The sequence below is a fragment of the Euphorbia lathyris genome, chromosome 7 (genome assembly GCF_963576675.1).
Source record: "Euphorbia lathyris chromosome 7, ddEupLath1.1, whole genome shotgun sequence".
NCBI lineage: Eukaryota > Viridiplantae > Streptophyta > Magnoliopsida > Malpighiales > Euphorbiaceae > Euphorbia > Euphorbia lathyris.
Genome location: NC_088916.1, coordinates 59,368,441 through 59,440,529, shown reverse-complemented (window position 1 = coordinate 59,440,529; position 72,089 = coordinate 59,368,441). Strand labels below are relative to the sequence as shown.

Below are 72,089 nucleotides of genomic sequence, written 5' to 3'. Positions count from 1 at the left end.
AAACGTTTTTCGATGAAGAAGTATTTTGACATCATAAGTGTAGTTTAACTTGTTTAAAGATGATTTTTTAAAAATGAGCTTTTGTCTTAAAGTTTCGTGGTACTATTTTAATTACTATTTGGAATTCTTTGAAAACTTTTGGGATATTTTTGAGATATTTTTTAGTTTTATTAATTATTTTTGGAGTTGGTTTTTATTAACTGTTTGTGAATATTTAATGCTTGGTTTATTATTTATGATAATTAATTGTTTAAGAATAATAAATTATACAACCATTAATATAAATTATAGATGAAATTAATATGAAACGAATAATAAACTCAAAGTCAACTGAATTTTTCAATCAAACTATTGTAATTAGTTTTTTCAAAAAAAAAAAAACTATTGTAATTAGTTATTTCAAAAAAAGTTATGCAGCGAATTATATTCCATAACTTAGCTCTTTATGTATAAGTATAATATATAATTAATGAAGTTGTACATTAAGAACAAAAGGGGGATTAAAACCAATTAAGGTATATTTTGCGAATTGAAATTTAATGTAAGATTTTGTTAATTAAATATAAATTTTATAGAGAACTGGTGTGTATTGAACCTAACTTCTTACTACGGACCTATAATAAACGCATATCAAAATGAGTCAGATTCCACGTCATTTACTATAATGAAATCAGGTCTGGATATAATAGAGTTCTATATATAGAAAGATCAATGACACGTCCACCATGAATCTTTTTAGAGCGGATCGGTCCAGTCACATATTGAGCTACATCAACACGTACCTATATCCATATCTTACTATACAAGTATTGCAGTCATATGTTCAACACTATTGCATAGATATTGAATATATAGATCTTTGGTTTTATTCATTCCCACGAATTGAATAGGCCTCATACAAGTTTATAATTAACAATCAACGGATACTTTCTTCATGTTTATAGCACAATATATAAATAGAACGAATTAATACCTTTATTCATATAACACTTATACAATGTATTCTAACAATATACATAATATTCAATACATAGCATAGAACCAATGCCTAAGAACTAGGCGCACCAACACAAGACCCCCGAGGTACGTTTACATCTTAGATTTATGCAAGAATACTCTTATTTTAGCTATTTTGAATACTAAACTGACTTGAGCATCAAAGAGTCTTCTACCGAATTTTGACTCATCTCTATTATGCAAGAACACATCAGATCTTCCCAGGAGACATTTGAATCCAACAAGGTGAATTATCTAAGTATATTTCCATCTGTGCGGTGAGTGTAGACCTATGAAATCATGATGAGTTCATCGTGTGCTCTTTCTATGACAGTCAGAAACGACAATCCATATCTAAAACTCCAAAATTTTAGAAAAATACAATCAAGACGAGAAAAGTATAATATTTTCAAAAGTCCTATCTCCAAACCGAACTTCATCGCAAGGACTCCTCAAGAGTCAAGTAATATTAATAGAGAAATAAAGGGTGTAAATGGTGAGGGAGGGTATTTATTCTCCTATGTATTATTCTGGTGGGAATCCTTTCCCCTCTCATCTTCTTTTTGTTGATGACATGCTCATTTTTGGAGTGGCTTCCTTGAGCAACTTGCATGCACTCAATGATTTCTTCCGGTTCTATAGACTGATCTCCGGTCAGCAGGTTAGTTGGGACAAATCTGCTGTCTTTTTTGGTTCACATGTGAGTCAGCCGAGGAGGGTTCGTCTTGCTCACTGTTTTGGCATCCGCTTGGAGTCTCTCCATTTCAGTTACTTAGGAGTCCCTCTATTTATTGGAGCTCCAAGGGCTCGTCATCTCAGCAGCCTTGCAGACAAATTCCTCTCTCAATTTAGCAAGTGGAAAGGTAGCTCTCTATTCTTTGCAGGGCATTTAACTCTAATTAAGTCTGATATTACTGGATCTCTGGTTCATTCATTCTTGATCTATAAGTGGCCAGTGGGATTGTTGAATAAACTTAATAGAAGTGTTAGGAACTTCCTTTGGACGAGTTGTATTGATCAGAGGAAGCTAATCACGTTTAGCTGGCAAATTTGTTGCAAAAGCTTGGAGGGTGGAGGATTGGGCATTAAGGACTTTAGGATCTTTAACCAGGCTCTTTTGGATAAGATGTGTTGGGATCTAATTCAAGACACCAGATGAAATCTAGATTTATGGTTGGCTCTGGTTTGCCTAACGCTACCATTGCTCCTTCCTCGATTTGGTCTTCTTGTAAGTTTGTTTATTCTTCCATTTGGGACCAGACCTTTTAGTGGATTGGCCAGTCTTCTAAGCTCAATTTCTGGACTGATCGGTGGATAATTCCATCAGTGGCGGACAGATTGGGTCTTGATCATCAGGAAAAGTGTTCGCGCTATCTGTTGATGACTTTTTGATAAATTCGGAGTGGCTTGATTTAGGTACTCTACCTTCAGTTGTTCAAGATTGTATTCGATCTATTCACCGGGGTGGGGATGTTATTGATTTCTGTGCTTGGCAACCCTCTGCAAAGGGTACTTTCTCTGCCAAAGAATACTATTCGGTTATCAGTCCTAGTTCCTCCTCAGTGGACTGGTATAAATTTGTTTGGAATGCTCACACTCCCTCTTCTCGTTCATTTACTTTCTTGAGGGTTTTGCATGGCCGGGTTCCGACTCACGACCTCCTGCAGCACCTTGGACTCTCAATTGCCTCTTGTTGTGCTCTTTGTGGCAGGGATGCTGAGTCCATTAACCATTTATTCATTAGTTGTTCTTTTGCAGATTCTCTTTGGAGGGCCCTTGAGATTCATTTTGACTGCTCTATACCTCGACATGCCCAATTCATCCATTTCTTCAGCAATCTTCGTAGCATTCATTTTGGCTCCCAAGTGTCGACAATCTGGCGTGTTGCCGCGGTCACTTGCATCTGGAAAATCTGGCATTGTCGGAATGAAGCAATCTTTAAGGATGTTTCTCCTTCTATTCAGCACTCGAAGATCAACCTATTTCGAATGATTCGTGAATTCTTTGCCTCTTCTAAAGGTTTTTGCTCTTCGCGGAGAGATGCTGTTATCTTATCCCGTCTTCTGGCTTCTCCTAGGCCGCCTCCTGCTCTCAACATTATTCCGGTCCATTGGCTTAAACCTCCTCCGGGCTGGGTTAAAGTCAATGTAGACAGCTCTACTTTTGGCACTCCTGGCGAGGCTGGAGTGGGAGGTATTTTTCGCAACTATCGCGGTTTTCCCAAAGGTTGTTTTGCTTTTTCTACCCCTCCTTCTTTTGCTTATATGGCTGAATTGAGAACCGCTATTTTTGCAATTGAACTTGCTTGGGAGAAAAATTGGCATCAGCTTTGGGTTGAGTGAGACTCAATATACGTAGTTAATCTGCTTAGACATAGTTCCATGGATGTTCCTTGGAGTATGCGACAAGAATGGTTGCACTGTCTCAGTATTTGCTCTAGAATGAACATTCTTTTTTCTCACATCTTTAGGGAAGGAAATAGAGTTGCTGATGCTTTGGCAAAGTTTGGAGTTTCTTCATCAGTGATCAATTGGTGGCCTTCCGCTCCTGCTTTTTGCCACAGGTTTATCAATGATGACATTTGTAATATTTCACAATTGCGTTTCTCTTGATTTCTCTGAACTTTTCTCCTCCCCCCTTCTTTTTGTTTGTTTTCCTTCCTCTTTTCTTGTTCAAACACTCATTTTTCTTTTTATTAATATATTGCGGGTTTGACAGTTCATGGGCCATGGGTGCTCACCCCGCCCTTGTTCTGTCTCGTCCCAATTTCTATCAAAAAATAAAGGGTGTAAATAATTATTATCACGTACCTGTATTTAATAGTAATCATATATAGAAAATAAAAATATAGTATGCTAAAATGAAATAAAAAAATTGACAACAACAGTACAATGTATACACTACCTTTTTTCTAATCATCATCTCTCAACAATAATAGCACAATAGTTATCGCAAGGACTCCTTAAGAGTCAAGTAATATTAATAGAGAAATAAATGGTGTAAATAATTATTATCACGTATCTGTATTTAATAGTAATCATATATAGAAAATAAAAATATAGTATGCTAAAATGAAATAAAAAATTGACAACAACAGTACATTGTATACACTACGTTTTTTTTCCAATCATCATCTCTTAACAATAATAGCACAATAGTTAATAGAGGGCTTTCAAACTTTATTTCACAACTTCTCTCTTAATAATAAGAGTAAAGTACAAAAAAAACTTCAAGGTTGTCTGATTTGTAAACTCAATCCCGAGGCTTAAAAACTTGCAAACACGAGTGTATGGTTTGTGCATAGATCTAAAGGATTTTGAGTCAAATTTACGCTAAAAGTACTTGTGCTTTAGTTAATTTGCAAAGTCAAAGTTTTTAATTATATAAATTCGCTCTCATGTGGGCTAAATTACGACAATATGTTTTGACAGAATGTTTGAATTTACAAACTGCACAAACCAAACCACGAGACTGTGTTTGTAAAAAGATCAAAACTTAGTCATAACTACATGTATCCTTGCGGAGATAACCATAATCAGAAGTTAAAATTGATTACCTTTTCATATAAATGTATTTAGTGAAAATCAAACCTGAAATCTCTTTCTACAAACTTAGCATGTGTTGCCAACTGTAAATACTTTATCCTGATCTTCCCATTTAGGTGGAACTAACTTATCCTTATTTTTCTAGCTATAAAAATGATGGGAATATGTGGAACAAGTTTACTTAGAAACAATCAAATATCCATCTTTTAAGATTACCAACAACTACTACATTAATCAAAACAATCAATCAATAGAAAAAATATAAAAATTGGATGATTTAGAAAGGCCTAGTTGCTATCACTTCCAATATTATTTTATACTATCTTTTTGAACAAATGTTGCTTTGTGACTTTTTGTGTTGAGTTGAGTGTTTCCTCAAAACTTTTTCAATTTTTGAATCAAATTTACACAATTTTTAAACTAACGGTGGAAGCAGCCAGCCCCCAACGACCCTCACTTGCTGAATTGCCACGTGGTGCTAGTGTTGGTCAACTGCCATTCTAGATTCCGATATAGAATTATTAATTTTTGATAGGATAACACAAATTATAAAAATAAATACATTTATACAATTCTTTATTTTATAATTAGATAACACAAGTATGATATGGCTATTGAGAAAACTACAACCTTTAATGAAACCTTTAATGAGGAGTGAGCATCGGTTCGGTTAGTAACCGAACCGAATTTTGTGTTATTTTTATAACCGAACCGATAACCGATTACCGATTACCAAACTAAGCTAAAATTAAAACCAAACCGAACCAGAAGGTTAAAATAACCGAACCAAACTAAAACCTTGGTTCGGCTATCAGTTTGATAATCGGTTATCGGTTATTTTGCTCACCCCTACCTTTAACTATGACAAAGTAAGGTTGTCGTCGATGTATGTCTGTTGGTTGGAGTTTTGTCCTTGAATTATTGAAACAACGTTTTTGTTCTTTCACAATAAACCTCTATCCCTTCACAGTTTACAATCACATCTTTATTACGCTCTCGAAAATTAATAAAACTCATGTTTCTTGCCTTTCTTATAGGAATTAGGAACGTGCTAAAAAGTTATACGAAAACTTATAAAAGTAAATGAATGGACATCTAACATCCGATTGTAAACAAGTAAATGTCGAAAATAGTTAAGTTTGTAATTAAACGAACAATGCTAAATATTAAAATTGAAATTGAAAGCTTAGAAACTTAGAAATTGAAATTGCAAGAATGAAATTGAAAAAGAAATTGTAAAACTAAAGATTGAAAATTAGGAATTGAAATTAATAGGGATTTGACATTGGGTTGTAGACCATTTTTGTTTGAATTTGGTTGGGCTTTGTTTTAAACCCTTCTCTTTAGCACTTTTTCTCATTTACATTGATAATTTCAATGTGTTGGTTATGCTCCATAACGTCACGTTAAGCTCTCATTTCAGCCACTTTCTTCAACTGCTCTCGATAACTTTCCGCATCCATATTTCTCTCTCAACTTCGTTGTTGCTCTCAATTTTCACATGAGATATTTAACCAATTTAATTAGTCAATTTATGATTAATTCACCTAATTAATCAAAAATCAATTAATTAATTATACATTAATTAATTTAGCTCTAGTTGGAGGAATAAATTTTAGTAGATAGGCTTATGATTTTAACTTGTATCCCTTTGAGTTTGGATGGTTGAAAATAAAAGGAAGCATCAATTTGAGAAGAAATAAATAGTGGTAGAGGGTAATGGATGATTTCAAATCCTAAAACAGAATAGAAATGCAATTGTTTGGCAAAGAAATAACGTTATAATGGGAAAGTGCCACCAACACTTTTTTTTCTTCTTGCGGTTGACTAAGGTGTCGTTTGCTGAAAATTAAGTGCTGGAAAAATAAGTACTGAATTTTAAGTGTTGAATATCATAAGTGCTGAAATTATTAAATGATATAAGTGTGATAAATATTAAAAATAAGTGTTGAATATTAAAATATTAGTTGATAATGTTTAACTTAAAATTTTAAGTTAAATATTTTGACTTATCAAAATAAGTGATATGTGGCTTAATTGAATAATTTAAGTGTTAATTAAAAACCATTATCAAACACACTTAAACTAAATAAGTGTTTAATCTAATAATTAAGTGATTTTTATTGTTATCAAATAGGGCTTAACTTTTGGTAGGATTTCTTCTTTTATAATATGAGCCATTCATCCATAATTTGTTGAAGGGACTTCATCGTCTTTCTCAAATCATATATGATTTCATGTAAGATATGTTAGAAAAGGAACATGGTTACAGAAAAACCTTGAAAGCGAGTTCGGCAGACCGAGGTGCAATCTGAAATCCGATCGCTCCTCAAGGTTAACACAAAGACCTTCGGATTTGTGCACTCAAAGTCGAAAGTAATGGAACAGCAAGAGTGATATTAATTGCCTAGAAAATTGCGAAGAGAAGAGATGAAAAAACTGTGTTTTGCAAAGTTGAAACTAAATATATATATATAAGGTTGGAAAATTATGAACGTTAGAACAGGAGAAAAATCAGGTTCCGTTTTTTACTAATAATTTGTTGAAGAAAACTTCAAAGGAGTAAAACGGATATTGTGAAGAAAATTCGGGTTCAGCTGGGGCGAGCGTCACGCGAACGAACGAGCGTGCGCGTGTGGTATATTTGCCAAAACTCACTAAACAATTTAAAAGCTTGTGAGGCCCAACTCTTTATATACTTTTTCAAACATTGGTAAGTTTCCCATGTGGGATAGAAAAAGAGCCCTTAAAAGCAAAGTCTCTAATGACAAATATACCCCCACCAATAAAAGCTATTTTCTTCAAAACAAAGCCATTTTCTCACGAGATAATCATTCGTCTTAAGGGGCAATATTCATGGTGTTGTGCAATTTCTATGACTGAAGCAACTTGCTTGTGTTAACAAACGCATTCTTTGCATCTTGCGACCCGGAAATTTTTTCGTTCTTCATTTAATCCCTTTATCATTGATGGCATCGTTTCAGAATCCCACCGAACATGTCAAAATTGTTTCTTGCCTTTTTTAAGGAAACACGAGTGTGTCAAGTTTTACGGAAACTTACAAAAGTAAATGAATTGATTTTATAACAGATGATAGTGAAAGCTTAAAATGAAGAAAATAACTAAGTTCGTAATTGATACCATAAAGGGAGTGACTTAATTAAACGAAACAATAATGAATCAAATAGACTTCGAATTGAAACTAAAATTAAAAGCTTACAAACTTAGGAATTGAAATTGCAAGACTGAAATTGAAAAAGAAATTGTAAATCAAATGATTGAAAACGAAAAAGTGAAATTAGCAGGGATTTGAGATTGAATTATCCATGATTTTTGGTTGAATTTGGTTGGGTTTTGTTGCAGGCCCTTCTCTATAACACTTCTCATTTATAATTGACATGGATATTTTTCGGTCTCAATTCCCGTATTTCAATCAGAATTGCTTTGTCATCATTTAAATGTGTCAACTACTCTAAGTAACTTTGTTCACTTTCTCCAACATAATATCACGTTAAGCTCTTATTTTAGACATTCTTCAACTGCTCTCTCTGTAACTTCTCACATCCAGATTTCTCTCCAAATTTCTTTGTTGCTCTCAATTTTCACATAAGATATTTAACCAATTTAGTTAATCAATTAACTAATTACAATTAATTAACCAAATTAGAATTAATTTGCCTAAAAATTAATTAATTACACATTAATTAAATTTAGCTAACTTAATTAATTAAATCAGATTATATAATTAATTGCGAAATAGATCTTAATTAATTATAGAAGAAACAACTCCATTCTATTCTTAAAAAAATCTCTCATTTCCTTTTTTCTCATCACATCAAGAGTGACACCACCTTTTTTCGGGAATTTTTGGTGTCGTCACTTGATATGACAATCCTTTTAATACCTTATAATCGCACATTAACTAGAATTTTACCGTTTAGGAAAATTTGTATGTACTAGTTTGAGTTTGAATTTGTTTTTAGTTTGAACTCTCTTTTTCTTAAGAAAGAAAGAAAAAACTCTTTTGAGCATTTACATTTTAAGCTTATTGTATTAAGAATAAACAAGACATTGTAGGAATATGTTTCATCAAGTAAAGAATTATCAACAATAAACATTAAATTTAGCCTTACTATATACCAAATTCATCATTTAAACTCACTTTTTTTTTCATTCTAAGTGGATTTAAAACCTGTGGAATAAAGGAAAAAAACTAACTCCTAATCATATAAGGCAGGCTCGCATCACTAATATCAGCAGAAAGTAAATTTTGAATGCCTACCGGAAGTATATCACACTCTCGATTTCCCTTCCGGTAAGTATGCATAATCTGAACCATCCAATCCTAAGCATAGAAGTCGTGACATCTATTTGATCCAATGATAACAATTTATATATGAACTTTCTTCGTTAACCCAACACATTGAAACTCAATCAATGACCTTGCTGATCCCTAATCAAATCACTAGCCGCTGCTTTACTAGTACCGTAAGAACTCACTTTCACTCACCCTTGATCCACGATATTCCAAAAAATGGACATTTCCCATCTCCAACTTTATAGAAATTCTCAAAAGGATTAATAATTATATATAAATTCTTTACATATTATAGTATTCATTTTTATATTTTAACAAATCTAATTACAAAAAGATAACCAAAATAAAATTATAACAAAATTTAGAAAATGTGTATTTTATTTTATGTAAATTTTACTTTTAATTAATATTTAAAATAAAAAAATAAAATCCTTACAGGAATCTCCACGGAACAGAAATAATAAAAAAAATCCCGATTTATATACGGGAACGGAGACAAAAAAAAAATCCAAAATATCCGGGCACAAAGACAGGGGAATCATTCCCCCTAAAAGTACTAAAAACAAGGGAACTGATTGTCCATCATTTAAACTAGTCATATCAGTCATTGCTTTCATTAAAAGCTGGAAAGTGGGGACGATTGAAGCTAGACATCACAACCAGGTTAGCATCCCGAGACAAACAACTGAACCCCGAACCCAATTCATCAAAAGAGAATAAAAAGATAACAAAACAAAAGAAAGAACAAGTCATATGAGATTTTTTGTTTCCATTATTGATCTTTTCATGAAACTAGCAACTCAAGTTACAACATTTTGATAGTTCATAAGATTGATTCCCTTGTACCAATAGATATTTAAAAGACAAAAATAAAACTACAAATTGAAGGAACTGAATCAACTGCTATCATCCACAGCTTGATTGTTTGCAAACATTGTATCCCTTCTTTTAGGAAAACCTGTAGATTCCATAGCAGATCCTCTATATTTTAGCTCAGAACTTGTTCTGTAATTAGGATCTGCGGCAGGCGGCCTGGAGTTTGTTTCGTTAGAGCTCGGCCTAAACGATCCGGTTGCTCCGCCTGGATATCTAGTAGGAGAGGCATATCTCCTAGATGTACCTCTCAACCCACCAGCCCTTAAATCCATCATATCATCTCTTCTCGCAGAAGGATCCGGAAATGCTCGGTCTCGATCTCTATCGACAGAGTTTGATCCTAAGGGAGGTCCGGTTGAACCGGATGTCGTCGAGCTAAACGGATCATCTGGCCCCCAAGATGTAAGTGCTTCCTTCTTCTTAGCAAAGAATTGCCAAGCTCCAAATAAAAAGAGTATAAAGAACATCACAGGGCTTGTCCATAGCATTGTATTGAATTCTCCTTTATAAACAGGGAGATTAGACCGGTACATTCCCACGTACCCGTTTCCTAGACCGAGAACCACGAGTTTTTCGCGGTCACTAGCTATTAAGGGTATCACCCTGTTCTTCTCGGTCGATGAATCCACCGATTGGTAATTCAGAAACGCTGATCTGATCTCATCCAAACCGGTTGAGAACATAAGCCGCAGTCCACCAACTCTAACATAATGTTGACTCGAGACATTCAAGGCGAACACCTTCTCTTCGTTGATTACAAGCAAGTAACCCTTGATGGCTTGCAGCGCAACAGGTTCTTCGAGGTCGAACTTTCTCTTCGACCTCACCCTGCATTTGAAGTTCATTATGTCTCCCAACAAAAGCACATGAATCAAATCACTGTCGGATGTAAATCCGAATGCTTTAGACCGTTCTGTAGCATCGAAAGCATAACTCCGAACAAGAGAATGATTCAACCCTTCGCACTCCGATTCCCTGATTTTCATGTTCTTTAAATCAATTGACCCTGCACCAGTCTCAGTCAAAAACAAAAGCCTTTGCTTCAAAAACGCAACAGGTCTACTCTTCGGTACAGCAGAGCCATGAAGCGTACCGTTCTCTCTGAAAACCCGAATCTTCCCAATCAAATCAGATGACAAAATATACCTAGACCTCCCAACATGATGAACTTCCAAAGTAGTTATAGCTACACCATCATCATCCTTCTGCATAAACTTACCTACATTTTCCATCGACAATGAACCCCATTCCTCCCCGTTCGGCCTATCATAAACCTTGTGCATCAACACCACACCATTCTGATGCCCTGTTACCACAATGCTCTCATTCTTATACACTGAAAAATAAGATATCATTGAAGTAACAGGCGAATCACAGACGGTATAATACTGAGTTAAAACATCCCCATTTCGCGAAATCACATGAATTCGGCCCCGATCATCCCCAACAGCAATATACTTACTAAGACCTTCATAATCTCGAAAGGGTAAAACATTGATACAAGTAGCATCAGAATCTAATTTAACAGCAGACACAAATTGAAACCTCTCTGACCAAAATGGACTATATTTCGTAACGGAAACAGTTCTTCCTCTATCCCCATCTTGATTCTCACTTTCAATCGTCTCTTCCTGGACTTTAACAACCGATCTTTTACTCTCGAATTTCACCTGATTAACCCTATCTTCTTCCCGAGTTACTAGAGGTTTCACTAGAGTCGCTGAATCAGACAATTTCGCTTCTAATTTCGCAACTACTTCACTCAAGTTTCTCACTAATTCCTCAAGTTTATGTAACAAAACTTCTTGGGGGTTTGAATCAGATTTAATTTCAATCTCAGTTCCATGGCAAGGCAAGTCCGGATTAACTGAGGATGAACTAGAGTAGTTTAAAGAGATTGAAGATAAAATGAAAAGGGAATAGAGAAAAGAGATCAAGGACTTGCCTTTGGTGGAATTCGCCATTGATGAAGCTTGAGTTAGAGTGTTATTTTAAAATTCCATATACAATTTGGAGTGGGAATCATGAAATTGCAGATCTTTGGGTCCTGCGATTTGGATCTTTGGTGAAAGGAAGAGGGATTTTGGATCAGACAAATAAAGATGAGTTCTTTATGAGTTTTTTGACTTGGGGTCTTACTTTGGTAATGTTAGGGTAAGAAACTTATTTAGGACAAATCTTTGAAAATTCTCGCTCAGGGAACCATATCTAATGACTAATGTATCCGATAAGGTAACGATCGTCTCAGGTCGCTTTCATCGTATCTATATCCACTCTGGTGATAAAATTTTGGGATATGTATAGTCTGGAGTAATTTTACTTCAACGTCTCCAATCTCTAACATTCGTAAGTTTGGTCTATTTAAAAAATAATTCATCAAATTATTTCTCGATCGTGAATCTTGTTTTCTACACTTTTTGTGTGCGTTATTTTATCACTAATTAGTAACAGATCACAAACATACGATTAGACGTGAAATTAAAAAATATATATTTTTAAATATACTATATTTTATACAAGTTGGACAAAAAAAATTAAATATTTCACTGAATTTAAAAATATTAATCTTCAATTCTATTATTGAAATTTTTTTAAACCAACTGCTATGTAATTGGTGCATAATAAGGAACAAAATATGTGTGTTTTATAATAATGATGTTTGAAATTGACCAAACTTATCAACGTTAGGAGTAAAATTATTCTTGGCTATCAACGTTAAGGGTAAATTGCACCATTTTAGTTTTAGACGTTATGAGTAAAATTGCTCCTAGATATAAAGGTTATGAGTATTTGTCTACCTTATCACCAAATTTTGGTAAAAAGTCTACTGGACGCTGATCTTTTATTTGGACACATTAAGTCCACAATTTTTTTTTTTAATCTCATTAAGCTTTTACTTACCAAATTAGTTAGTTGTGAACATATAATTCAGTTAAAAAATCGTTATTCATTTTATATGTGTTTCAAATTATATTTTTACAGTTTAAATTAATATTTTTACAGTTTTCCTATAGCTACATTACACGTATCAAAAACCGTTTTCAAACTGTGAAAATTACAAATTTCAAATGCACGTGAAATGAATAACACTCTGCTAACCGAGTCTTATGTTCAAAGCTGTTTTTTTAGTCATTAATGGCTTAATGTGACTAAAAATAAAAGATCAATTTAGGCTATGTTTGATAACAACAAAAATTACTTAAATTAATAGATTAAGCACCTATTTAGTTTAAGTGTGTTTGATAATGTTTTTTATTAACTACTTAAATTATTCAATTAAGCTACATATCACTTATTTTGTTAAGTCAAAATATTTAACTTAAAATTTTAAGTTAAACATTATGAACTAATATTTTAATATTCAGCACTTATTTTTAATATTTATCACACTTATATCATTTAATAATTTCAGCACCTATAATATTCAACACTTAAAATTCAGTGCTTATTTTTTCAGCACTTAATTTTCAGTTTTATCAAACGACATCTTAATGTATCTAAATAAAAGATCAATAATGTAATGAACCCAAAATGAAAAATCAAGGGCATTATGATGTTTTTTACCCTCATCTATTATTTGGATTGAATCGGACTCCTTATACACGGTAAACATGCTCAAATCAAAGTCAACTTTGGTGCCTTGGTCGGTTCGGCAATCTTGGCTCCGTTGTCTGGATCAATGCTCTAGGATGCAAATATGCGTTACTCATATTTATAGAGAGGGAAACAGAGTTGCTGATGCCCTGGCTTGTCACCGTGTCTCTTCTGCAGATATCACTTGGTGGCCTTCTGCTCCCGCGTTCTGCCACTCGTTGATCTCTGATGATTTGTGTAAGTAACATTAGCCATGCTCGTTTTGTTTGATGCTTTGTTTTTATTCTCCTTCCCCCCTCTTTTGTTTCTCTCTGACACTATTTTTTCCTTTTTTTTTAATAATATATTCGGGTTTTTCAGTCCTTATATCGGGGTGCCAGCATAGTTGGGATGTCGATTTCAAGTGGCTGAATCGTCCCAATCTTTAAAAAAAAAATTGAAAATTTCACCAATTTTGATAGATCAATGGGCAAATATTAGCAAATAATATGTAAGGGGTAAAGATTAACATTTTAAATAAATCAGAGGGTAAATATTACCGAATAACATGTGATGAAAAATACCAACATTTTGAATAGATCAAGATATTAACAATGTTTTAAGCCCAACTAATTATATTGATTACAATCATATAGACAGTCATACAACATGATATGAACCCATCATGAATTTAATGGGTTGAAGTTTTACTAAACATGTATTGAATCAGTTTAGGTTGAATAAGCAATTTTTTAGATTGGGTTACTGTTGATCCGTGAACTAAAAATGACATGAATATATAACATTATTACTCATTCTATTTTTTATAAGTCAGTATATGATACTCCTGCAGATTTACAGATGATAATAACATTGCATGTTCTTAAATACCTAAAGAGCATAACTTATTTGGATTTTTCCTATCCTTATGAAAATAGCTTCAATTTAACAAGTTAATGTGATTCTGATTGGGGGTAGATGCAAGGTAACAAGAAAATCTATTACATGATACTGTATGTGCTTGGAAAGGTACTCATCTCTTGGAAATCCAGAAAGTAGTCAACTATCAGTCATTCTTCAACAAAAGTTGAATATAGGATCATGGTTACAACGGTGTGTGTGCTCAAATGGTTGAGCTATCTCCTTAAGGAATTCCAAATGGCAGTTGTTCTTCATATCCCAATGCATTGTGACAATCAATCGGTCGTATTTTTCATGAACAAAAAAGCATATTGACATTGATCGTCATGAAGAACAATATGTAGTTGGTTTCATTCATACCCTTTATATGAGTACGAAGTCTCAATTAGGTGATTCTTCTAATTAAGTCTATCGCATATGCTCCATAAATCCATCTCGTGTCGCGCAAGTTTGGAATGCTTAACTTCTTCTCAATCTTGAGGGAGAAGTGTTAAAGATTGTTTTCATTTTCATCCATTTTCAGTTAGTTTCATGTGACTTTTCTTGTTAATTATTTTAAGCGAGAAAGTTGCTAGTCTTATTGCTAACGTAGCAACTCACACTTTCAGTGTGAAGTTGCATCGGATTTGAACATAAATACCATGTACCGCTCCTTTTTTTTAATTCAATAAGATTTTACATCTTTTTCATCTATCTTAACTTCTAACATTTCTATAAAATTTATCAATCCGTAAACATGATAAAAAACTGACACTCATCCAATTAAATTAACACAAATATAACATAATTTTTAAAATTAAATTAAGTTTGACTCATTTAATAATAAGTTAAATAATTAATCCGGGTAATTAGTGGGCATCTTAGTATCTTAATATCTAGTGCTAGATACTACTAATATTCTATGCTAAACCAAACAAAAATGTTCTTCTTTTTCCCACCAGACCTCTTTATGGAATCAACTTTCTTACAATTGGATCTCATTTCTTCTCTTTTTAATTTATTATGCATCAGCTTCAACCAACTCTAATTGTTGTAATTATATTCATTTTTATATTATTAATCAGGAAGAAAAAGTTCTACATTGACTTTGGCTTTACTTTCTGAAATCAAATACTTGCCGATCTAAATATCCAAGGATAGATACTAAAATAGTTTTAATTTTTGTTAGAAGAGCTAATTTAACTTTAGCATATTTTTTTAATTTTAGTTTCAACATTTAATAAATAATACGATGGAAAACATCACTAACAGAAATTGACACATCATTCATAGTTAGTACTCTTTTCATACTTAGATACACCATAATCCACTTGGTAAGAAAAACTCAAAAAAAAATGTGATTTCTTTGATTCCAACGACATTTCTTCAGAAATGTGATCTCCATTTGTCAATTTAAAATTCCCAAATCATAATCAACCCCTCTATTCTCATCTTTTTCCATTTTTGAAGTAGAGATGAAAATCGTGTTTTTCACAGAGTTTTGGAATTAAAGAAATCATACGTTTTGTATGTGTGTTATTTTATTGTGCCATGTCACATGGATAGGTATTGTGTTATGCCACGATGTAATTATATATATATAACCAATAAAAACGGTCTTAGATGTTACCTGCAAACATCCTAAGCTCTATAGTCTTTCTAATTTCTACTGTTGGTTAAACTCTTAGAAATTTCCATTTAACATCACAATTTCATCTTATATATTGCAATTTTGATTGTTTATCATCATTATTTAGATAAACAAAAACCCTCATTATTCTTTCCCTATAACCGAATTAAACAAATATAAATCACATTTCCAATTATAAACAAAACAAATGTTATGTCACATACAAAGATAAAATCGGCCACTCTCAATATCCGTTCTGCTAATTCTGAACTCACTGTGTAATTATAGTTGATCAAAAACTCTATTATCAAATTGAAAGCTCAGAACATTAAAAACAAAAATAGAATAATTTACAAAAGTTGATTAGAAAATTAGAGATAATTTCAGGGCAGTGGAGGGGCGGAGTCCGCTGAACCACCCCTCCTAGAGGTTTTCTGACAGGTCGGAGGGTCAGTGGACCCTCTCCAGTTCTGCCTCTGAGGACGTATGGCATTTTGGTGTGTTAAAATCCTAGGCTGTTCTTATAAATAATCCAGGTTCTTTCTTGATAGGAGGATACTGCCCCAATTTAAAAGCAGAATATATGGCTTCAACTTGGCCAGCCATGTTACCACCGGTACGCTGACTAGATTTTATCGACGGGCACCTTAATATCTCGTGCAGCGAAGGGCCGGAGACCCTTTCTGCCTTGTTTTGTGTGCTTTGAGAACTAGACTTAACTTGAGAGTTACTGAACTTGGCTGATGCAGCTTTCTTAGGTCTGTTTTCCCTCTGTACCTGCAACTTAAAGAGTAAGCATAATCAACATCACTCTAGCCAAATAAGCAATCTTTAAGATAATATGATACCGGCAAACACGACACGAAATCAACACTAATTTGATTGTATGGACACAAATTAATATCTTGAAACTGGTATTCAGTTGGAACATTTTTTAGTTTAGAGAAAGCTTACCGTATCTGAAGAATCCTCAGCCGTTAACATTGCACTCCTGCTGTTGCTGTCATCTCTTTCAAAGACAAAAGAACGAACTTTGCTTGAACCATGCTTCTGAAGTGATGGCAATGAGTTTCTAGACCCTCGGCTTAAGAAAGATAACTGCAAGAAATCACAATCAAGGTTGCAGTTAAATTGACTAGGTAGAACTTAGCCTCAATTGTGTGTGGTTATGTTATTGTATCTTTCATGTGATTGACAGCATTAACACATTAAGTTCCATGATAAACAATGATTTTATGATATATATATATGTATGAATCTATTTGTGTTTTAAGTTGCTGAAGCTGCAATTAAAAGATTATAAAGAGGCTTAAGTGAACAGAGATTCACGCATCTACCCGTTGTGAATAAGGTATAATTTAGATCCAACTAATGGCACAGCGAACTAAACTACATTTCTCATTAACTACTTTGCCACTCATGCATAGAGTTGTAATCGAGCCGAGCTTTGACGTGTTCATGCTCAAAAATGGACAAGCTCATGCTCGACATTCTATTCGAGTTGGGGTCACTAACAAAATTATATGGTTATGAATTGCTCGTTTATTTATTCACGAGCTTTGCTCATAAACTAGTTATTATTGTTCATAAAATTTGCTCACGAACAGCTTATTAATTATGTTCATAATCTTAGTAGTTTTAAAAACTACAAAACTACGTAGTTTTAAATTTCCTTTTTATAGAAATACTATTATTAATGAGCATATTCATGAACATTATAATCAAGTTTGTCCATAAGTTTGTTTACGAACGTATAATTGTTGCGAGCTTTCGAGCCGAGTTTCGGTATGCTAAGACTCTGTTTGTTTACAATTGAGTCTCCATGTCGTACTCAAACTTGATTAGTTTATAAATCGACCAAAACAAAGTCCTACTTATGCACCAAGTTGGCTCTTTTCATTAGACATGACCATTAATTGATATCCATGTATTGTTGACATAACAGAGATAACACTAAGCTAGAGATAAAAAGAATTATGTGACATGCACGTGTTGGAAATCAACACAAGTGATCTACTTTTCATGATCATTAACACATGAAAGTCACTTGATTGTCAAATCTGACAAAAGGAGCTAGGAAACATGATTTACTTTGTTGTTAGTTGGACCTGAAATTGCACAATCCATGTGATATTAGGCTAAACATCGAATGGTTTTACAAGTTTGGTTTTAATCTGTTATTCCCCAATAATCATGTAGCTAGAACTGTCCCTTGTCCCTAAAATAAAATTATACAAAATTATATATAATTGTAAAAGTAAGCAGACTCTCATTTTTGAGTCTTTAAGTAGCAGATTAATTGACACGCTTCTACATGTTTACATCAAAAAGTGGAATGAACTCAAGAATAGTACTATACCTTTGATGATGCGCTCCTATTTCCTCCTAATGACAGTGTATTAGAGTAGGCTGCAAAAGAAAATTAACCAGAATAACCCATAAAAGTCATAAAATACTAAAAAACTGTTGCATTTAGAGGGCAATAAATGCAACATGTTTACTGTTTAGAGTCGGAACGGAGATGAAATATGAAAAAGATCATTGATCATACATGCTATTTTGGCCTTCCTCCTAGCATCTGGTGCACCATTTAACTTCTTTATCAAGCCAAAGATATCTTTGGAGCTTTGATCCTCTGCCGGTGACAAGAATGTAGACTTCTCTTCCTGTTCGCAATTATAAATTTTAGCCAAGTTCTAATCTAAACCGTGTACAAATTTTGAAATGAAACTACAATACCGTTAGATATAATAGCATTAAGATGAGATTCCAAGGACATATCTACTGATCTGATAAAAACTCACAGGTTTATGAGAGAGATGCCGCTTAAACAAAGTATTATCAGTTTCCTCATCATCAGAGGAAACATACACATCATCTTTATCTGTGAACATCAAAGGAATCATTTCTTTTGCTTTCTTTAAGTTCATTCGAACAATATTTCTTGGAGCAAGGCCTTCTGCCAGATCATTATCAAACTCTTCTCCGCTCTCTTCATCTTCTCTCTCTTCACTCTCTTCATCTTCTTGCTCTTCCATGAAGGCCGTTTCTTTCTGTTTAGAACCGCATTTTAGTCTCTGCAGAAGGTTTTCTGTTCCAGCAGCATCCTGCTGCTCAAGCCACTTCTGGTGAAGCTGATTGCGCTTCTCATTATCAACAGGCTTTTCTTCACATGCAGTTGCTATCATATCATTAAGCTCCTCAGAGTCCATAATATCATCCTCGTCTTCTTCATTATCTTGGAAACGAGCACGATCATCATCACTATCATCTTCTTCCTCGGCTTCATCATCAACAAAAGCTTTGACAGGATCGCCTTTTCGAGATGAAGTTAACCCAGCTGAACCATGTCGGAGGGGATCAATGTTCTCGTCATTATACTTTTCATCATCAGAGCTACATAAAAACAACAATGAATTTCACACTTGCAAAGGCTAAAAAATAATCATCCGCATACCTAAGACAACAATAGATATTTGCTCCTTTCGTACATAATATTCATTATGAGTCAAAAACAGTGAGGATTGCACAAGCATGGAGAAAATTTGAATTTAGAACTAGAAGAGTTTGAACAGCTAAGAAATGAGTGAAAAGACCCGAACCATTATCTGCACGAAAGTATTGCAATTGAAATCCTAAAGGTAGAGTTTACATAATGGAACATGAAGGTATGATGAACTGGAAAAATTATGCATAAAGAACTTACAGGTCATCAGGAAGAGCAGAATCAAACTTTAAATTCATTGCTGTTAATGAAGGAGCCAGAAAATCTTCCAAGGGACTGCTAGGAATCTCATCTTTAGAATCACTTGCTGGGGAATCAAAAATAAGATCCTACAACATGAATCATGAATTGTATTTGTTAACTGATTATAACCTATTGATGAGTGACAAGCACTTAAGGTGTGAAAAAATACCTGAGTATCCTCAACAGGAGCTCGAAATGTTTGTTTTAAATCATCAGCCGTAACCTGAAATTTAAAAGATATAATTGTTACATCTCTTTAATGTTTACCCACCGCCTAGCTATCATATTTGAAGGATCGAATCATCATAAAATCTGAAATGAAGTGATTGACTAAAAAAGTTCCTCTACTCAAAACCTGCAAATTCGGCATAAAAGGAAATGTAGATAGTGATATGATATCACAGATGCAAGCACTCGATATCTCTCGAGAAAATTGATTAAATGATTTAGGAAGCTACATCAAAGGATTCATGATCGTATACATAAATTATGACACTAATGGATGCATAATTTCATATATCCATGTACAATAAGGTTACCAATAAAATTGGTAATATGTGATGTACACATTCATAGTAGAAAAGTGACACCTTTGAACTCACCATCCTAAGAATCTCAATTTCATGACTTCCATTTAAAGTCTCTTTAGATCCTTGCATATCCTGAGCTTCCTCTACATCAACAGGGATTGAAGTTAATTCTTCAATATCTTTATTTGCATCCTTATGAGCTTCTCTTGGAATAATATCATTGTCATCGTTATATGAATTTTCAGTCATATTGACCAATCTACAACACATAAAAAAGTGTAAATTTCCTTAATATGAATACCACAATTAACACAATAAAAAGAAATAGAGCAACTCTTACTTTTTTGAAAGCTCCTGTTTCCTTTGCCGGATCTTCTCCAGAACAGAAGATACAGACTTTTGAACAAAAGGGACAGGTTTAAATGATGCCTCTCTAGTTTCTACCGAGAGAAAGAGCAACAATGTCAAAAATGTAAATGTGGATCCAATAAGTAATTAAAATCCATCATAATCAAGCTCCAGAGAATAAAAAACATTCTGTACCTCTCAACAATCTCTGAGATTCAGCACGGAGTTCCTTAAGTCGTTCTCGTCTTTCCTGTTTGATAATAAAAAAAATTATAAATCAACAGAATATATTCATAAACACATTGAATTAACAAAGACGCGAGAATAAGGTTACCTTTTCTCTCATCCTTTTCGTGGGAACATCTGAGTTTAGATTCTCATTCTCATCATAATCATCATTGGCATTCTTAACCTTCCTCTTCTTCCGTTTCTTTTCTCCATTTTCTTCAAATCCGTCTAAACTTCTCGGTTTCTTCTTTGACCCCCCATTCTTCCTCAAATCTTCACTTTCCTCCTCCACTTCTGTATCCAATTTATCTTCGCCTTTCCCATCAAATTCCTCATTGGAAGAATCAAATCTCAAATGCCTCTTAGGAGCAGGCTCAACTTCTTCAAATCCGTCTAAATTTCTCAGCTTCTTATCTGACCCCTCATTCGTCCTCAAATCTTCACTCTCCTCCTCCACTTCTGTATCCAGTTTATCTTCTCCTTTCCCATCAAATTCCTCATTGAAAGAATCAAATCCCAAATGTCTCTTAGCACCAGGCCCAATTTCTTCAAGTCCGTCTAAACTTCTCCACTTCTGCTCCGACCCTTCATTCGTCCTCAAATCTTCAGTTTCCTCCTCCACTTCTGTATCCAATTTATCTTCGCCTTTCCCATCAAATTCCTCACTGAAAGAATCAAAATCCAAATGTCTCTTGGTACCAGGCCGAACCTTCTCAGTTTCAAAATCAGCATCCAACTTAAACCCTTGCTCAAAAACCTCCAACTGAGACCCGGATCTCAGACCTAATAGCTCGAAATCTTCCGTATTCGTTTCCCCTCTATCTAGGGCTTCACTTCCAGATGAATTGACCTCATGAGCGGAAGGGACAACATCATATGATGGGCTGGGAAGATCTTTAGAGGCCTTTTTTGCTGCTTTTCTTAGACGTTTGAACTTCCTTTCAGGGAGTGGAGATGGCTGATTTTCGGATTCGGAAAATGGCAGTTCTCCGTCGCTATCCATTTCTCGAGAGATAAACTAGGGTTCTGGGATCAGTTTTTTTGGTTTTGGATTGTGATATTTTATTTTACAGATAGAGAACAAGTATGAGATCGGATTTGCGCGCCAAATGTTTAAAATTATTGGGGAAATGGCGCAATACATCTGAAATTTTCGTTCCCCTGTTTATTTATTGGGAAAATTACACAGAAATTCATATTTTAAAAACTATTTACAATTATGAAAATCGCTTTTATTTTATCATTATATATGATTTTAAATTTTAAAATATCAGAATATCATAATTTTATTTTTAAATTTTCAGTTATTCAGTTGCAGAAAATAAAAATAGTTTTAAAAAAACCACCAAATATAACATTTAAATAAATTTGTTTGACATTTAAATAAATTTGTTTAAGGGTCTGACACAGTTATAAATAATTTGTTAATTATGATCATTGTGTAATTTACCCTTATTTATTTTGGTGGAGACTAGACATGTCCATGGGCCGGGTTCGGGCCGGGCCTGACGGGCTTTTGTATAAAAGTGCTCGTCCCAAACCCAGCTCAGCCCAGCCCAGTATTAATTTAGGCGGGCTCGGGTCGGACTGGACTCGGACCTAAAAATCAAATCCCAAACCCAACCCATATAAGCCCACCTAATGATGATTCCCATAGGGGTCATGGGTTGTTAATAATGGACTTGTTCACTACATAGTATAGAGAGAGAATATAAAAATAATCTATGTGATTCTGAACATTTTCAAATATTGTTCAAAACTTGATTGACATGTTGAAGTTACTTCTATGAACAAATACAATAATAAAAAATAATAATAATAATAATATGTAAAAATACTCGTAACGTTTATTGTCAGAAATAATTTTATTATTAACGTCTAAAATTACACTTTTTTTTGAAAGGAAGTACTCATTTATTCAAACAGAATTATCAGATAACACATTACAGAGAAAATGAGGAGGGATAATTTCTCAATCCTCACGATTAGACAAAGAACACGCCGCCCGTGCAAGGACGTGGGCAACTGTATTCGCTGAACGCTTAATAAAACGAATAGAGACACAATCTATTTCTAGAAGTAAGCACCGGCAATCCTCGATAACCAAGTCAAGTACTGACGAAACAGGGCATGGTGAATGTATAGCATTAACCAATAGCTGCGAATCCGACTTAATGTATAGCATTAACCAATAGTTGTGAATGTATAGCATTAACCAAAGCAATTTTATAATTAATGTTGGCAAGTTTGATCAATTTCAGATATCATTATAAAATGCATAAATTTTGTTCCATATTCTACACCAATTGCACGTCTATTGATTCTAAAAAAATATTATATTTTTTGTGATTTAATAATAAAACTGAAGATTAATATTTTAAATTCGGCGAAATATTAGAATTTTTTTGTCCAACTCGTACAAAATACAGTATGTATTTTTCATGTTTAATTATATGTTTGTGATATGTTACTATTGAGTGGTAAAATGACATACATGTGAAGTGTATATGACAAAATTAATGACTGAGAAGACAATTTGATGAATCTTTTTTTCAAATTGACCCAACTTGTCAATGTTGTTGAAACACCTTTCCACATGATTTTGATTTGACAAAATTATTTAAGTTAATCCCATGATTAAGACAATTAAATTTAAGTGCTTTGATTTAATTGTACTAATGTGGTTGTTCAATGTTGGGTATATTAATTAACGAGAACATAAACCAAAAGTAAGACAGAACGAAGTCAGCATAAGTCACAGAAGCTGAGTGAAATACAAACTCAGCATTATAAAAGGAAAGTCCTTTTCAAATTAACGCTTGAAGGCAAAGCCGACCGAAGAAGCTGAGTAGAACGTAACTCAGCCTCGTCAGAAGATATCTTAAAGGCAAAGCCAAATGATCAAGCTGAGTATTTGTCAGGACAGCGCCAATGATCCGTTGACTAAAAGACAAACGCCTGACACAGATCTGCAACAACTCAGAAGCCTCAGAAATCCACCTAGAGACCTTTTTGAGACGCATGGATCAACTGGCGTTTGGCAAGAGGACAAAACTGGCGCTAGAAGACGAACCTGGCGCAAGAAGATAAAACTGGCAAGCCTGACGCCTGCTGAATTCAAACGACAGGATTGGCCTGCAAATTCTGAATGCTGACCAATGAATGATGAAAGAGGACCGTTTGAATTCAACGGATATGTCCGAATTCAAATCATTGAAGCTTTAGACTTTGCTATAAAAGGACAAGTTCATCACTTGGATCCTTTGCTGAATTACAAAAGAGAAAAGACAAGCAAGATCTTCACTAAGTTAAAAGATCCAAAAGAGAAGTTGTCTGATTAAGAAAAAGCAAGTTCTTACACCAAATTTCAATCTTTGTGTAAAAGTCTAGAGTGAATTTGTATTCATCTAAAGTGTTCTTCGGTTAGAGAGAACAATCTTGTATCAATTATAAAGGTTAGAAGAGTGGTGTTGAGTACTCGGTTTCAGTACTCAGTGGTAGAGAAAATCTGAGTGTTCGGTTATAGCGCTCAGTAGGATTGAGTAGACGAATAGAGGACGGTACTCTTGCATACTCAATTGCTTTGTAAACGGTTTGTGCTCTACCTTTAAAGAGCTCAGTAGTGGATTGAAAAAGCCCGGAAGGACTTTGGGGACTGGACGTAGGCGGTGAGGCCGAACTAGGATAAGACTGCTGAGTAATCTCTAACCCTTTATCTTTATATATATATGTATGTGTTGCTTGCTTAAATTACTCAATATATAATTTGTATAAGCCGACGCTGAGTAATCAGAGTGCTAAGTTGGAAGCTGACCTAAAGCGTTATTTCCCAACTCGCAAATTGAAACAGCTCTAGTCAGTGTCTGATTAAAGCTGTCTCACACATCACTCAGCCTTGCTGACCTAACGCTGATTTAAATTATCAAACATTTAATTAAGTCAATATTATTAAGCGAAAAAGGTTATATTAGTTCCTAACCCCCCCCCCCCCCTCTTGGAATTAATCATATTAAGTTACACGGGACCAACAAGTGGTATCAGAGCCCAGTAGCTCACTATTCAAGATAAAACTATCTTGAGCTGATCCCTGTAAATGGCTGAGAACAGCACTCGTTTCCTTCCAGGAAATCAAACAACACAGATACTCCTTGGGGGATTATCGATTAGTCGGCCTCCTCTGTTTTTCGGATCAAACTATACATTTTGGAAAAACAGAATGAAAAACTTCATTCAGGAAACAAACATGAGTGCATGGCTGGCTATAGTCCAGGCTCGTTTGTTCCTTATGAAATTATTGACGAAGTAAAGTCTGTCAAGAGTGAGTCTAAGTGGTCAAAGGATGACCTTAAAAAATTGCAAAATAATGCTTCGGCTATCAACATGCTTCACTGTGCGTTAGATGCTGCAGAGTACAACAAAATTTCAGGTTGTGAGTCAGCACAAGAAATCTGGAAGAAGCTGGAGGTGACCTATGAAGGTACAAGCAAGGTCAAGGATTCCAAGGTGAATCAACACATGAGATTATACGAGTTGTTTGAGATGAACGAAAATGAAGACATCTCTGAGATGAACTCAAGGTTCACCAACATCATAAATGAGCTTAAGAGACTCGGCAAGAACTTCACAGAAGAAGAACAGGTGAAGAAAATCTTGAGAAGTCTCCCCAAGAGCTGGCAAGCTAAGAAGACGGTTGTGGAAGAAGCTCAGGACCTGACCACGTACAAATATGATGAGCTGATTGGATCTCTGCTGACCCACGAGATCTCCATGAAGAATTTTGAGGCTAAAGAAAAGTCTGAGGACAAGAAGCAAAAATCTCTTGTCATGAAAGCTGACTCAACGGAAGCTGACTCATTAGATAATGAGGTGATGGCCATGTTCACCAGAAAGATGAAGAAGTTGTTTAGAAAGAACGACAAGAACAGCAAAAGGCCATTCAAAAGAAACGATAAATATAAAGCTGAGTCCAGCGACAGCAGATACAAGAAGGACAGCTCGAAGCCTGTCACTTGCTTTGAATCCCATCAAACTGGGCACATTAAATCAAGCTGTCCCACTCTGAAGAAAGAGAAGAAAGGTAGTAGAAAAGCAATGGTGGCAACATGGAGTGATAGTGATGAGTCAACCTCATCAGAAGCTGATGCCACGGAGTCAGCAAACATATATTTCATGGCTGACGAATCTGCTGACCACTGCCATCCTGAGCAAGCTGACCTCTCAGATGGATCTGACTAAGAGGAACACTCCAATGAGGTAACATCTCTTCTTTTGCTCAGAAATGAAATGGTTAACGCCCTGAGTGATCTCTATACACTGACCAAAAAGTGCAATAAGAAAATACGAGCACTCAGCAGGCGATGTGATGAGATTGAAGAGGTAAAACTCAGTGACCTCCGACATCTGCTCCAAGACAACACTAGGCAAGATGAAAATCTAAAAATCATGGATCACTTTGTCTCGGAAGTCCAATCAGATTCTAAGAAGCTGAGAAAGGACATCACATCTATACAGAACCAACTGAGTATCTCAGCTAAGAAAAGGTTCTATCCAAATGCTGAGTATCAAGGTACTGGTCAGCATAGACAGTACACTCAGCAGAACAGTCAGTGTGACTGTTGTGGAAAGAGAGGACACACTATAAATATGTGTTGGTATGCTCAGCACCATCGTGCTGACCAAAAGAGGAAATACCCTCAAAGGGTAGTTTTTTTGTGACTATTGTGGTAAAGATGGCCACACCATAAACGTATGTCATCACAAAATAAAATATGATGCTTCACCTGTTCATGCTAACCAACGAGGACCCAAAAAGAATTGGGTACCTAAAGATGACTAGTTTAAATTGCAGGTGAGCCTGAGGTGCGCGGAGAAGTCAAAGCTATGGTACATTGACAGCGCATGCTCAAGGCATATGACTGGTGATGAAACTCAGTTCATCACACTTGTGCATAAACGAGGTGGAAATGTTAGTTTTGGAGACAACAAAAAGGGTAAGATAGTAGGATCAGGTACTATCGGAGGAAATCCTACTATTGAGTCAGTCTCCCTAGTCAGGGGTCTCAAATATAACCTATTGAGTGTTGCTCAGCTGTGTGATAGCGGTAGAAAGGTTGTATTTGATGCCACTGAGTGTCGGATACTCGAGGGAAAAACAAATGATTTGATTTTAACTGCCCCTCGTGTTGATAATGTTTTCATGCTGAGTTTAGAAAAGAAGTTTTCGAAAAATATATGCTTAGTGTCAAAGGAAGATAATTCCTAGCTATGGCATAGGAGACTTGGTCATGTAAGCATGGACCTCCTTGCCAAATTAGCAAGAAAGCAATTAGTTGAGGGTTTACCCAAACTTAGATTTGAGAAAGATCAATAATGCAATGCTTGTCAGCAAGGTAAACAAACTAAAAAGTCTTTTCAAAGTAAAAATATAGTCTCAACCAAGCGTCCATTGGAATTACTACACTTGGATCTTTTTGGACCAGTCCAGCCGCTGAGCTTGGGTGGTAAGAGATTTTCCTTGGTCATTGTAGATGATTTCACTCGGTATACTTAGGTCACCTTGCTGAGTAGCAAGGATGAAGCTTTTAAGATGTTCTCAACACTGATTAGAAAACTTGAAAATGACAAAGACCTAAAACTAGCTCACATCCGAAGTGATAATGGCGGAGAATTCAAAAACCAACAGTTTGATGAATTCTGTGAAGTCAGCGGCATTGACCATAATTTTTCTGCTCCTAGAACTCCTCAACAAAATGGGGTAGTTGAAAGGAAGAACAGAACCTTAGTTGAAATAGCCAGGACAATGCTGAGTGAGAATAGGCTGCCAAAGTATTTATGGGGTGAAGCTGTCAACACAGCTTGTTATATACTCAATAGGGCTTTAGTTAGACCTATACTTAAGGAAACCCCCTATGAACTTTGGAAAGGACGAAAACCCAACATTGGATATTTTCGTGCCTTTGGTTGTAAATGTTTTATACTCAATACGAAAGACAACCTGGCTAAGTATGACTCTAAAGCTGATGAAGCGATCTTTCTAGGGTACTCAACTAACAGCAAAGCATATAGGGTGTTCAATAAACGAACTCAGGTAGTAGAAGAGTCTGTACATATTGAGTTCGATGAAACTGACCCTGCAGGAAAGATAAGTCAGCCTATCGAAGATGACACATGCTCAGCTTCCGCTGACCAAAATGGAGCCGCTGAGTCATTACCACATGGGCTGACCAAATGTAAAAATGAACCTGAAATTACCTTTGCTGACCAATCTAAAACTGCAGAGATTGTTGAAACACTTGCTCCTGAAAACTCAACACTGCCCAAAGAGATCAAAATTCCAAGAGGACATTCAGAAAAGTCAATTCTTGATGCTGTTGAGAACACCCTGATGACCAGAAATCAACTCAGGAGATATCTCAGCAATGTTGCGTTCGTCTCAGTCCATGAACCAAAGAACTTCACCAAAGCTGAGCACGACGAATTCTGGATCAATGCGATGCAGGAAGAGCTTGATCAATTCAAGAGAAATGAGATATGGGATTTAGTGCCAAAATCTAGGAATCAAAAGACCATAGGAACAAAGTGGGTTTTTCGAAATAAGCTGGATGAACAAGGTAATATAGTCAGGAACAAAGCCAGACTCGTAGCTCAAGGCTACAGTCAGCAGGAAGGCATTGACTATGGTGAGACCTTTGCACCCGTAGCTAGGTTAGAAGCTATAAGAATATTGTGTGCATATGCTAGCTTCATGAACTTTAAACTGTTCCAAATGGATGTTAAAATTGCATTTCTTAATGGAGTTATAAACGAAGAGGTCTATGTTAGTCAGCCTCCAGGGTTTGAAGATCCAAAATTTCTAAACCATGTTTATAAACTCAAAAAGGCCATGTACGGCCTGAAACAAGCACCGCATGCTTGGTACGAAAGGTTGACTAGTTTCCTGCTGACCAGGAACTATGTCAAAGGTAAAGCTGACACAACCTTATTCATTAAGAAAAAGGGTAAAGATACCCTGTTGGCACAAATATACGTAGATGATATTATCTTTGGTGCTACTAACGAATCTATGTGCAAGGAGTTTAGCAAACAGATGCAAACTGAGTTTGAGATGTCAATGATGGGAGAACTCAACTTCTTCCTCGGACTTCAAATTAAACAAGGAAAGAATGGCATCTTCATTAGTCAGACCAAGTATGCCAAAGAAATATTGAAGAAATTTGATATGGAAGAATGTAAGCCCATATCTACCCCAATGGGTACTGACACTGTGCTTTGTGCTGATGAGAAATGTAAGTTAGTAGACAGCAAGTTATATCGAGGTATGATTGACTCTCTACTCTATCTAACTGCTAGTAGGCCAGAAATTCAGTACTCAGTACGTTACTGTGCGAGATATCAAGCTGACCCCAAGGAATCTCACTATATAGCTGTGAAAATAATTTTTAGATATTTGTAGAGCTCAGTAAATGCAGGTTTATGGTATCCAGACACAAATGACTTCACACTCATTGGATACACTGATGCTGACTATGGACAAGACAAGCTGGAGCGTAAAAGCACTTCAGGAGGATGTCACTTCCTTGGAAGCTGTCTAGTGTCTTGGTTCAGCAAGAAGCAGCCGTAGTTGCCCTGTCAACCACTGAAGCTGAGTACATTGCGGCTGGAAGCTGTGTGACACAAGTCCTATGGATTAAGCAACAGCTGGAGGATTATGGAGTACAAACAAAAACAATCAAAGTCAAATGCGACAACAAGAGTGTCATTGACTTATCCAAAAATCCAATCCAACACAGCAGGATGAAGCATGTCAGCATTAGGCATCACTTCATCAGAGACCATGTACTCAAGGGTGAGATCAAGCTGACCTATGTTCTAACAGATGAACAGCTTGCAGATATCTTCATGAAGCCCTTGGCTCATGAGCAGTTTAACATACTAAGGGAAGCTATCGGTATGTCTAATCCTCTTCAATAAATTTTCTGTGCTAAATGAATGTTGAGTGATTATAATATGTCGAGTGATAATTGCTTAAATGAGTAACTATCGCATGCTAAGCTAATATGAATGATATAAAATCACCTTATGCTGAGTAGACATGCATATTGTGTGATGACTATGTGCTGAGTTACTAAGCATGCTAAAATCCCTTATACGCAAAACTGAGCACTTAGAACTTCAAAACGTTTAGTATTCTAGACACTGAGTAAAGCCACTTGCACAATTAATGCTAGCACGCGCATTTAAGTAGCCACCTAGGATGACGTAAGCGTAATAATTAGAGAACCATGCGCCGAATGTGTCATAAATGCCAGAGATAACGGTCGATTGATCAACTCGAGGACAAACCGCCATTCCGACCTATCAGGTTAACTCAAAATGACTATAAATAGTGGACGATTTCCCACTAATTTCTCTTTACACTTGAAATATTTGGCATTCGATTTCTCTCTCTCTAATTTCCCAAAAATCCTCTGCATTTCTCAAATTCTAAAGAACACCATGTCTAGCGATTCTCAGAACAATTCCGGCCAAGAATACGACGACAATCGCTCCGATCTGAACCCTCCGTCTCCTGCTGAGCAGGAATATCAAGAGACTTCCATTGAGTCTCAAGCACACGGTCAACATGACCAATCTACTCCTAAGGTCAGCATGCCTTGTAAAAACCCTAAAGCTGACCAAGCAACTCCATCGAAAAAGAAGAAGGAGAAAACTCAGGAAAGGACGTTCTCCCCAGTCTTCAAGAACGTCAAAAATCTTAAAGTCTTCCGTTCCCGCTGGTTCTCCAAAGGGTTCGTTGAAGCTGGGAAACCTTTTTGCGAGTGGATTTCCAAGAATGGCTGGTCCGAGCCCTTCTCTCTCCCCGGTACCACTTACCCGCAGTTGGTAAGAGAATTTTACGCAAATATAAGGGTTGCCGACGATGATGTTGACCAGTTAGTTACCAAGGTAAAAAACAAGAACATCACCATCACTCCGTCCTATCTCGTCAACCTGCTAAAATTGAAGGCAAAAGGATCAGAACTCAGGTTCACGAACGACTACCTGCGAATCGATTACCCTGTTGAGTTCTATAAACTAAATAACCACAAAGGAGAAATAGCCAGCACCTGCATGGGTCAGCCTCAGAAAATGGCCCACTATATTCTGACCAACTTCCTGTTCCCCAAGATCAACGCCTCCTCCTCAGCTTCCAATTTTGAGCAGTGTTTTATCTGGCACATGCTGAACTACAAGCTGCTCAACATGCCCGTATTTATCATCAGCGCCTTTCAACGCAGTACAGGGACCCTCAGGATGGGTTCTCTCATCACAAAGATACTTCAGGATCACCACGTGAGCTTGGTAGAGGAAATTAAGATTTCGGGTACGAAAATCACCTCAGCAGTGTTGTTCGGCTTAGCCTACAACCAACCCACTAAGCCCAAGAAAGGAAAGGGGGCTACTGATGCGCCCTCACCTAAGTTAGAGATGAGAACTCACTAAGGGATAAGTGTACCCCGTCGTTATCAAGTAATAAATTTCTGGAAAGTCCAGGTTATCGTCCACAGGATTTATTTCTGCAAGTATCGAGCTATCGGTTTCAGGTGTTATCTAGGCTTAGGGGGGTTTTGAGTTTGTTTTGCTTAAGTTAATCTACTCCTAAGTTGAATTATACTAATCCTAGCTAAGTTATCTGATTCTAACTAAGTTATTCTATGCCTAATTAAGTTACTCTACCCCTAATTAAGTTAACTACTCCTAATTGATCTTTCACTAATGCAATTATCCGAAGGAACATGGTATGAACGATAATAATGAAGATAGATTATTAGGTCTATTGAATAAAAACCTAATCTGAGTCACTTGTATTCAAGGCGATTAACCCTACTTACCCTCCTGAAGTTCCTAGCGCGTGATTCCCTAAGGCCGAAACTAGGTCTAAGGCTCAGTAAATTGGCGCTTAATCAACTAAGAGGTCGTCAATCTCCTAGGCTCTGACTAGGTCAGATTCAGCTCGCAATATGTGCCTACTAGATTTTGGGGCTTTTGAATGAGTTAAACCAATTGAATAAAGCGTAACACAGAGATTAAACAAATAATCATAGAACAAAATAAGAGCTAAATTATTATTAAAGGCGAAGATAAATGTCACAAGATACAATAAGTCAAGTTTGGCAACTGTATCAAAGAGTACAAACAAGGAAAGATAAAAGGAGATACAAAAATCCCTTTCAGGGAACCTGTTTACTCTGCAGCCGGCGACTTAATCTTAAGGACGGACCTTGATAATTCCTCGAGAAAAAGCTTTGAAAGAGCTTCAATGGAAGTCGAAGAAGATGGAGGAGATGGAGAGGAATTACAAGGGGAAAAGCTAAGATAATTTACAAAATTGAAAGATGTCTAAATTACATTGGAAAAACTCTATTTATAGGCGTGGCTCGGCCCTCTTTTTGACCTATTTTCGTGTCCTTATTGGTGTAGGAAGACGTGGGGTCCATCGTGGCTTCGTGGGGGCGGAATTGGTCTTTTTGACCAATTCCCGCAGGCCTGCTCACCGAGCAGGGCAAGCTGCTCGGCGAGCAGGGCTACTCGCGGCGAGCAGCCCCCCTGCTCGGCGAGCAGGCCTCCAGGGGCCTGCTCGGCGAGCAAGCATGGCCTGCTCGGCGAGCAGAAATGGCCCACGGATGCCCGCTCGTCGAGCGTTTTTTCCCGGTATGTTCTCGATGCTTGCCGAATGTCGTCGATGTCCTTTTTCGCCCGAACTTACACCTACGCACGTACAGAAACTCCAGATAACATTAGTCCAAAAGCTAAATTGATCTGTCAATCGCTTATTTTGAGCAAACGCTTCGTTTGGTGTGACTTTTGACGGACCAATTAGCTTCAAAAGATAATGGAATTATACTATGCATGCTATTTTGGCCATAATTGCCTAGATTGATCATAAAACGAGCCTAAACAACGAAAAATAAATAAAACGTTTCCAATTCCTAATTAACTTACACAAAAGCATTTAAATGCGAGAAATGCTCGCTTATTAACTAAATAATGCTAAAACCCGTCCTAAAACCGTACCCAAAGATAGGGGTTTTTGACCCCTATCAGTTACTAAACCCGCTGAGGGAGATATGGAAGGAGATAATATGGTTGAAGAAGCACAGGATGAGCTGACCAAGAAAGGAAAAAAAGTAAGGGTTGAAGAAGCACCCGCTGAGCGCACCAGGCAGGATAAAAAGAGGAAGGCTGACCAATCCTCAATCAAAGACATTAACTCAGCTCTGAAGAAGCTTCGGATAATATCTAGTGCAAAGAAAGCTGCTCTTGCTGCGCAAGCTCAAGGGGAACCTAAGTCAGCAGAGAAACAGAAAAAGGCAAGTTGAGCCTGACGAAGAAAGTGAGGAAACCCCTGATCAGCCCTTGAAGAGGAAGAAAACTTCTGGGTTGAAGCCGATCGAAGCTAACCCACTTGACTTCGTGATTACAAAGGAATCACACTTCATGCGGAGTCAATAAATTGATTTGGAGAAGACTCCCTGTGATCAGGAGGAAGATCTGGGTGATACTGAGGGTCAGCCTCAAGCTGACAAGATGGGTTCTGCTGAACCAAGTAACACAGGTGCTACTGAGCAACCTGCTGAGACCCAAGCTGAGTCACCAGTGAAGGACAAGGTTGTGGAAGGCCTTGATGTTGAACTTGAAATCAACTCTTCCTCGGAGTCCCTTGACTCTATTACTGCTGATCCCTCACCTCAAACCAACAAGGACAACAAAGGAAAGCGGGTCAAACGAAAAGCTCTAAAACCCCTAGTCATAGATGATGGCGTAGCCGTCTAGTGTAGTGTTTTCTACGACAAAATATGTATGATAAGTGCGTTACGAATATGGATGTGATCTTTCTAAATGCTCTAACTCTACTAGACGTCACTACTTAGGGGCAAGTGTACCCCGTCGTATCAAGTAATAATCCGGTTAAGACCGGGTATCGAATCCACGGGATTTATAATTGCAAGTATTAAACGACTCGGTTTTATACGTTATTTAAGCGGTGAATACTTTGAGGTTGATATGGGAACAACTACAAACTACTCCTAGCTACGGGTGAGGCGAATTTATATAACGAAACTCTAGGAAATGATGCGGATGGTGATAAGTTATAAGTATGATAAATAATGACTCCTAATGCATATACGGTTAATGTTTTGCTCTTGTAATGACGACTATGTGTAGTGTGACCGACCCGTGAAGTACTTAGACTATGTGGTTCCTAGTCAAGGCGTGTCTAATGCTTGGGACCAGAAATTAGGGCCCGTAAGTTCCGTGGCTTGTCAATTCCTACGGTTTCCGGAGCGTCACTTCCGGTAAGGCAACACCTATATGAATCCCTAAAGATAGCCCGAATGGCGTCGGAAATCGCGTTCTCCTACACAATAATCAATTACGAGTATCAAAACAAGTAACAAACATCAACACATAAATAGAAAAAGAGATTATGAATCATAAATTATAAATATGGAGAATATAAATATGAAATACAACCAAACCTAGTACATAGGAAGAGTGCAAGCTAATTAGCAAGTGTAAGGGGAAGAATCCACCCTTGGAACTAGCTAACCGGACTCAAGGCCGTCTCTTAGGACTTGGATGGTGGAGCTTTCGAGCTTGGTGAACGGAGGTGGAGCGGAACTTTTGATGGAACGCCGGAATCAACGAACAAGCTCTCAAGGTGAAAGAGTTTAGCTATATAAAGCCTAAAAACAAAATCTAAAACTACAATGACAAGAGTTTAATCTCAAGAAGGTATATGTTACAAGGTGTGTAAAGGTGTGTGAAATGAGTGCTAGTCACTCTTATTTATACACATCAAGCTAGGGGTAAAATTGTAATTCCATAAGGTGCAAGCATGGAGGAACATGATTTTGTGCAGAATTCCCATGATACGCCTCGCGTAGGGTGTGGAACCCCTCGCGTGTTTGCCCATTCTGTCAGAAATCTCCTACATGTGGACCAATTCCAGATCTTGTTGTCTCAAACACGCCCCGCGTAGACTGGAATGCGCCTCGCGTGTTTGAGTTTCTGAGATTTTATTGCTTGAATTGGGTCTTTTACGCCGCACGTAGCTGAAGCACGCCCCGCGTAAATGAGTCTCTGAGCTTTTTGCATTGAGGAACTTCCTTACACGTCCCGCGTGTAAGGTGGTACGTCCCGCGTATTGATAGTTGACTCGGGGAGACCATGCAGTCTGACTTTCAGGATTAGGCTAATCATTTCTGACACATGTTCCACGCCTCGCGTATGGTGGTACACGCCTCGCGCATTGATGACTAGATCCCACGTGGTGCTTGTGGATAAGTCAATTATTTCTGATCCAGTGTTTCACGCCTCGCGTGAGGAGTGATGCGCCCTGCGTATCTTGGTAGATTTCCACTCCTTGCTCGTACCTGAAATACAGTTCTCGAGAGCCGAGTTAGCTTGATGTTTTTATTTCCTAAATTAATCACAAACAAGGAAAATTAACCGAAAGTGCGAAATTTATTTTTATTTCGTTATTTTATTAAAACACTCTATTTTTGCAATTAAACTTATTTATTTCTTCTAAAATTAAACCGTAAATCACGCTAAAACATAGGGGTAAAATACCCCTATCAAACCTCCTCGGACTTTAAAGTTTTACTTGTCCTCAAGTAAAAGAAATCGAAAGACAAAGGATTGAGATTATTAAGAAACAAACCGTCGGTTGGTTTTACCAAGTGCGTGATTTCAAAGTTAAAGTTTTATGCAAAGTTTTCGGTAAGCACCTACGCAAACAATCGAGTGACCAAAACTTGTTTGAAACCTCCATGATCAAAATTAATAGGCAATATTAACGGGGGCCGATTATCTTTTGAGAACCCGATAGTACCTCACCAAGGGATTTTACTCTTACGCTCAAATTTTGGTGGGTCGGTGTTTTGGCACTCTTCTTTGCACTTACTCGAGATCACTTTGAGTTTGCATTTTTATCTGGGTTTTTCCTCCTATGTTATGGTTTAGACAATATTAAAAACGAACCCGGAGGGGGGTTTGTAATGTGGGTGGCTTTTTTAGTGGTTAGTTTTTGGAAACTCGAGTTTAAATACCATCTTAATGATCGCACCGTATTTTATTTTGGCCTTGGCGAGTTCATAAAATATACTCGAAATTGCTCGGGTGGAGCTTGAGAATGCCTTTTTGCTCTTTATTGTCTTTTCTTTTTTTGTTTTAAGAGCGGCACAAAAACGATTTCGAAAGTTTAAGGTGCTTATTTATCAAGGCCTTGGCTTATTTTGGGTGCGAATCGATTTTGTTGGTATTTAATCAAGAGGAAAAAGGGTGAAATGTTAAAAAGGGTGTTACAAAAAGGTTGGTTAATAGGCTCGAGGGGGTTTCCTATAGGTTAATGAAAACGAGAAAAATAATTTAAGAAAAGGATTAGACTAAGTGGATTCGTTTTATCATCTATTGTCATTTTAACCAAAATAAGTGTACTAAACCCGGTATTAAATGCAAATTCTATGAGTCGAGTGAAGTCAAAGCTCTCGAAAATTGTGAAAGAAATAGAGTTCTCGTACGAACTCCTTTAGGCTCAAAAATATCTCACAAAAGATTCGGGTTAAATTGTGTACTATCGAGTCTTCGCTAAACTCTCAAACATCCCGTTTTTATTACCTTTTTAAGTTTCATTATGGAGATGACATGTGGGTTAGGACTCAATGCTTTTGTTTAGTACGAACCTAGGCTTTGCATAAATTCTATAGCTTCAAAACCAAGACTAAAATTCCTTAATTAAACCGATCCTTTGTTTTAACGTCTTTACATTTAAGAACAAATAACGGAACTTTTAATTAAAGACCGAGGGAGGTAGTGTGTCGGAAAATTTTTAAGAATCAATAAATTAGTTTAATTATTGTGTTGGTTATTCGATTTTTATTTTTGTTTTTGTTAGTGCAAAACAAACTGAAGGTGCGGGGTTGCACGGCTTTCCGCGTTATTAAAATGACGTCTATTCCAAGGACGTCGCAAAAGAAAAGAAAACAAAAACAAAAAGAAAGATAGATAGAATTTAAATTGAAAGATAAAGGGTTATCTACCCTATCCCTCCACACACTTAAAAAAACGCAATAAGTTCCAACATTGCGAAATAAATTTGAAGCACAAGGTGTAAAGAAAAAGAGTAAGGTAGAGAAGACTCCCTCAACATCTTCCGATGGTGGTGGATATGACATTTTCCGCTCCCGATAGTAATGACTTGTGAAGTATTCGAGGTATCAACTCTCGAACTCGGTTGGCATTTATTTAAAATTTAAAATTTAAATTGGATTGAAAGATTATTAATGTATATATATATATATATATTTAAATTTTTTATATATATATATGTATTTTTTGCTAAAAAAAATATAGAAGAAAAATAAAATAAAATAAATAAAATTTCAATCCGTTGCGGCCGGCGGGCGTCGCTCAGCGGTGGTGCCCAGCGCTGCACATGGAGCGTGCTGCCGCGCGCCCCGCGTGCCGCAGCCCCTGGGGCTTTGACAGCGCATGCGCGCGCGCCCCCCGTGCCGCAGCTCCTGGAGCTGTGGCAGCGTATGCGCGCGGAGCGTGCTGCCGCGCGCCCCGCGTGCCGCCGCGGCCAGCAGCACCCCTTTTTTATTATTTTAAATCAACATATGTATATTATATATATATATTCCAAAAATAAAAATAAAATAAAATAGAATAAAAATAAAATAAAATAAATTTTTTCATTTTTTCATTTTTGTTTTATTTTTGCCAACGTCAATACTTACAATTCTCTTCCAAATCGTCCCACCAAAACGACGCAAAATTACACGAACACCTAATAAAATGTAAGAAAAAATAATTAATCACACAATAATAACTTAAATGCAAAAACTTAAAAGGTAAATTAAAGACATAAAATTAAACTTTATTCGAGCTTGGGTTGCCTCCCAAGAAGCGCTACTTTATAGTCGGTGAGCTCGACTTAGAATTTCCTTTTAGGTGTATGCTTTCATTCGCGTTAGAAATGCAAATTCTTGAATAAACAATCCGTACCTACAAAACGGGCTGTTAGTTTCGAAGAAATTTAGTGAAAACCAAAAGCTATATTTAAAGAAATTATTGAAGAGTTTAGTTTGCTCCCTTTTTGACTCTTTTGGTAGTTCAAAAAGAGAAATATTCCGAGTTAGAATAAACCTCAAACTCTTCTAGTTTTGGATTCTTTTCCATGGGTTCACACGCAACCGGCGCATCGATTAGGATTTCCGTTTCCTCACAACTAAGAGAGCCTTCGGTATTTGGAGAGTCCTCTTGAGAAGGCTCAATTAGCTCGAGCTTTTCATTTTGACCCACCGGATTGGTATCTCTAATTGCTTCGTCTGTGGTTGAATAAGAGGAGACTTCAATCTGGCAATTTGATTTCCCAAATCCCTACAATATGCTTCAGTGTTAGATAATATTACATGAATATCTTTAAGCATAGAGATTACCACATCGAGTTGCGAGGTCAAGTGTTGGTGCGAACATTCGTACCATGGAAAAAAGCATTACTAACAACAAGAAAGAAGATAAATTATTCACAAAAAGAAAATAATAATTACAAATGCTTAGACTAACAATAAAACATTTTTGTCTAATATTGCAAGAAATTATAAATCCCCGGCAACGGCGCCAAAAACTTGATGGCGTAGCCGTCTAGTGTAGTGTTTTCTACGAAAAAATATGTATGATAAGTGCGTTACGACTATAGATGTGATCTTTCTAAATGCTCTAACTCTACTAGACGTCACTACTTAGGGGTAAGTGTACCCCGTCGTATCAAGTAATAATCTGGTTAAGACCGGGTATCGAATCCACGGGATTTATAATTGCAAGTATTAAACGACTCGGTTTTATACGTTATTTAAGCGGTGAATACTTTGAGGTTGATATGGGAACAACTACAAACTACTCCTAGCTACGGGTGAGGCGAATTTATATAACGAAACTCTAGAAAATGATGCGGATTGAGATAAGTTATAAGTATGATAAATAAGGAAAATTAACCGAAAGTGCGGAATTTATTTTTATTTCGTTATTTTATTAAAACACTCTATTTTTGCAATTAAACTTATTTATTTCTTCTAAAATTAAACCGTAAATCATGCTAAAAGATAAAGATAAAATACCCCTATCAATAGACTTACTGGATGAATCTCCACTGAGGGACCCTATCACTGATCTCACTGGGCTTCAATTCCAATTCTTCACAGACATAATTGAACCTTCTCCCGAACAAGTGAAGGAAAAGCAAGCCTCTGTTTCTCACGCTGAGGAACAAGCCGACCCAAAAACTTCTCAGGGTCCAATTTCTGCCGACACTTCTACTCAACCTTCCACTGAGCAAGTGCTCGAAGTCCATGCTGCTCAACCCAATGAGTTAGCAAAGGAAACTCCTCCTACTCAAGATAGTTCTGAGTTGCGTCAACCTCCAACTTCTACTCAGCCTCAGACTGACTCTGAGCAGGTTCATATCTCTGCTGATCAACCTCTTTCCACTCATACTAAGCAGAACGAAAACCAGTCAACATCTGCTGCTGACCTGAATAAAAGTGCAGCTGCTGACCAAGCTGGCACCTCCACTTCTGGACAGCACCAAACACCTCCTCCATCCGGTGCTGATAAGATTCCGGTCTCTGAGGATATCACTGATGAATCCTACGCCTATCTGAATGCTTCTGAGTCTGGTAGGAAAATCATTGACTCAGCTCAAGCTCTCCTTCAAGATATTCATCAGTCTCATGTCGATGCTGCTGGGTCTGTTCCTGTTGAGCAAACCCAAATATCCTCTGTCACTCAACTTCTGACCGAAATTAAGGGTCTCAAATATTTGATGAGTGTCATGACATCTCTTGTATCTCAACAGCCCAAGCAAGAGTCCATAGTGAAGCTGACTGAACTCCAGCTGATGATGGTGAATCATATGAACGCCATCCAAGGTCAACTCAATACCTTATCAACTACGAACTCAATATCTGCAACCTCTGCTGAGGTCAATCATCTATTCTCCCAGCTGACCTCTGAGCTGACCGGAGCTCGTGACCTTATCTCTTCCTCTTCTCAATGCTCCATCGAACAGATTGGTGAAGCCATTCGCTTACTCAACTTAAGCAAAGAAGAGATGGACACTGACCAGGTCAAAACCAATGAGATTCTGCAATGCATTCAATCCACACTTGCGCATGTCCGGCACACAAATCTTCAACGTCAGTCATATGATACTACGCTGCTCAGGATGTACCATCAATCCTATGCCCGGATGACAGAATCAATTACTTGGATCAGGAAATCTCAAGAGTATTTACTCAGTATGCTTAGTGCCAACATAAAAATCCCCGCTTCAAGTATGGCCGATTGCATGCAGGTCTTTCAAGGTCTAAGAGAGAGTACGAGTCGAATGCAACTGTATTCCTCGAAACTGACTCGTGCTGTTCTTCAAGGTACATTCTATCCTCCTCCTCCTTTCCATGATGTTGGCAAAACTAGGGAGAAAGAACAAACGAAGCAAGATGGAACTCAGCAGAAAATGAGGGAGTTAGTCAAGCAGCCAGCTGCCGGAACTCAGCAGAAGCCTGGTTCAACTTCTGCTATCCCGGGCAATCAGAGTCAGCAACAAAGAACAGCCAAGGGCAAGGGCAAATAGATTAGAAATAGTCTTAGTTTATGACTTGTAATTTTATATCTGGCGTGTTCTATGTGTTGAGCTGACTATCTAATATATATGCATCCTTTATCCAAAACTGACTATGTTTATGCGATGCTTACTTGTGCTTATATGCTGATCTGTCATACTTAACTATTTATTGAACAATAAATTAAAACTTGTGAACATAAAAAAGTAAAAAATACTCAGCATAAACTCTGATACCTGTATTTAAAACTGAGTAATAACTAAATGTTCCAAGCATTGACAAACTTCTGAAAACTGACCTTAGGCTTATCTGAATTAGATCTTGGAAGGTCTAGAATTGAAGTAAGTCAGTAAGGGCATGCCTTAATTTTACTCGATTAAATCTTAGAAGGTTTAGAGTTGGATTAAGTCAATAGATGCAACCCTTACGGGGGAGTAATTTCAGAAAAATAAGAAAGGTAATCAATCATGAGGGATGCTCAACACTGAGTTCCTTAATTAAATATTTTTGCCAACATCAAAATGGGGGAGTTTGTTGAAACACCTTTCCACATGATTTTGATTTGACAAAATTATTTAAGTTAATCCCATGATTAAGACAATTAAATTTAAGTGCTTTGATTTAATTGTACTAATGTGGTTGTTCAATGTTGAGTATATTAATTAACGAGAACAGGAACCAAAAGTAAGACAGAACAAAGTCAGCATAAGTCACAGAAGCTGAGTGAAATACAAACTCAGCATTATAAAAGGAAAGTCCTCTTCAAATTAACACTGGAAGGCAAAGCCGACCGAAGAAGCTGAGTAGAACGTAACTCAGCCTCGTCAGAAGATATCTTAAAGGCAAAGCCAAACGATCAAGCTGAGTATTTGTCAGGACAGCGCCAATGATCCGTTGACTAAAAGACAAACACCCGACACAGATCTGCAACAACTCAGAAGCCTCGAAAATTCGCCTAGAGACCGTTTCGAGACGCATGGAGCAACTGGCGTTTGGCGAGAGGACAAAACTAGCGCTAGAAGACGAACCTGACGTAAGAAGACGAAACTGGCAAGCCTGACGCCTGCTGAATTCAGACGACATGATTGGCCTGCAAATTCTGAATGCTGACCAATGAATGACGAAAGAAGACCGTTTGAATTCAACGGATATGTCCGAATTCAAATCATTGAAGCTTTAGACTTTGCTATAAAAGGACAAGTTCATCAATTGGATCCTTTGCCGAATTACAAAAGAGAAAAGACAAGCAAGATCTTCACTAAGTTAAAAGATCCAAAAGAGAAGCTGTCTGATTAAGAAAAAGCAAGTTCTTACACCAAATTCCAATCTTTGTGTAAAAGTCTAGAGTGAATTTGTATTCATCTAAAGTGTTCTTCAGTTAGAGAGAACAATCTTGTATCAACTGTAAAGGTTAGAAGATTGGTGCTGAGTACTCGGTTTCAGTACTCAGTGGTAGAGAAAATCTGAGTGTTCGGTTATAGCGCTCAGTAGGATTGAGTAGACGAATAGAGGATGGTACTCTTGCATACTCAATTGCTTTGTAAACGGTTTGTGCTCTACCTTTAAAGAGCTCAGTAGTGGATTGAAAAAGCCCGGAAGGACTCTGGGGACTGGACATAGGCGGTGAGGCCGAACCAGGATAAGACTGCTGAGTAATCTCTAACCCTTTTATCTTGATATATATATATATATATGTATGTGTTGCTTGCTTAAATTACTCAGTATATAATTTGTATAAGCCGACGCTGAGTAATCAGAGTGCTGAGTTGGAAGTTGACCTAAAGCGTTATTTCCCAACTCGCAAATTGAAACAGCTCTAGTCAGTGTCTGATTAAAGCTGTCTCACACATCACTCAGCCTTTGCTAACCTAAAGCTGAGTTAAATTATCAAACATTTAATTAAGTCAGCATTATTAAGCGAAAAAGGTTATATTAGTTTCTAACCCCCCCTTGGAACTAATCATATTAAGTTACACAGGACCAACAAATGTTACGGGTCAAATTGCACCATTTAAATGTTAGGAGATAAAATTATTTCTAACTGTGAACGTTATGGCTATTTTTGCACTTTATCCCCCAAAAAAAAATTGTTACACTGATAAAAAAACACTAACAGGACAAGTTTTAGTGAAATGGTAAATAAATGAACAACACGTTCATTCTTATAAGTACCACTGTTAAAAGGGTCACAATTAACACCGTCATTTTCGTAATTAATCTCATATTGGTTCCAATTGACATTCTCAAACTCATCTTTATCGTAATCAAATTACTCATCATTATCTAGCTTATTCTGGTTCTCACTATTCTCTTACACAACTTTGTTCTTCTCATCCTCAACTCAACATCGCTTCCCACAAGTGACTTTTCCAATATCTATCTTTTCAAGCACGACACCGGACCTTTTGACATCGATACATTCGTCATACAACATTCCACATTACCAACTTCTATTTGACTTTCTCCATAATTCAAGTTGGTTATTCATTTTTCAAAGTGCCCCCGGTTCATTTAACTTGCTACTTCCCATTATATTTGATCCACCGACATCTCTCTCATCACCATATCCTTCATCTTCCACACATAAATTGATTTTGTCCTTCTTCTCGTAGCAAGTATTAAGCTCAATTTCATTATCCCCTTATTCAAAATCAATACCCCCCCATCTTATATAAACATACTAGTATAATTGTTTCTAAATGACGTTTTCTCAAGAATACAAGACATCCCTTATAACATGAACTTTCTCATTCTCACCACGCACAAAATCAATCTCCATAATTTCCTCACCTAATAAAACTCACTCTTCATTATTCACATAGCACATTCAAATCCTCATTTATAATCTCATCAGTCATAAACTTAGAATGAGAACTTAAACTGTCTTCATTAACACAAATATCCTATTTCTCACTAGCAATTTTACTATTCGCAACTTCAACATGTGAAATTGAAAAATTAGGGTTTATCTCTTTAGAAGGTGATATATGAGAAATTGGTGATGATTGTTTAAGAGTAACCATTGGGTCTTATTGGAACGTTGAAAGAATCTCATCTTCTTCTCCATTTAGTCATCTCAAGAATCGCTAAAAACATATTCTCATCTTTTGTCATCTCCTTTTTCATCTCATATCTAAAGCGTTAAAGATCACCTATTAATCCTTGCTCCAGATTTTGATTTTTTTTATCCAAATACTTCATTGTTGTGCTTCAAACTTTGATGGAATCAAATGCTCAAAAAAGTCTTGGATTATGAGATGATCAAAGCTCTAATACCAATGATATATAAAGGGATTGAAATGAATAAATTATTAAAGGTTTTAACCTTGAGTCAACGAATAATGTTTTCAAACTTAATTTGAAGGAGTTCAATAACCCACAATTTGATAAAAGGGGTGAACTCTAGTCTATGGAAGGATTTTAGAATTTGATTGATAATAAGTTTGACCATTCTTAAAACTCTAGAATTAAAGATTTCATAAAAAAAACTTAACATTTAAACTAACTAAATACATAAGTAAAATGGTATAAATGGAAAATAAAATATAAGATGATATAATGGTAATTATAACTAATTGGCAAAAATATAAATTAAAAAAGTTAAGTAAAAGTGAGCCTGATGGCTTTTGTTAAGTTCAAACTTAACAAAGAATAAGAAAACCGTGGTTGGAGTCACCGACCCTTAAGTGAGGTTGCCGACCTCACAACCTTTTGCTCGCTTAGGGTAGTTTGCGGGTCGACAGCCCACGAGCGAGGTCAAAGACCCGTACATTGGAAAAGATCCATGAGTCCCATTTTGCTTCCTGATGTTTATCTAATGCATTCTAAACACATCGAATCCTTTTGGATCGTCTCGATTGTCCATTTGAATACTATTATCATGAGTTAATAAACGTATAATGATCTAAAATGTTCACATGTTGCTTCGATTTTAACATATTTGAGTTGCTTTCTCCCAATTATTTGTTTTAACATCTTTGATCAATTTGATACCCCCATCACTTTCACAACAAGTTATTTTATATAAATTATATTCAGTTGAAAGAGTTTAAGTAATACTTTCAAAGTTACGAATTGATATTAAATTTGGAATTTTTAGAAGATGATGGAGAGGAGTTTGCACCCAAATTAGTGAAAACTCTTTTTTTAATAAAGACGAATGAAGAGCAAGATAGAGAAAGATAAAAAAAAAAAATATTCGTGACATTTTGACTTGTTAAAGAGGGAGATTTTGGAATCATATCTCCACATCACGGAACAGATCAAATTCGTGACCATAGATACACTCTATTATTGGTTCCAGATGAAATAAATTCGGCAGCTTTACTTCTATATCCAACAGGTTATGGGATGTCAAGTTGGGCATCCTCCTCCTTCACCCATTTACAAATGAAATACTGACGCTGTATTTTTTTACAACCGCTACTGGAGTGGGTCTTGAAGTTATTATCCGTGATGTCCAAAGGAGATTTCATGGTTGCTCGGTCGACAATCCTTCCAAGTTTGATGGAAGTAAGAGACAGTGAGGTCTTAGTGTTGATTCAAGCAATGGAGTAGATAACGGACAAGTGTACTTACAAGTTATTTTTTAGACCGATGCCAAAATTGTTGCCGATGCTATTTATTCTAGTAATGAAGATCAGTCGGAGTTCGATAACTTGGTTGGTCGTTGTCGGTCCTTGTTTCTTCTAAATGACTTTTACTCAGTCAAGTTCGTTCTGAGACAAGCTAATGAAGCGGTTCATGTTATTGCCCAGTCGGTTCATTTATATCATTGTCCTATGTTTTTCTCTAATATTTTAAATTTTGTTACTAATATGATGTTACATTCTTGTCTGGTTGAGACGTAGATAAAGCTTGGTTAAAGAAAATCCTTTTTCACAAAAATGCTTATTACCATAGAAACGAATTCCGCGATTTTGTTAACAGTGGTAACCATGAACCATGGGCAGCCCAGTAGCCCATAAAGCACAACAAACCCATAGTCAGCGTCAGGGCCATATGTTTGTTACAGAGTTCCTATCCAGCTAACATACAGACAAGAATTCCCGATAAACTCCATAAACATAGCCGTATAAAACCCTCGACATCTCCACTTAATCCTCGCCTTGTCTTTCTCTCCCCCATTCCATTTCCCTCGTTTTTCACGATATGAAGGCATCTTTGAAGGGCAAGTATGACACTGCCAACACTACGGGGGCGGCGGCTACTATCGCCTTCAACGCCGGCGATGTTAAGCTCCGGGCTTCCATGACTGACGCCACCGTCGCCAAAGGCCCCAGCTTAAACGGATTGGTTTTAGCTGTCGAGAAACCCGGCTTCTTCATCGTCGATTATAACGTCCCCAAAAAAGTAATCCTTGAACTCACAATTATTTCTGTATACTACTGCTACCTTGTTGAATTTTAGCTCTTAGGGTTTCAATTAGATGCTAGCTATAGAGTTTAAGCTAATGAAACTTTGAATTTTCGAAGAAAAAAGTTGAATTTCAGCAGATATAAGTTTGACTTGGTTAGTAAAATATCTTGTTATGCAGGACTTTCGGTTTCAGTTTATGAACACAGTTAAAGTTGCTGATAAGCCCTTGAAATTGACATACATTCATAGCAGAGGGGATAATCGGACAATATTAGATGGGGCTTTGGTATTGGATTCTTGTAATAAATTGTCCGCCAATTACTTGTTTGGTACAGAGAATTGCAAGTTGAAGTATACTTATGTTCATGAAGGGTTGACCACATTCGAGCCTTGCTATGATTGGGCAAAGAACTCCTGGGATTTTTCTGTCTCGCAGAAAGTTTATGGTGATGATGTGCTAAGGGCTACTTATCAAACATCAAGCAAGAATTTGGGATTAGAATGGTCAAGGAATTCTAAGTTCAATGGCAATTTTAAGGTGAGCTCAAGTTTTCTTCTCTTCTTTGCTTGCTTTCTGCTCTTACTTGGTTTTTATTTTGTTTTATGAACATAGTTTGATATGAAACATTTAGTTTATTCGATTCATTGCATTAAATTTAGTTTATTTTGGAATTGAGCTTGAGATTCATTGCATTTCCGCATCAATGTGTCTTTGCTGGGTGAAAATAGGGCCGTGTGACCAAGCAATTATGCGAATTTAGGCTTATGGTTTGTACGGATGTGGTATCGATATTTTCGGTGCTTATGACTTCCATGAAGTCTTAAGTGTTGTTCTTGAAGGGAACAAATTTTTCCACTATTTCTCATTATCTTTCTATACTTTTGCACTACTGCCCTTGTCTTTTCCACATTTTTATTTAGTTGGTTCATTCTCAAAGGATGTTATTGGCTAATAGGGATGCGTTTATTTTATAGGATGCTTTGCACAGGGATTGTAGTTTATTTTTGAAAGTTACTTTGTAGTGGTTAAATTGAATGTAAAAAGGGAAGAACGAAAAAATGAGGTTCGTTTTTTATTGTCGGAGTGGTTCATTTGGGTAGTGGAGAAGGGTATTGATTGTTTGAAGTTCATGAAAGCAGATTGTTTCAGGCTTTTAGCAGTTCATGTCATTAACACTTCTAGTCATCATATGGTTCCTCCAGCTAATTCATCAAGGTTTTGTTAGTTTGTTTGAATAGATCCTTTTCAGTTTGAGATTTTACCTTATTTGGCTTCTGTCAGTTTATGAATTGGTATGCCTATATATGAGTTTGAAATTTTGCTTTAATAAGGCGTTTTTTATTAGAAGTGACGAATAGTAGAAAGAGATAAAGCAATTATTTCGAAGTGCACCGAAACCCCAGGTGGGGTTTCGTTGTAGGTTAAATGGTAGATGGTTATATAATTCGACAATATAGTGAGGGGGGTTGGGTTAGTAACATGCAGAAGGATCATTGTTGAAACCTGCCAGCAGAACCAGTTGTGAGGGGTTGCTGTGGGATTTGTCCAGCATCAATCCCTCACTGGGGCCTAGGCGAGCCATACGGACCCGCGTCCCTCATTCACACCCTGGAGCTAGACGCTCCAAGGAATTGCGCACGCCCCTAGAAACAGCGAGCCTAGGTAATGCGCAGCACTTTGAGAACCAAAACTACTCTCGGCTCTCACATAGATGAACACAGGGAATAGTAACAATGTTAATGCTGTTGAACAATTCTTTTAAACTCGGGTTCTTGGTCGTATTCTGTTATTGTTATTATGATGACTGAAGATTCTATTTACTGCAAGATTAATTTGGATTTATGGTCCTACATGATTTTGAATATGCTGAGCTTGGTACAATGTTTTTGTCTCAGGTCGCGGCATCTGTTAACATGGGCGAAGAAAAAAAAGTACCAAAATTAAGTGCAGAGAGTACATGGAACATTGAGATGTAACAACCTCTTCTTCTCTTCTCTTTTTTTGTGTAATAATTTTATTTGTTAAAGATACATTATTAGGCTGATGAAATCTCCCAAAAATTTGGATAAAAAGCTCATCCATCCACCATTGCCCATTCCATCAATTACTTTGAGCTTATATTCTTTATCCTTTAGTATACACACATGACTGAGTGAGCTGATAAGCTCACAAGTTAGAAGCTCCTTGTCAAACTGTTAATTTGCTTTTCGAAAATGATATTTATCGTTGTTGTCGCTTTGGCATGTATCTTTGTATTCAAGTATGTGAAATTAGTATAGCTCAATTGGCATATCTCTACAAATAGAAGTGAGAGATTACGAGTTGTGAAATGGTCGTAAGATTCTGTCTCAATTGGTGAGGGCGTATGGCCCCGGCTCTGTAACCATAATCTTTTCGAGTGCCGAATCACTCGATTCAAGATTGCAATACATCACATCACATTATAACTATTATTAACCTTGACGTTTTGAGAGCGTAAACCCTTCTGATTTTATTTAGGAGTGATCAAAACAGAATTGAAGTTGAAAAATTAAAATGAATTAATCCAAAACGAGATGTCGGTTTTGTTTTTAGTTTCGTGATAATTTTAGTTTTCGGTTCATTTCTGTTATTATCAGAAACTGAAATCAAATCAAACTAGATCATTCGCTTTATTAATAGTTTACTAGTCTTGTGTTCATCAATATATTTCTCATGTATCCAATTTGAGTTGTGATTGAGGACAACAGACTGCATACCTTTCTTTTGTTAACTTTTACTGTTACCGTTCTTAAGTATTTTACTTTTTTTTTTCCGTAAATAATTTATTAGTCCTCCACTTTTTACCTAACACACTGTTTAGTCTTCCTATTTTGAAAAATACATTATAAGGTTCCTATCTTTTGTCAATATTTGCCCTTTGGTCATTTTGTCTATTTCTTTTAGATTTTTAACCATATATTTGGCATAAACAGATAGAGAGAAAATAACAGAGTAACATGATCATTTTGTTTTGTACCATTGCTATCCTGAAAGCTAAGATATTTCCGGTTAAAAATCTTAAAAAATAAATAAAAGGACCAAAGAGTTAATATTTGCAAAACATAAGGATCTTATAATGTGTTTTTCAAAATATGGGAACTAAATGGTGTGTTATGTAAAAATATGGGGACTAATAAATACCTTTTTCTTTATCATAGGTTTCATTTTTAGTTAAAAAAAACAAGGTCATACCAGTTCTTGGTTGGACCTTCAGGTCCTGATTTGACTCCGGTTCAATTTGGTCCGTTAAGAATTAAAAAAATCAGTAAGACACATGCCAGAGATTTAACGGTTTCCGGTTTGACTGGTCGAATCGACTGGTTTGATCCGAGCTTATAACATTGATTATGAATTAATAAAGATGAGTAACTCTTTTGTAAATGCCATGTCACTAAAATCCATTCTAAAAATGATCATTCTCATTTGTCTTTGTTTATAAATAGGGCAAAGTACTACCCAAAAAAAAAAAAATTGTAGCTTATTCGATTTGTGATGAAAAAATTGTGTTTGAAAAGTTTGTAAATTTAAGCATGTGGTATGTACAAAGTTGCGGTTAAAATAAATAAATCAATTTGTCGATCAAGAAATAATTGTGATTTAGTTAATTTGTAAATTCATACTTTATGTGTCGTTTGGTTCCATTTTTCGAAACTATTTTTTACATTTTCTGAACAGAAGATAAAAGGTGTTTGGTAGAATTTCAGAACAACTGCTTTTAGCAGAAAAAACAATTAATATCTACTATCTATTAATAAATAGCAAACAACTAACACTAACAACAAACACGAACATATTAACCAAACAGATCCTATGTATGAGATGTGTTGGACCGAGTCTAAATAAAGGCCAATTTCGCTTTTTAAAGCTCATTTTACTTTGAAAGGCCACTAATGAAGGATAAGCCCACATTAGAAATGTTCCCATGGCCTAAGCTGGGGATAAGATGATACTTTGATAAGTTGCAAATTATACAAACATTTATAGCTTAATTGCCTATTGATTAATGCTAGACTTGTTAATTAAATGTATATTTACTTTGTTTTGTGTTTTGTAGGTATTTTAAAGATTTATCTACAGTTTGATTATTAAAATAACGATTCTATGAAGCTTAAAATGAAATTGGAGAAAGTTGTTAAATCCTAAAGTGTGGGCATGCCTTATGACGTGTTGTTTTAGGAGATTTTAGGGTAAATTACATACGTGGTGTACAACATTTGCCATATTTCACACTTTGGTGTACAACCTTCAATTTTGCACATAAAAATGTACAACCTTTTGATGACCTCCCACTAAAGTGTACAGTCGGTAATTATGACCCGTCAATCCAAAGTCAACACACCACATCACCATTTTGACTTCTCTAAAAGTCAAAAACTGACCCACCTAATATGAAATTACTTTTATACCCTTTGTTCGTTATATAATTACTAAAAAAAACGCTATCTTCTTCCTCGATTTGTTTGCCAGTTCTCTCTCTAAAACGTTCACTCTCTTTATCCTTTCTCTCTCTAAAGCTTTCACTCTTTTTATCTTTCTCTCTCTAAATTCGTAAAATGTATTAATGGTTCATATTTAATTCTTTCTCTCTCTAACTCTCTCTCCAATTCAAATTTTGATGAGTTTCTCTCTCTATATCGGGTAACTTTCTTCTTGCCATTGACAAGCTTTTTCAGTTGAAGATCGACTTTTTTAGGGACGGAAACAACTTTCTTCGATTTTGTATTAGTGTTTTTAGGCGCAGCACCTCCGGCCGCTGCTGCAGCACACCTTCTGCTTTTGGTGATTTCTTGTTCATGATTGTAAGAAGCGATTCTCCTTTTCTTTCAAGATTTGGGATTCATATATTCATTTCTGTTTTTTTTTTTTGTGGTTTTTTTTTAGCTAAATTGCAGTTGAACAATCGCCAACAAATTTTACCTGCATTTTTTGCAATTATTACTGTTTTATTAATCTCAATTTTCATATGGATTCTGCCAATATTTTTTGTTTTCAATCAGTAAAATATTCATGATATTTTCATAGGACCCCTTTCCTGTTTATCTTGCTTTGCTATTGAGCAGTCGAGTGTTTTAAGATTTTTGGCAGCAACGGTCGGAGGTGCTGCGCCTAAAAACACTAATACAAAATCGAAGAAAGTTGTTTCCGCCCCTAAGAAAACCGATCTTCAACTGAAAAAGCTTGTTAATGGCAAGAAGAAAGTTACTGGATATAGAGAGAGAAACCCATCAAAATTTGAATTAGAGAGAGTTAGAGAGAGAGAATGAATTAAATATGAACCATTCATACATTTTACGGATTTAGAGAGAGAAGTATAAAAAGAGTGAAAGCTTTAGAGAGAGAAATGACAAAAAAATGGAGGAAGAAGATAGAGTTTTTTTAGTAATTATATAAAGGACAAAAGGTAAAAAAATAATTTCATATTAGGTGTGTCAGTTTTTTTACTGTTAGAGAAGTCAAAATGGTGATGTGGCTTGTTGACTTCGGGTTGACCGGTCATAATTACCGGCTGTACACTTTAATGGGAGGTCACCAAAAGGTTGTACATTTTTATGTGCAAAATTGAATGTTGTACACCAAAGTGTGAAATAGGGCAAATGTTGTACACCACGTATGTAATTTACCCGGAGATTTTGGGATGAAATCCTAATCCATGCCCATGGTAAAGACAAATCTGAATATGAGAAATTAGTTGGAGGGAGAGCCATGGGGGCGGGGAGGGTCGGCAGATCATCCGGTCCCGCCGGAAACCCCTGGGAGGGTTTTTTAATTCTGGCTTCGCTAGGGGGCCGCCATGGCTGGAGCCCCCAGCTATGATCGCATCTGTTAGGTTAACAGATGGAAAGGGCAATTTCGCTCTTTCTATCTGTTATTTTTTAAAAAACTTAAATTGATCTTTCCATCTGGTGGTTAGATCATATTCTTCTCTTTTTGTTTTCTCTCTTTTTCTTATCTCTTTCGCACATCATAGAAAGAAAAAGGGAATAAGAGTGTGGTGTGGATTTGGGAAAAGATTTTCAAATTACTACATACTTTGTTTGAAATTTCAATTGTCCAATTATTTTCTATTCTCACTTAACTTAACTTCCAACTTCCAAATAAGTTTTTTTATTTTTCATTCTTTATTTTATTTATAGGTTTAGTTTTATGATTGCTAAATTTGGGTTTATTAATAGGGAATGATTAATATGTTATTTACTTAGAGATTCTTTAGTAATTGCAATTAATTTAGAGATTTCTAATTTAGGGTTTAATTTAGATATTTCTATTTACTTTGATTTAAATTATGATTTATTTACTATGTTGGGGATTATTTGCTATGTTGAGGATTAATTTCATTTATCTGTTTTTATTTTATTTAGGAACAAGATGCTTAGATTTTTTAAACGATTGACAATTGTCAAAATATTGAGTCTTCATCAAATAGTAAGAAGAGACGATATGTGGAAATATCAGATGATGATAGGTATGATAATTCCATTCTTGGGGTTGTATATGTTAATAACACTTCTGCACGGTCTTTGAATAAACATATTGATGATTTCTTTGTAATGCATCAATTGTCTCTCTATAGTCTTAGAGGCTAAGGCCATGATGGAGCTTCTAATATGAGAAGTGAGCTTCATGGACTAAAAACACACATTTTAAATAAAAATAAGCATGCACATTATGTTCATTGTTTTGCTCACCAAGTTCAGTTGGTAGTTGTTGCTATTGCAGATCATAATAAATTGATATGTGATTTTTTTTACTTATATGTCTATGATTGTCAACACTGTTGGAGCTTCATTAAAAGGAAAGATGTTATTCGTCAATCACATCATGATAAAGTAGTGCATTCTTTAGAAAATGGAGATATTTTTACAGGAAAAGGCAAACATCAAGAAACAAGTTTAGCTCGACCAGGAGATACCAGATGAGGTTCTCACTATACTACAGTTTCACGTATTCTTATTATTTAGAGTTCAGTGATAGAGGTGCTTCATATTGTACATGCTGATGCCACTAATCATAAGGCTGCAAGTAGTGTATATGGTTTGATAAACAGAATGTGCAATTATGAATTTTGTTTCATTATTCATTTAATGAAACACATATTGGGAATGACAAATGTGTTGTCACAGTCTCTATAAGTGAAGCATCAAAACATTACTAATGTCGTATGATTAGATTGAGGAAACATAGTTTGGCAATATACATGGAAAGTGGATGGGAAGAGCTATGCAAAGAAGTCAGTGATTTTTGTTCAGAAAATGACGTTGAAGTGCCCAAAATGGAAGACATTATTACAGATTGAGTTAGAAGGCTTCTTGATGGTGTTCCAAGGACTCATCATCATCATCATCATCATCATCACTTTTATGTCGAGATTTGTGTCAAGGTACTTTGTTTATTTGTACTTTTCATATAATGATATAACCAGTATTTAACCATATTTGACTTTTTATTTATTTGAAAAATGTTAGGTTGTTGATCGTCTTGCTACATAATTAGATAATCATTTTCTTTAGTCAAATACATAGTTACTTGTTTGTGTGTCACGTCTTGATCCTACAAATGCTTTTGAAAAATTTGATCACCGACAAGTGCTTCGTCTTGTTAAGTTGTATTCAAAAGATTTCTCTTATTGTGATCTAACTCAGCTTAAAGAGCAACTCAAATTCTTTATTTCTGAAATGAGATTGAATGCAACATTTTCTAGTTTGACAAATATTGGAGTCCTTGCAAATAAGATGGTTCAAATGCAGTATCACTCTCTATTTCCTTTAACATGTCGATTTATTGAGATGATTTTGATCTTACTCGTTGCAAACAACTTCTGTTGACAGATCTTTCTCTCCAATGAAATTAATTAAGAATGATTTGCACAAAAAGACGAGTGATGAATTTCTCACAGGTTATTTGGTGTGTTTCGTTGAGAAAATAATTTTTATTGGGATCGAAAATGAAGCAATGGTGCAAAATTTCCAGAACATGACATCTCAGATAGGTAAATTGCCACATGTTAGACATTAATTTTCTTACTATAGGTATAAAAATGCTTTTTACTCTCATTTTTATGATATAATTTGTCTTTTATATTATTTTTTTTTATAAATATGTTGAAGTAGCATTTAAATTTTTTTATCCACGATCTAGCCCCTGACCTATAGGTTCCGGCTCCACTGTTTAGTTGTTATTGAAAAACTTTTATTTTAGGATTATTACTATTGTACTTTTTATTATTAATTTAGAATTTGAAAAGATATTATTTTAAGATTTAATTCTATTAGAATTTATTAAAGATAGTCCTAAATAGAGTTTAATGCTATTTACGATGTTATTAAATTTCAGAATTTATGTTATGTTTTTTTTTTTAAATCTTCCCTCTAAATGGAGAAAAACATGTAAGCTATAAAAATAAGGAGTCCTTTTACGTTTTTGCAAAAGAGAAGAACGGAGACAATCGTTATTCTTCTTCATCTTTGTGTTCTTTTTTTTTCTTGATTATGAACCAAACTTCAATTTCTAGCTACAAGTTTTTATGTATTGAACAATCAACTTGTGAGATCATTTTGTATTTCATTTTTTTCATCTATTTTAAGTGATCGATTTCTATTATGTTCTTGTTTATATTGTTTGATTTAAATGAATCCTTTATTTGATTATTTACTTGTGATCGATTTATTAATTAGATGTTTAAATCTGTAATTGTCTATTCATCTGATATAAGTAGCAATCAACATGAGTGACTGTGAACAAGCTTTTGATCGTTATTGTGAATTGAATTGAAATGCTTTAAATAATCCCGCTTTTGTGATTGTTGAGTAGAATTAGAATCTCCTTCATACGTTAATGCTTTCGACTAATTAAATTCTCAAGTATGTTGGGAGTTATTTAATTGAGTACGGATAATTAATAAACGTTTTTTGATTATTTATTATGTAAGAAAAGATAGGTTATTGATGTTTATTTATAACCATAGCTAATTTATTTGAATTGGTTGAACTTTATCTTTTCTATAACCGATAATCAATTGGTTCAATTCAATAATTGAACCTAGTGTTTGGTTGGAATCGTTCTTATATAGACTTTCTCTCATTTAATTGTTTTTGGTATTTTATTATTTCTTGTTATTTTTTTATACAGTATTCTACCCCCCCCCCCCCCCCCCACACACACACTTTACTTTTAATTGTTAATTTTGAAAAGTGATAATTTGACTAGTCTTTATGGATTCAACCCAATTCACGTTCAGTACAATTATGAGTTCAAGAGTAAGTAATTTTATTTTTGGTGAATTTGACTTATCAAATTTGGGCACCGCTATCGAGTATTAGAGGTTGTTGGCCATCGACTAAAATCTGATAGGAAGAGAAAGTCGGTAAAAATTGGAAGGAACAACGGTGCAAACACAAACGATGGAGAAGAGATGCAACGTTGTTTGTTGGTGATCGTGATGGTAGAGAGCGGAGGAGGTCGTTGATTGACAACAACAAATGTTAGAAAGACATGGGCTACAGAAGCGTCGTTGATGAAAAGGCAGTATATGCCCTTAAATAGCGAGAGTCGTGCTATAAAAGGGTTAAGGAATGAGAGTTAGTGCATTAAAACTTAAAATTAGTTTCATTTTTTTATTTTGTTTTTTCTTTAATAAAATAAATAAATAAATTTTCAGAATACAAAAAAGTAAGAGAATGAAAAAAAAAATTAAAAAGTCATAAGACCACGACTACTAAGCCATGCTCATGGCTTGAAAAACCTTCATTTATTTCCTACACCACGCTCATGACTTAAAAAAAGCATATGCATTAAAATTTCACACACTTAAAGTATTACACCATAGGCATACCTTAAGAATTCGGTCCGAAATTTTATTTAAAAAACTCTAAAAGTAAAACAAAAAACATTAAATTACTCATTAAATAAACCAAAACTAATCAAATGAGTTTAGGTTGCCTCCTAAAAGAACACCTTTGTTTATTATCTTTAACTAGGCAATATGTCTAAAATAATCAAATAATTCTAATGGCATTTGTGTTTTCCTTCAAAACCCAAATCATCGGTGCCTCTTGCAATCCTTTTGATATGATTACTAGAATTATTCCATTATCACCTAGATATAAAATTTTAGATTTATCAATTAAGGTTTCAAATTATATCTTTGGATCCTCTTTCTTAAAGAAAACATCTTTTGGCTCATACTTGTTCTACACAACTTTTCTAGTAAAAAACCACATGCATAGCATGATGGGCAACATCAATAGCTAAATCGGAACGCACACCACTTGAAAATTTCGTATCTTCATAAATATTGAATTGAATTATTTTTCCACAAATTTTCATAGTGAATAATCCTTCATGCATATTAATTATATCTTTATATCAGATAGACAGGCTGTTTGTCTTAAGAGTCAGAATCTCATTAAAGCCATCTTGAGGCTTCGTCCTGCCTTCGATTCTCTTACCTTCTCCCATATTTATAGGGAGCAAAACCGCGTGGCGGATCGCTTGGCAGCTGCTGGGCATGGGGGGATGTTAGGTGTTTCTACCCTTTCCGTTCCTCCTTCTTTTATGTTACCTTCTCTTCTTGAGGATAGGATTGGGGTCAGTCTTCCTAGACTGATCCCGGGTTAGGTTTTTGTTTGTTTGTTTTTTTTTCTTCCCTTCTTACCAAAAAAAAAATTATATCTTTATATGTTTTAAGGAATATTGGTCTCCGTAAAAGAATCAGTGATTATATAGGCAAATAATCATCATCCACATCCGAAACATAACAAAAACCATAAGGAAAACCAAACCGTTTCTCTTGCATAAGCACATCCTTTGATACCCCATCACGATAAGCGTTAGGTCTATCGACTAATTGAATTATCACCGATTTCTTTTAGAGGCACAATGCTTAAAGATGCATAAGTAGAATGTGACATGACATTAATTAAAACTCCTATATCCAACATAGATTTGTCAATTATAACACTTCCTATATTGCAAGTGATAGAGGACATGTCCAAATATTCACATTTGGGAGGAAGTTTCGTTTGGATTACTGCATAAATGTTCTCCCCCATGCTAATACTCTCATCACCTCTCAATTTCCTCTTATTAGTACATAACTCTTTAATAAATTTAGCATAAGGAGGAAATTGTTAATTGTTTTAAGAATAGGGATGTTTACCCGAACTTTCTTAAACAAGTCCAGTACCTCCTACTCTTGATCCTCCTTTTTGGCTTTTGAAAATTGATATGGAACGGAGGAGGGATCGCGAATGGTGGTGTTGATGCTTTTGAGGTCGACGTAGGAATTCCACCCTCTTTGTCTAACTCTTTTACCACATCTTGCTTTGATATTGGCTCACCACATAATGTACTTTTTTGACACTCCTCAAATTGATAACACTAACATTTTGCGTATGATTCAATTGGAACTGGGATGGAAAACATCTAGAAACTTGAAATTTTAATTTGATTATTAAGGATTCCATTTGACTCGTTTGGTTCTCTAAGTTTTGGATGTTCGTCTTAGTTTGGAATGCCAAAGTGTTTTGCTGAAATTGTTGCAAGCTAGTAGCCATATCAGTAACAATTTGTTCTAAAATCATACTTGACTTGGAAGGGGCTTGTTGTTTAATAGCTTGTGGTCTAGGTTGAAAACCTTATCTGGTCATAACTAAGGTTTGGATGATCTCTCTTTCCATAATTGTAAGTTTGTGCATAAAGGGTCATGTCTCATTTAGATGCGTTGATTATGAAAATCACCCACATCATTGACTTGTTCCTCCTATTGGAGAATGTGACATGAATCGCTTACATGATCATTACTTGAACATATACCATAAGTTTTCACTTGTTCAATATTTCTTAGCAACACTTCGCATAAGTGAAGTGAGAATACTAAGTCGTTTTTCAACAAAAGTACTACTTAGGTTGTTCACTTGCTTGGCGGGTGCTTATTAGCGTGTGCCAAACTACTGAACATTAGCAACAACTCTTGTAATAAGATTCCTTGATTTAGTAATAATATTATCCACTAGAGATCCACAACTAGCATCATTTATAAAGTTTATATCAGACAACATTATACATTTGTAAACATATCAAACTAATAATCAGTTGCTTATTTAATGATTGTGAAAGTTAGTTGGCATTTGTTTAAATCTCCTAATACTCGTGGAGATTTTTCCTAGTGAATTGATGAATGTCAGCTATATCTTTTTGGATCAAAGTTACCCTTAAGACTGAGAAGAACTTTTCCAAGGATTGCTTTTGCATGTTGTCCCAAGTCGTGATAGATTTGGGTGGGAGACAATACAACCAATCTCTGGCCTTATCTGTTGGGGTTTAGTGTCCTATAGACAATTATTCCAGGATATAAACCTAATGTAAATGAATTGTTCTTTATATCATTTGTTTTAATAAGATATGGTTTCATAACTGTATAAAGGCAACCTCCTTTAAAGAACTAAATAAGTCTAATAAAAGGAAATCCCTGAGTTTATTTAAAGTGATTATAAAGTGTTCATACAAGCATGAAGTGAGACAAAACATTATAATAAACTAATAAAATTAAAGCAACCCCAAGTCAAGTGATATGTTTTGAATAGGGATTGACATAACACTGTTGAGACTTGCATGTAACAATGTTTTCTGTTGAGACAGAGAGCTGATCTCACAAGCTTCAGATATGCAGATATCTGGACAGTTACATGGATCCAATAAATGGAGTTCATTAGGATTGGGGACCCGACTTGAGATAACATGATGGGTAGATTTATCCTTGTCACCTGTTCATCTTATTGGTATTAATAGGTATAAGTAATCCTAAGACTCAAAGGAATGTTAATTAGTGATTCTGGATTATGGAATGTGATACTTTGATCCTGTTGTAACACAATCCATAATAGGGATGACTCTAGGGTGTGTACGGCAGACGTTGGGTATCACAGGAAGTAATTGCAGGATAGTTATACATTGGATTGAGCATTTGTCACTCCTGATAAATGGGAGATACATCAAAGGATCGCTTGTGGAAGACTTAACTCTAAATCCTTGTAAGGTGATTGCTTAAGACTTGAAATGCAGATTTCACTTAACCTATCTAATTGGAGTTAACTCGACCTGTACAAGTAAAATGAACGTCTCGCTATATGTGAATTGACATTGCCCATAGTCATAAGATTCAGTTCAAGGATGTAGTTGACAAAGGATCGAATTATACTGTAACTAATACGGAAAGGTCAACGACAGAATCAACCTGTCTTCTTATAGCTCTGGGGGAATGTTTCGGATCTGCTAATCACAGTTCGCGTACTCATTCCGTTATGGTAAGATTAAATATAATTCTGAGAAAATTAATTTAATAGTTGCATACGGCTAGAAGCAATAAGAACCTAATGGGTCACACATAAGACTTGGAACCCAAAAGAGAAACAAATGTTAATTAATTGACGGAAGCCCAACTGAGTCCACTAAGGCCCAGTCGTATAGGGGGGCGATTTATGTATAATGAATACATAAAGAAATTAATTTAATTTAAACAATTATAATTAGATTATGATTATGAATTAAATTAATTATGAGATAAATAAGTTAGGAGGTTTAATGAGATTAAATTGCTCCTATTATTATTATCCTATCAATAGGTTATTATTATCTTTGTAATTAAATATAATTATAGATAATAACAATAAGAATTTTATTCCGAATTAAATTCTTATTCAGTAACCTAATTCTATCTGACTAGGATTTAGATGGAAGAGAATATACAGTAAAACCTCTATAAATGCATATCATTGGGATCGGAAAAAAATATTCATTAAGCGAGATTATTTATTTATCGATAAATATTCATTAGATATGTAATTATCTTGTTTAGGAAATATATTATTTGATTGATTTATAATTATCACATTAGCATAATTACAAATCAATCAAATAATTACAAGATTCGTTCAGAAGATGCTAATATTCCTGAACCAGAAGTTGGTCAATTAGATGAAGATATCCAAGGATTAAGTGATGTCATTTCTAATTTATGCTATAGAAATGTGATGGATGTCGAACATCTTTTGAACTATCCTAGCGAGAATGATGCAGTTATGGAATCGCTTACAGACGAAGAAATTATCCAGTCAATAATGAACAATGATGATGGAAATGATCTAGAGCCAGATGATAGTTGTGTTGTCGCAGATGTATTGTCAAAAGAGGTCTTTCAAGCAATGGTCACCTTAAACAACTACTTGCTACAATATGAGTAAAATATACCAGAAGTTATATTTGCACTACAAAAAGTTAAGAATGGTGTTCATTTTGGTTTAGGTGGAAAGAAAAAACAATCAACTATAGATGCATTTTTTCAGAAGAAATGACTTTTAGTTGATTGATTAAAAGGTTTTGGTATATATATATATATATATATATATATATATATATATATATATATATATTGTATGTAATTTAATAATTATTACTTTATATTTTCATTGGGCCCTTAAGGATTTAAATATTTTTTATTACTTAATGCATTTAGCGAGGTTATTACTTTAGTCCATTGGCCCAAGTCGGGACCAGAAGAATTTATTATATAATCGAGGTTATTACTTTATCGAATATTCATTTATCGAGGTTTAACTGTATATATCCCCCCCCTCATGAGAATTTTGGCCAAGCCTAGCATTCCCGGGAGAGAGAAAATTCGGCCCCCTATCGTAGAGGATCGATTCTTCACCGCTTGCTTCCGTTCAATTGATTTTTCATCTCTTTCTCTTTATCCTTGATCTTGTGTTGATTTATTAGAGGCAATCTGCTTTGGTTGCTTTTATACGGTTGAGTTCTAATCATCTTTTGAATTGTGTTTTGTTTTGTGCTCGGGAACTCGGAGTAAGAGTTGCGGGCACTACGATTGCAACAGTAGATAGAACTTCGAAAGGTATTTCCTTCTATCCCTCTTTATATGAAATAACGGTTAACGGATCTTGGTTAAAGGAAATAAGTTAAAAATTTTATATTTCCGCTGCCAAACGTTTGCCTATTTTCCTTCATTATCCACCAGCGAAAATGTAAAAGCACACATTTTGACTTGCTTTCTGGATATATCTTGAGGTTTCACGGTTGAACACAATATAAGTAACTTTTTGAGGCGTGTTTATGTGGATCCTCACTCGAAAGTCCATAAAAAAATATCCAGTAAGTGTATTGAACCAGGTTTAAGTTCAAAGTTTACCTCAAGTTCATGATATTCAATGTACAAAGGTTGTTGGTCCATATTCAAGTTGTCCAAATTACTCAAAGTGGGTTATGCCATCTCTATTTCTTCATTGTATTCACATGGTTATAACAAATCAAATGCCAGGTTCAAAGTAGACGACTTTGTTCTTTTTCTTTTGTTTTCTTCCCTAATCGATGAACAATTTTCTCGATTTTAGGCTCATGTATGAGTTTATATATGCAAGAATAACGTGACATAAAATTTTAAGCACTAAATGAAAAGATTTTTTTTGTTAAAGACACTAGTCCCAGGCAACGACACAAATATTTGATGAGTTATCTAGTGTGTTGAGCAACTCATGTCATGAAACTTCAAAAGAATGTTTAACTTGACATTTCAATTACTGGTCAAAGTTTAGTTGATCAGTTGAAATTTTTGTTGGCATGCTCATCGATTCTTAAGATTATCCTATAATTAGTTGCTCTGATTTCGCTCTTTATTGGCCGCTTTGAATTGTCAGAGCTCAAACCCGTGTGTAATGAGCATTTTTAGATAAATGCACCACTTTTACTTCAAACATGTTTGACTTTCATTCTTCCATTCCAAAAGCGCACTAATTATTTTGTCATTTCCGACTCAAAGTGTGATTATCATACCTTCATTCGTGAGATTCCTCTTTATCATTTACTTGCCTCTCTTTATTATATTAAGAAGTATCTTTACGAGTTTTATTTTTCTTTATCTCAACATAATCAGTAGAACGTTTGCTATCATCATACCTGATAAAAGCTTTGCCCCATTATCATCAGTTCCTTGAAATTATGAGGTGGATATGTATGGCATTTCTACTTTAGGGGCTTGCAAGTGGTTCCTCTTGCTAGAGTGTCAGTGGCAACCTCTATATTTAGAGATTTAACAAAGGAAGTCATTTGGTGAAAACCACGCGAGGTAATAAAAAAAGGTTCCATTCTCCGATGACATACATCATGTAGATTCGTACTTATTCTTTAAGGTTTTATTGCTCCCACAAATTGAGGTACAAATAAATCTTTTAAATGTATAAACGAATCTATTGATCCAACTGCAAATTCTTTATATCATTCACGCGCCACCCAAAGTAGAGTAGTGTGATATCTTGCACATCATGACATCATCCTAAGTGTACAAGTTCATCATGCTCATGAAATATCATGTAGTGTTCACTTGGATCTTCCATACTGGAATAATAAGGCAAGCAGGGGGTTTTCCAATATGGTGGAAAAGGAGTGTCAATAAGTCATTGTGAAATATGAGTGCGAGATGGTATAATAGCCCACCATTCCATTAAGCAATCCCTAATCCACGAAAAGTTGGAATAATACCTCCTAAAATTATGTGGCTCACCTTTCTCATTATTGTCCCTAAGGTCAGTATTATTTGAAACTTATTTGTCTTTTCTTCGTTGAGCTCCTTACTTCTCATGTGGGACATCACTACTAATGTTTTGAGCAGGGCTTTTATGCTTACTTCTTATCCCCACTTTCATGTACTCGGGATAGGATGTTTTTTTTTTCTAAATCAACTTATAATTGTTGATTCTCCTTTTGTAACTCTAGTTGCATTTCAGCCACTTGAGCTTGAGTTTCCTACATTTTTCACAATGTAACGTGTAACACCCGTATCAAAAACCGTTTTATTTAACTAACATTTAGCTATAATAGACAATTAAAACATCATTAAAACAAGCAGTTGTTTTAAACACACCGATTTATTAATTGATCAAAACTTTATGCCTTAAAACTTACAATAAGTCTATATTTTTAACTATAAACTGCAACGTAGTTTAACATACTGATCATCCTGACAGTTGCCTCTAGTCAATTATTATATTTAACCTGAAAAGAAAACTGGTGGCTCAGTAAGATAGCTCACTATATACACAGTACAACCACATGCGCATACAATTCCGTTTACATGCATTTAATAATCAACAGGTGACCAAATATCAAAACACGATTTTTATTATTTATTTATTAACTTCTGTTTAAGGGCCCTGCTTTTCAAGAAGATATATACCCAATGGTTCGCCGGTCAATTCAAAATATCACACTTCTCAATCACAATCAACAGCACAGGATACCGCTTTCGGTCAGGTATCCCCGCACCACCCCGGTGCGTAGCAAATACAGCACAAAGTATCTCCTGCATCCCGAGATACTCTGACACTAGCCTTAAGGACAAGTGCCTAGCAAATCATATCTCAACTCAACCATATATACCATCAACACGTACACGAACGAACCATTGAATATATTTCGTCAAGACAAGCTTTTAATTATTCTCAATTCCTTTCTTTACCAAAGACATTCACTGTTCGTTTTCCTCAATAATAATTATTTCATGATATTTAGTATCACATTAATATGTATACACTAGCCGCACTCATTAGGCAAGTCACAACATCATCAATATTATCATGGAAAATAAAAAGGGCAGATATCATCAATCGTTTCATATTCACAAACTTAACATATCAATCAACGAACCACGTCGATTACTGATTTAACAACCAAATACAAAAAACATAAAAATAAATATGACTAAATATATAATTAACCACATACCTCAAATTCCAGTAGAAAATTTAACTATGCATTTAACTTTATTCTTTGTAAAGGAAGCAATTGAAAACTTTAATATTTCTTCTCTATTCTTTTGCGGCAGAACCACCTCCCGCCCCCCACAAAAAAAAAAAAAAAATTAGCCTCCTCTCTATTATATTTATACTACTTTGCCAGGTTTAATTTTTCTTTCAAAACCCTAAAATTATAATATATTATTTTTAATCACGTATCTTTTTTTTGTATATATAATTTAAGGTGAGGTTACTTCCTTTTTTTTTATTTTATTTTAGGCATTACCTAATTAATTTAAGAAATTCTAATTAATATTAATATATACATTTGTGGTAATTAATTAAATTAATTCGTTTACTTTATCTACTTTATTTCCCATTATAAATAACACTTCATTAAAAATTAAATTAGTTTATTATCCTAACTCACTAATTATTTTAGAATTAAAAATTTGAGGATAAAATACCGATAATAAAACACATAGTCCACTATATGTAATATATAATATCATAAGTCAATTTATAAATTTATAAATTTAACTAACCCAGAAGAAATAAATTTAAAAGTACAAATAGATTTTGCGAGCGTTACATAACGAGTAGTATTACACTAGTAACTATACTCGAGGTTGAGAATTTCAAGGTCTTGCTTGTGACTACCTACGATTCTTTCTTCCCCTCCCAACTTAGGATACAAGACATATTTTGAGTCATCCGACCTAGAAGTGAACCCTTTTCAACTAGTGTTTTAAAGAACTGTCCTTCTATGTTTTGAAGAAATGTTTCAAGTTGTAAAGCTTGAATATTTGGAGACTATGGAGTAGACCAACGTTCACGCATCAAATGTTGGGTTTGGTCCAATTTTCAAGTTCAATTCTCTAAATGTTCATTGACTTGCACTGGGGTGGGCCACCCATCCGGATACACTCCGATACTAAACTTAATGACCAATTAGAATAAAGAAAGTGATATTTTCTATCATAAAGAGAAAGAAAGTAAAGCTTGCCTATTTATAAGTCTCAAGTAGTGCTAAAATATCACCTTACCCCTGACCTAGGTTTTGTTGGCTTTTTTTTTTTATCAGTGGCCTTTCAAAAGTGGAACGTGCTTTAGAAAAGACATTTGTTTAGATTCGGTTCGAAACAATTTGTATTTAATTATGAATATTATAATAAATGATGGTTAATAAAAAATGATTGTGAGTATTAATTAACAACTAGTTTTTGGTTTGTGAGTATTATGAATATTAATCTTAGTATATAAATATTAAAAAAATTAGTAATTTAATAATTAAAATTAATGACATAAAGGTATTATCTAAATTAAATTTTATTATTTTTTTTGCATTTACTTTAAATAATCATTTTATAGATAAATATAATAATATATTTAAAATTAATATATTATATTATATTTTCTATCAGAAAAAAAGAAGGAAGTGACATCTCAGCTCCATCGTTACTGTTTTATATTATATATAGTTATGTAGAGAATTAGAGAGATTTTATGAGATAATTTAGAGATTAATTTAAATTCTGTAGAACTTTTGCATATAATACGAATAAAATAATATTTTTATTAATAAATATAATATAATTAAAATTAATATATTATATTATATTTTTTATCAGTAAAAAATGAGAAAGTCACTGCATCGTTACTATATTATATTATATATATATATATATATATACACACATAGATGATTTCAATTTTCATTGGGCTTTAGTTTCATTAGAGGTAATTGGGCTCTGTTTGGCCATCTACTCTTCGGCTACTGATGGATGTGAGAAAATCAACGGTCCTTATTAAAGTGGTGGATATACAGCATCCGTCCAGGCAATAATCTTTCATCAGTTCAACTTTTTTAATCTAAGACAGACAGCGCCACAATTCGCGCCAATATTTCTTTGGCGCGTTATTCATTTCCCTCCAATTTCAATAAACAAGCCCTAACTCTCTTTTACACCTCACAGATCAATACCTTTGTCACTGTTCTCACTTCCAATCTCTCTCACCGTAGCCTCAATTCGTTTATCCTATTGCTGAATCTGAGTCGCTGCGTCTTCAATCTCAGGTGAGTTACTATCTCGCTCCTCCGTTCACTTGTGCTGTTTTCAGATCTGGACATATTTGGATGGAGTATCGAACTTATTTCGACAAATTTTATGAATTTATTAGCATTATCCGTAAACAACATGAGTTGTTATGTTTTCGCCGGGATGGTGCATTTTACCTGTGGTTAAGGAATTTCCGTTGTGATTTTGTTAGTTGTACTTTGTTCAATTTAGGGTCTAGGGTTTGGTGTAGTTATGCCTTTCTAGGGAAAAAACACTGTGGTGTCCCTTTTCCCGTGAATAAGGATATTTGTCCGTCCACAGACTCTTTGCGATCTATATAAGTTCAGCATTCCAGAACCGGTGAAATTGAAAAAGGGATTTTTGCAAAAATATACCTAACTTTTACATCAGACCAATTTTATTAGCATTATGTGTAAATAACATGAGTTGTTATGGTTTCGCCGGGATGGTGCATTTTACCAGTGGTTAAGGAATTTCGGTTGTGATTTTGGTAGTTGTACTTTGTTCAATTTAGGGTATAATATACCCTAAATTGAACAAAGTACAACTACCACCAACTACCACCCTAAATTGAACAAAGTACAACTACCAAAATCACAACGGAAATTCCTTAACCACTGGTAAAATGCACCATCCCGGCGAAACCATAACAACTCATGTTATTTACACATAATGCTAATAAATTCATAAAATGTTGCAATTTTACCTTAAACCCTAAACCAATTTTACCACTAACATCTAAAATGTTACAATTTTATCCTAAGGTTGTCAGCCGAGAGCAATTTTATCCTAACGTTGACAAGTTGGGTCAATTTTACATATCATTGTAAAACACATATATTTTGTTCTTTATTCAGCACCAATTACATATCCGTTGTTTATAAAAAAAAACATACTTTTTTATGATTTAATAATAGAATTGGAGGTTAAATTTGATGAAATATTTGAATTTTTTTTTGTCAAACTCGTACAAAATATATTATATTTTTTATTTTATTTTTTTCACGTCTAATTATATGTTTGTGATTTGTTACTAATTAGTGATAAAATGACGCACATGTGAAATGTAGATGAGAAGATTCATGACCGAAAAGACAATTTAATGAATTATTTCTCAAATTGATCCAATTTATTAAGGTTAGGGTAAAATTGCACAATTTTAGACGTTAGGGGTAAAATTACTCCTGGCTGTAAATGTGGGTATTTTGCACCTTATTTTTTTTTGAATGATTTTAACATCCCAACTTCAAAGTGTATGTAAATGGTTGCATGAAACTGTGCAATTTAGAATTGGAATTTGAGGTCCTGTTGGAAGTACATTCACTAGTTGATGCATGTGCCAGAGTCTGGAAGGGTGTTACAATAAAAATCTCTGAGAAATGAGATTTTTAGTCCGACTAAGTTTCTGCGGATAGTTAGAAGTTGGATATGGTTGCATAGCGTGCCAAATTTCTTGTTTAATCAGATTATGAATTCAAATTTAATATCTTTCACCAATTATTATAACATCATATGATATCTCTCAAAATTTTGAGTTCCTTATGTATTAGTTATTTGAATCTAAACAGCTAAAAAATGAAACGGGCCTCTTATTGTGTAACTTCTATATTCACACAGTAGCCTCGTTAAAACTAGACGCATGCAGTTTCCTCTTTACCAGCTCAAGAATGAGTGGATGTTCTAAATATCCAGAACTATGTCCCAGTCTAACTAATTGGTTCTGTGTTTGTAGCTTACTAGCTTCCAATGGAGTGGTTCATCTGCATGTGCTAGATAAAGGTTGATAGTTTGGACATTTCATATACGTCATTACCTTGATAAATACCCATGCTGACACTTTCTCCTATCACAGAGAGTAATTTTGTTTTTTTTTTTTTGGGTGCAGGAAAAAGCATTTTCAAGTTCTTTCAATCCATGGAGTCACAAAGTCGCAGTTGTTTACATTATATACAAGCTCTAACTGCTGGGGGTGTGGTTAGAAAACTCTTAAATGTCAATCATGGAAGGCCTGCTCTTAAGTTCAGGGAGGTCAAATATCTATATGAAAATGAAGATACCCAATTTTTTGAAGTAAATACAGCATTTCGGCCAAAGTTTGAGTATGTAGACTCGCCATTTGAATGTGATGAGGCCAAGACTGCAAGTTTACATACTCTCACAGGGGAAGCACAAAACATAGAGAGTGATGATGAAATTTCACCATCTAGAAGCCAAGCTAATCCTGTTGAAGAAAGTGAGTCAGGTGATCTTAACTTTGCAAACATAACACTGAAACAATTAAAGGAGAGATGCAAAGAAAAGAAAAGGAAACGGTCCAAATATGTTAATATGGGTAAGGAAAGTACTGAAACTTGTTCTCCTGGGAAAAGAATTCATTTTAGCTCACAATCTGAGGATGAATACGATACCATGGAGCCCCTCATCTATTGGAAATCTAGAATTTTGAAGAAGAAGACCAAGATAAAGTGCAAAAAGATTAGTGGTTCTGCTTCATCTCAAAATGCCTTGTCTACTGCGGAGTTTGAGGAAATGTCAACTGAGATTATCTTTCAAACAGAAGAAAATTCTCCTGCACCTGTTGCCATTAAAGTTGAGTACCCTGAGCCTACTTTTTCAGATGGTAAAGATTTGGTTGTCACCTCATCGGAATCTTCTTTGAGTTGTATTGAACCAGTAATCTATGATGGAGATGTATCTTCCAAAGGGCTCAAGACAGCTAACGGTTATGGTGAAGAGCCTCACATAGCTGAGCATTTAGTTTTGGGATCTGTCATGTCTGTGATACCTGGTGGAGAGTTGATGAGTAATGCCCGTGATATGGAGAATCATATGCCATCCTTATTCGGTTATGCATCTCAAACCAATGCTGTAAATGAAGAATCCTATGAAGAGCCCAGTGGAGCTAAAAATTTGTTGCGAAGTGCAATTCCAGTTGAAGAGTTGACAACTGAGGCCTTTGGTTTTGAAACTCCGGTGCCAGCTTTGCTCACTGACAAGCCTCAGTTCTGTACCAACAATGATGAATCATATGGAAATGAAGATCATGCAGATTCTAATGATATTCTAGCCCCAGGTGGGGAGAAAATTACTGATGGTATTGCTGAAATGGTCTGTGATCAATTTCCAAATTTATATACGCTGGAAGCAAGAAAAGAAGATTCTATGACAGAACAACATCAGAAAAATGACCTCCAAGTACCAAATGAGGATCATATCCTTGTGGTGTACAATGACCTCCAAAGTTTTCCTTGTCCGTATTTGAGGTCTCAGAAGACTAGTAGTAACAATGAGGTCGCAGTGCCAGATGTCATCATTGATTACACCCATGAATTAAAGGAACCAAACCAAGGAAATGGTTCATGTCTCCCAGTCCCAGAGGATGAAGCTGAAGTTCATAATCATGTTCAAGCCAGAATCATTGGCAGTCCCGCCAGAGACTGTGGTTCACTTTGGAATTCAAATTTGAATTCAAGTCTGAATTGCAGTTCAGGTTCTGCTGTTGAATGTCATGATGAGCCTGTTGTAACTAAGGTTGAGGAATGTCATCACTCAGAGTTGCAACAGAAAAACGACCTCCAAGTAGTAGTTTGTCCAAATGAGGATCATATCCCTGTGATGTACAATGACCTCCAAAATTTTCCTTGTCCGTCTTTGAGGTCTCAGAAGACTAGTAGTAACAATGAGGCCGTAGTGCCAGATGTGATCATTGATGACACCCATGAATTAAAGGAACCAAACCAAGGAAATGGTTCATGTCTCCCAGAGGATGAAGCTGAAGTTCATAATCATGTTCAAGCCAGAAGCATAGGCAGTCCCGCCAAAGACCGTGGTTCACTTTGGAATTCAAATTTGAATTCAAGTCCGAATTGCAGTTCAGGTTCTGCTGTTGAATGTCATGATGAGCCTGTTGTAACTCAGGTTGAGGAGTGTCATCACTCAGAGTTGCAACAGCCTCCAGAAAGGCTTCTTTCAACTAGAATGGTATGTAGCGCTTATTCAATGAGTACTTGTAATTTGACTTGTTTTCTTGAAATTAATCTGTGGTGCTATATCCAGGCCATTTCTCCAACTTCGCAGAAAATGCTACGTGAAGCTATGGAATCCCATGAATTCGACCACAAAAAATATTACAGTAAGTACATTAATTAGATGGTATTAATCTACTTAGGAAATGGTGTGAACTTGTGAGCATTATATCTTCAGATTAGTTAGAGCACCTAAAAAGCAAGAAAACTTTGTACATTGGTATATGGAAATTTGTGGGAACACACTGGTAGACATCATATGTAAATCGTTTTACTTGTTGAATTTTTCCTTTTAGAAACACGAATATTCAACATAAAAATCGATTGAAAGTAGGAAATAATATATATCTTATTTGGTTTCTTCGTTTCATTATGTAAACCCTATCAGTGTGCATAACAGCAGACAATTCCTTGGTTTATTTTAGTATTTGTTCAAACCACATGAAATAAATGTCTACTTCATATTGCATGTCTCTAGAAAAAATGTGATTTATTTTTATGTTCTTACATTTTGACTACCTTGTTTAAAAAAAGAAGCATGAATGAATAGGTAGATCGGTAACTCTTCAAGCTCTCGAGTATTGGATGTTATTATCTACCGGTATCACTTGGGTTGAAACCACAGTTTTCCACCTTAAATATTGCCAGTCGTTACAAATTTATCCTAAGAAAATCTTTGTTATTGCACTGGTTATTTTAGATTATGCGAGGAAAGTGTGCTATGGGAATTTGATGGAGAATAAGAATGGTAGACTTGAAGGGGGCAATCAGATCAAGAAGGCTGAAGTCATCACTAGCCCTAAGAAAGCAGTTAGGAAACCTAAGATTGATAGCAATGGTTTCCACCGTCATGACAATATCAAAGCTCCTCAAGTTTCTCGTGGTGTACAACGTGTTGGGTGCAATTCTGCCCGGAGTTGTCCAGAGAGTGCCATTTTATTCACTCAACAGCAACTGCGGGACTTCGAATCAATGACAGCAAAACTTACAAAAGGATTACAGTTCATGAAGGACATTGCTGAAGAAACACTTCAATACAAGGTCCATCCTGACGCATCTTTGAGATACAAAGAAAACGAGGTAACCTGACGGTATTTTTAGCGTTATGCATTAGCCATATTTGCACCTGCAAAACTTCATTTTTCAAAAGAATCATATGTTTGGCTGCATTCTATAAAGATATATGCTTTCATCATCATGTCTAAATATGTATGCATGCAAAACTATGCTTTAACTTGCAAAATTCATAATTTGCAGATAAAAACTGCAATACAGAACGCAACCAGAATTGAAGAAACTGCAAAAAGATCTCTTTCTATCATGGCAAGGGATTGCAGCCGGTTTTGCAAAATCATGGTTTGTTTCTCATCATAGTCTTACACATTTAAACAAACGATTTCAAAGACCAGAATTAACTTTAGTTTTGACCTTTTACTTATGGTTTCCACTTATTAAACTCAGAAATTGGCTGAGAAAAGTTCTGGCACGCCGATTAACACAGTCCGGAAGGAGAGGAAAATTAGTTTTGCTGATGAGGCTGGTGGAAAGCTATGTGATGTGAAGACTTTTGAAAATGACGTGTATTGTGAGTAGATACAACTTCTTGATGGTACTGGAGTCATTCCCAAAATTACAGGACGTTCGGAGGGGACAGAAGGTGAGGATGTATTGCAACTAACGACACAATGTAAGAGGTTACGTTGCGACGAACGGCTGATGTAGAGCTAGAACAGGAAGGAGTGTTGTGTAGTGTTAGAGCTGGGAGGGTTTCATGCTTAAGGCAACTCTAGTCTTATTTTAACATGTTACCTTGATGAGATATTGACATTTCTTCTGTTGATGATTCAGTGATACATAAAATGAAATCAAGTATCTTATGTTCCCTACAAGGTTCTCAAAGACATTGTCTCAGATTGATAAATTGTTGTTGTATTAATTTTTATTTGTAAGAGTTTGTTTGCCTCAGCATTAGTAAATATTGTACTGTCTTTTTATTATAGTGTAAGTTGTGGAATAGTTACAGGGGAAATGATTAAAATCTTTTTAAAATCATCGTAGATACCTTCTTCAACCAAACTTTTTGTTGTATCCTTGAGAAAAAATTCCAGGCATCTCCAACAGCTACATCATAACTAAAGGTCTGCTTCTTTATAAAATACCACAAACTCAAAGTTCTAGTTTGTAATTCCTTGGATTTCTATCTTTATTTTTATTTTGTAACTTTCTTGAAGTTTTTAAAGAAGTTTTTGCATTTAAAGTTGTGTTTTTATTAGTTTTTTTTTTTCTGGGTTTTGAGCTTGTGTTGGAATTCTTTATTCTAATATTCTTCATATTCTCATTTTAAATCATTTAATAATCCAATTCTGTGTTATGAATCAATTTTCTAATCTTCTCTGTGCTATACTAATGCTATATATTTTTAATTTATTTTGTATATCAATTA

General features: G+C 35.4%; 4 protein-coding genes across 5 annotated transcripts; 2 read left to right on the top strand and 2 right to left on the bottom strand.

Annotated features, from left to right (window-relative positions):
* Window positions 1-9,611: 9,611 nt before the first annotated feature.
* Window positions 9,612-11,922, bottom strand: LOC136235730 (uncharacterized membrane protein At1g75140). Its single transcript, XM_066025636.1, has one exon. It carries the CDS (start codon window positions 11,697-11,699, stop codon window positions 9,756-9,758), a length of 1,944 nt encoding a protein of 647 aa, XP_065881708.1. The 5' UTR covers window positions 11,700-11,922; the 3' UTR covers window positions 9,612-9,755.
* Window positions 11,923-16,072: 4,150 nt separating this feature from the next.
* Window positions 16,073-21,841, bottom strand: LOC136201494 (uncharacterized). 2 transcript variants are annotated; one of them, XM_065992171.1, is made up of 11 exons: window positions 20,799-21,841; window positions 20,660-20,714; window positions 20,457-20,556; window positions 20,189-20,375; window positions 19,756-19,809; window positions 19,545-19,672; window positions 18,643-19,234; window positions 18,390-18,504; window positions 18,198-18,247; window positions 16,793-16,936; window positions 16,073-16,621 (listed from the first exon to the last, which is right to left on the bottom strand). In XM_065992171.1, exons 1-11 carry the CDS (start codon window positions 21,693-21,695, stop codon window positions 16,349-16,351), a joined length of 2,595 nt encoding a protein of 864 aa, XP_065848243.1. In that variant the 5' UTR covers window positions 21,696-21,841; the 3' UTR covers window positions 16,073-16,348. The 2 variants fall into 2 exon arrangements, with proteins under 2 accessions (XP_065848243.1, XP_065848244.1); XM_065992172.1 differs by having other exon boundaries at window positions 16,073-16,615.
* Window positions 21,842-45,379: 23,538 nt separating this feature from the next.
* LOC136201398 (outer envelope pore protein 24, chloroplastic) lies at window positions 45,380-47,963 on the top strand. Its single transcript, XM_065992063.1, has 3 exons — window positions 45,380-45,711; window positions 45,896-46,255; window positions 47,614-47,963. The coding sequence occupies exons 1-3, from the start codon at window positions 45,511-45,513 to the stop codon at window positions 47,692-47,694; spliced, it is 642 nt and encodes a 213-aa protein (XP_065848135.1). The 5' UTR covers window positions 45,380-45,510; the 3' UTR covers window positions 47,695-47,963.
* A 17,461-nt stretch (window positions 47,964-65,424) lies between these two features.
* Window positions 65,425-71,698, top strand: LOC136201380 (uncharacterized). The gene is made up of 7 exons (XM_065992041.1): window positions 65,425-65,617; window positions 67,354-67,400; window positions 67,507-69,602; window positions 69,678-69,753; window positions 70,347-70,726; window positions 70,904-71,002; window positions 71,108-71,698. Exons 3-7 carry the CDS (start codon window positions 67,536-67,538, stop codon window positions 71,237-71,239), a joined length of 2,754 nt encoding a protein of 917 aa, XP_065848113.1. The 5' UTR covers window positions 65,425-65,617; window positions 67,354-67,400; window positions 67,507-67,535; the 3' UTR covers window positions 71,240-71,698.
* The last annotated feature ends 391 nt before the right edge of the window (window positions 71,699-72,089 follow it).

Coding starts and splice junctions, on each gene's coding strand:
- LOC136235730 (XM_066025636.1), bottom strand. CDS start 11,699: ATGGCGAATTCCACCAAAGGCAAGTCCTTGATCTCTTTTCTCTATTCC.
- LOC136201494 (XM_065992171.1), bottom strand. CDS start 21,695: ATGGATAGCGACGGAGAACTGCCATTTTCCGAATCCGAAAATCAGCCA. Junction 16,937..18,197: donor ATAGGAGCGCATCATCAAAG/GTATAGTACTAT, acceptor GATTTCTTGCAG/TTATCTTTCTTAAGCCGAGG. Junction 16,622..16,792: donor CTGAGGATTCTTCAGATACG/GTAAGCTTTCTC, acceptor TTACTCTTTAAG/TTGCAGGTACAGAGGGAAAA.
- LOC136201398 (XM_065992063.1), top strand. CDS start 45,511: ATGAAGGCATCTTTGAAGGGCAAGTATGACACTGCCAACACTACGGGG. Junction 45,712..45,895: donor ATTATAACGTCCCCAAAAAA/GTAATCCTTGAA, acceptor CTTGTTATGCAG/GACTTTCGGTTTCAGTTTAT. Junction 46,256..47,613: donor AGTTCAATGGCAATTTTAAG/GTGAGCTCAAGT, acceptor TTTTTGTCTCAG/GTCGCGGCATCTGTTAACAT.
- LOC136201380 (XM_065992041.1), top strand. CDS start 67,536: ATGGAGTCACAAAGTCGCAGTTGTTTACATTATATACAAGCTCTAACT. Junction 69,754..70,346: donor CGACCACAAAAAATATTACA/GTAAGTACATTA, acceptor TGGTTATTTTAG/ATTATGCGAGGAAAGTGTGC. Junction 71,003..71,107: donor GCCGGTTTTGCAAAATCATG/GTTTGTTTCTCA, acceptor TATTAAACTCAG/AAATTGGCTGAGAAAAGTTC.